This window comes from Oncorhynchus keta, chromosome 2 (assembly GCF_023373465.1).
Source record: "Oncorhynchus keta strain PuntledgeMale-10-30-2019 chromosome 2, Oket_V2, whole genome shotgun sequence".
Lineage (NCBI taxonomy): Eukaryota > Metazoa > Chordata > Actinopteri > Salmoniformes > Salmonidae > Oncorhynchus > Oncorhynchus keta.
In genome coordinates this window covers 78,703,390-78,775,478 of record NC_068422.1, presented here as the reverse complement: position 1 = coordinate 78,775,478, position 72,089 = coordinate 78,703,390, and the positions used below count along the sequence as shown (strand labels likewise).

The following is a 72,089-nucleotide window of genomic DNA, read 5'->3' as shown; positions in this document are numbered from 1 at the left end:
GGAGTTTGGAGTGTGACTGTTTGAGGTTGTGGACAGGTGTCTTTTATACTGATAACAAGTTCAAACAGGTGCCATTAATACAGGTAACGAGTGGAGGACAGAGGAGCCTCTTAAAGAAGAAGTTACAGAGAGACAGAAATCTTGCTTGTCTGTAGGTGACCAAATACTTATTTTCCACCATCATTTGCAAATAAATTAATAAAAATCCTACAATGTGATTTTCTGGATTTTTTTTCCTCATTTTGTCTGTCATAGTTAAAGTGTACCTATGATGAAAATTACAGGCCTCTCTCATCTTTTTAAGTGGGAGAACTTGCACAATTGGTGGATGACTAAATACTTTTTTGCCCCACTGTATATTGTATAGTCTTTTGGTGGATTCTTTCACTTGAAATGTAAGTATTTTTTTATACATATAAATGTTGGGAATCCATCATAAAAGTCTTCTGTTTTCATTATTCAATATCCATACATGAAACCAGCACAATAATGACTTTTTGGATGAACTTCAGAGCCAATCAATTTAGGAATTAAAACATAAAATAATTCCTATTGTGATAAGAAATAATAAGAGAATACCTATCATTGATAAAGGTTTTCTCAAAATAAATTTCACAACTATCATGGCATCAATTCTAAAGAGGCAGGCATGTACAGGCAGGCATATTACCTACAGTACTGTAGGTAATGGTTTACAGTAGATGTCAAAACATACTCTGAATTCAGAGCTAGAAACTAGCACAGGTTAGTACAGAATGTTTCAAAGGTCTTGAATGAATCCAATTATTTGTGTAATGTTGAATGTTGTTAAATGGTAATGTTGAAACTTAAAGAAGACGAACTCAGCATAGAACCGATGTCATAAGGTGAATGCACCAATTTGTAAGTCGCTCTGGATAAGAGCGTCTGCTAAATGACTTAAATGTAAATGTAAATGTAGAACCCATGTTCAAGGATACAGACATGCCACAGAAATTCATATTTCATATTTTTTTACCGTTATTTATCTAGGCAAGTCAGTTAAGAACAAATACTTATTTTCAATGACAGCCCACCAGGGAACAGTGTGTTAACTGCCCTGTTCAGGGGCAGAACAACAGATTTTAACCTTATCAGCTCAGGGATTTGATCTTGCAACATTTCAGTTACTCGTCCAACGCTCAACCACCAGGCTACCTGCTGAAAATATATTAATATTAAATGTAACTTCTTGCCATTTAGTACTCTTGAGATAAATTATTTCTATAAACATGTTATAAATGTACATTCCAGTGCTTATGGGTTTGTTTTCTGGTTATTAGATTTTTCTTAGTTGGGCACATTCTATTTCAGGGTCTGCCTACATGACTTTAAATCAGTTCAAAGCACTCAGTAGTACGTTCTCTTTTAATGTTGATGTGTTTTACTGTAAAGACCTGCTGGGTCACTTCATCTGTGTGTGTGTGTGTGTGTGTGTGTGTGTGTGTGTGTGTGTGTGTGTGTGTGTGTGTGTGTGTGTGTGTGTGTGTGTGTGTGTGTGTGTGTGTGTGTGTGTGTGTGTGTGTGTGTGTGTGTATACAGTACATGCATGGGTGTGTATGTGCCTTTGTGTGTGCATATGTACTGTATGTGTGTGTTATCACATGCATGCAAGTGTGTAAGCATTTTTCTGTGAAAACTTGTGTGTATCAGTGTCTGTGATCTGGAGCACATCGCCCCACAGTGGTGTACAGTAGTCTCAGCATGTCCCAGTCAACCAGCCCAGCCACTCATTCCAAATCCTTTCTGCCTCCTGACTGAGTCCCCAGTGCCTCCGAGGTGAACAGCACATTTACATAAAGGTGCAAACGCTTGGCCACAAGATCATCGACACTGTTTATCGTTTGATCAGCTATGATTGATGCTCTGTTCATTCAAATCTAACGTAGCGTATTTTCACTGCCAAGGGACCCATGAAGAGGTTCAATTACAGAGCAATCTCATTAATTCCAGAGGCTTGTTACACGGAGAGGACATACAGTGGGTTTTTCTGATTCTGGAATGCAGATGTGTTCAGAACATAATTAGTAGATAAGAGTTGTAATTGGAACCTGCTGTGTGGCTGCAGAGGGTGTAGTCCTCTCTATGTTTTACAAGTTCCACAGTGTGGAAGTACACTTTTTTATAACCTGCTCACACACACACACACACACACACCATCCATCACACACACACAAACAGTGGGAGGGGAGGGAGCGACCAACCACTGCTCCATGGTATTGTGTTAGTGGAATTGTGTCTGATGGGGAAATGCATAACCTGGAAATGCTATGGCTGTGCTGGGAAAATGAGGACTGTGGAAAGAACCATGCAAGGCTATATGACAGGTTTGATGACAGTTTTTTTGTTAATATAAATATTGGTGTATAATTATCAAGACTGTTCTTAATTTAGTTTAAATTATCAGAACCTCGGAAAATAGATGCACAGAGTTTTTAAAATGTAACTTGTACAGTCATACATTAAGTTATAGCTACTGTTGTATGTGTTCACTAAAGACAAGTGTAGTGAGTGAATCTAGAATGTTGTGAATACACAGGAGAGTGGGGTCTGACACACAAAGTCCTAGTGTCAACCATGATAGGCAATATACAGTGCCACCCAATACTCCACGGAGTGGACAGCGTCTCCTTTGGGTTGTTGAAGAATGTGGGGTGGAAACATCAAACACTCCTGTGTGCCTTTTCAGAGGACCTTTATGGCGTTTTATGACACAACGCAGGTCTTTTTTTTCTGGCCCTGTCTCCCAGGTCATGTAAAATGTCAGGGAGGTGGAGAGCTGGTTATAGGGGTGGTACAGGCCTACAGGGCTGCATAGAGGCATATCAAAGAGCCGTGGGGCGGGAGGCGGGGTGGAGGGCGGCCACCCCCTGGTCCAGCACACACAACACAGCCAGGTTGATTGGGCTCGTTAGACAGCCCCGTTATTTAAGCATGCCTGCCTCTCAGCCGAAGGAGAGACTATAGGGGACTTGCTGTAGCGCTACATAAACGTCAGCAGCTCCAGTAGGACCCCTCCCTCCTCCTCCACGGACCCCCTTCTCCCCCAACTCGGAGGAGCAGATATGAGGCTGACTGTACTCACCGTGGTGGTCAATACTCGTCTGGCCTGGAGCTGTGGGGCAGGGGGCCCGGCAGACCCCTCCCCCTGGCCTAGGGTGTTAGCGGAGATGTGAGGAGTGTGTGTGTGGGGGGGGGGGGGGGGGGGGGCAGCACGACAACCAGGCAGACACAGGGTAGGTCCTCAGTCCCACTGGTGTGGAGGCTGGGGGAGGCAGGGTAGAAGGGGGAGGCAGGGGGGAGTGTAACCCAGTGCTGGGTGGCGGAACTCTCCCAGCTGTGCCCATCTGAGGGGAAAAGCGAGCCAGAGGAAGCTCCATTAGTTCCAGGGAAAGGCCCTCTGTGGCCCACAGTCAGCTGCAGCCGAGCAGAAACACCCAGAGCTCCCTCTCTCTCTCTCTCTCTCTCTCTCTCTCTCTCTCTCCCTCCCTCTCTCTCTCTCTCTCTCTCTCCCTCCCTCTCTCCCGCCCTCCCTCCCTCTCCTCATCTCTTGCTCTGTTCCTCTCACTCTCTCCTACCCCCTCTCTCTCCTCCATTTCTATCTCACTCTCCTTCCCTCACTCCCTTCCTCCCTTCCAGGAACCCTCCTCACCGTAACTTAAATTAGGAGCTCAGGACCAGAGGTCTCAGGACAATGAACAAAGAACTCTGATTCACTTGGGTCAGGTCATAAACATTACAATAATTGGCACGTCTCAAGTTCTCCATTATGATCTACGTACACGTCAAGTTCAACACTGACTGCTGCTCCATTCAATGTCTTACTGTGTGAAGAAGCAATGTAAGGTGACAGCTTGGCTCGACCTCCTAAAGGTAACATTAGAAACAAAGTTCCATTTCAAATGTACTTAGTAGATTTCCAACCAATTAGACAGATATTCTGGGAATTCACAGGGACCCGTGGCAGCAGCAGAACTGTGTAATGTTTTAAGAAACCCACCACTAATGCTGTTTTGTCTGAGCAGACCAGAGAAACACTGTCCTGCAAAGCACAGTGTGCCTGAAGGAGAGGGAACATGTGTTTACATCAAAGTCAGCCATGTCCCTGTGACTGTGGTGCTCCTCCTACCCAAGCACCAGGCTTGTGGTTGATTAATTCATGCAGGGTGTTTCTTTAGTTAGGGTTAGACACTTAACTGAAATGAGAGAGCTTCAGTCGCCTCTTCCATGTGTGGTCAAGGAGGTAACCTTGTTCCGGTCTCTCTCTCTATCTCTCTCTATCTCTCTCTCTCTATATATATATATATATATATATATATATATATCTCCTAAAATAACAGAGTAGAGGAGGGTGGAGGGACAACAAAAACAGCTAGACCCTTTTGGTCTCTGTTGTCCACTGACCCATATCTCTATTAATTACATACGTGGTCTTTCATACACTCCCAGTGCCTGTGGCGAGACGGCTTCCGTTGCAGGAACACTTCAAATGAGACTAGATCCATGTCAGATGTATGGTCTTTCCTGCTTTAGAGAAACAACTCAACATGTCCTGAAGAGCTTCTTATCCTCCTTATCTCAACAGTATTGATGACTAGGGATCATGGTGGACATGCTGGACAGATGGAAAGACTTGCTAGACATATTGAATGTAATTTTGATTCAATATATTTTTCTCTGTTCTTTCTATTCATAGTTTTCTCAGGTTGGTTTTGTTTTAAGCCTTTTTGAAAAAAATGTTCAGCATCGGATTTTGCACAATAATAATACATTTTCTTCTAACTACTATTTGTTTATGTCTGTCCTCCTGCTGTCTGTATGTACTGCATGTTTGTCTACAGATGTGGGATCTTAATTTGATCACCCTGTTACAGGACATTTTAAATGGAGTGTATTGGAGTTTCTAAAGCTTCTAAAGTGTGTCATTTCAGACTAGATTTTCCCAAACAAAAAATGTATCAACCCCCACAAAAATGGCAATTTATGGTAATCCTCAAGTTAATTCACATTTATTAATGCTGTAGGATTAATTTCCAGCTGTAGGAAACTGGCTCAAATTAAGTTGATTACCTACCTGTCTGCCTGTATGTTTGTCTGCCTTCTACCAACAGTATCTATCTGTGTATCTGTATCTGCATATGTTTATTGGCCTGGCTGTTGTGTGTTGTCAGTAAGAAGCAGCCTATGTCAGGAAGGGGCTGTGTTGTTCCATCTCTCATTTCTGCCTCCATTGAAATTCTGACACGGCCACGTTCCGGGGCTTCATGTTTTTCAATTAGACGTCACTTCAGCCATCCCTGGCTCGTAATGAAAGGGCATTATTCCATTGTTTAGCTGCACTGCAAGCCAACCCTGCTATGTGTAACCCTTTTAGATTTGAAGAATAACAATATAATAATATGGAAATAGTGTCATGTTGGTGATTCAGTTGGATGAGCATCTACAAAGGTCCTCTTACTATAAATATAAATTTACAGTCCTCATGTCAGTAAGCTTACAGAGTTGTTTGATTATAGTAATTTCATTTAGAATGTTTCATCATCACATTTCAGTGATTATAATGGAATCTACAGACAGTATGAATTGAAATAATCTACAATATTCTTTGAGGACAGAATTGTTATATTGAGGTTAATGCAAAAGGTGTAACCTGTTGTGGTTCAAATCCTCTTCACTAGTTTTACCCAGCAGCGCCTACTCTCTACCTCCCTGATGTGAGTTAACCCAATGTAGGGGGTGGAGGGGAGGATGCCGACAGAGGAGTTTTGGGGAAAACATACCTTTGTACTGTATGTTTGCCTCCCAACCAGTAGCAGCTGAGCTGATGTGGCGGTTATGTCCCCCTAACCCTGACAAGTGTTCTCTTGGCCCTCTGAGAGGCCTGAGGAGACAGTGCCCAGGGGTGGTACTGTAGTCTGAGTAAATAACCCAAAAGGTCTGCGATCTCCCAATTACAACAGAGGTGTCATTTACACCCCTTGTCACCAGGAACGACCATGCGGGGCACCAGACTGAACCCCGAGGAGACACGGTATTGATCCCCTCCGCCAAGAAAGCCAGCTGCCATTAAAGCCATGACAGTGGAACTGTACCGCATCGATTGCTAGCGCCGGGACCTCTTGCTATTATTTCTAGAAGAGAGGGGAGCGCTCCATCCACTACTCTCTTATGACTGGTAATTGATGGCAAGTGGGGCCTTGCTTCCTTCCCTGACCCCAGCACACTGAAAGTCAGATGGATTACATCTAACACAATTATGATTGATATTATCAGATTACGCCACGCACGAACAACATGGCAGACTTGCTGACTGACTGACTGACTGACTGACTGACTGCCTGCCTGACTGCCTGACTGCTCTGGGCCAGTCTGGACGACCATGCTGAGGTAATCACTCTCCCTGTATGTCCGTCTGATGCCTTTCTCATCCTACCATAGTGGGGAGAAACGGGAGCGTAGTGTGTGTGGATTGTGTAAGTGTGTGTTTGTGTGTGTGTGCATGCGTGCCTGTGTGTGTGTGTGCGTATGTGCATACGTGAAGTGCTAAGATACTACCACTGTAAACCCCAACCAGCTTTTAGCTCAGGACACTAGATTACCAGTCAATTCAAGAACATCCATAACACGACCTCTCTTATCTGGAGCCCTGATATGGCAGAATTTTCTAACCAACACTTCACAGTGTTTTGCTCAACACTCTCTCTGTTCACCTCCTGTGGTGTAACATATCTAAGAGACTTCACCTCCTCTCACTCTGAAGGGTTTGGCTGCTGCACTCTCACACGCACGCACGCACGCACGCACGCACGCACGCACGCACGCACGCACGCACGCACGCACACACACACACACACACACACACACACACACACACACACACAACCATTCTGAGTACTTTAATATGTATAAAAGTTCAAGTTATCAGCACCAATCTGCATCACCAGGCTGCTACTCCAGAGGTGTAAAAATGTATTGGCAGCTGACACGGCTTGACTTAATATCCAGCTGAGTAATTGAATAGCTGCTGTTGAATCTCTGTTCCCTGTGTTTTCCTTTATTGATTTATTTCACCAAGATTTGTATAAATCCTCTGGTGTTGTGACCGGATTGAGCAATTCATATTTAGAGCCAGCTCAGTACAAACACACTGCAAATTCATATTTAGAGCCAGCTCAGTACAAACACACTGCAAATTCATATTTAGAGCCAGCTCAGTACAAACACACTGCAATTCATATTTAGAGCCAGCTCAGTACAAACACACTGCAATTCATATTTAGAGCCAGCTCAGTACAAACACACTGCAATTCATATTTAGAGCCAGCTCAATACATACACACAGCAATTCATATTTATACGCCAGCTCAGTACAAACAGACTGCAATTCATATTTAGAGCCAGCTCAGTACAAACACACTGCAATTCATATTTAGAGCCAGCTCAGTACAAACACACTGCAATTCATATTTATACGCCAGCTCAGTACAAACACACTGCAAATCATATTTAGAGCCAGCTCAGTACAAACACACTGCAATTCATATTTAGAGCCAGCTCAGTACAAACACACTGCAATTCATATTTATACGCCAGCTCAGGACAGCGGAGTCAATCACCACCTTCCGGAGACACCTGAAACCCCACCTCTTCAAGGAATACCTAGGATAGGGTAAGTAAGGGTAAGTAATCCTTCTCACCCCCCCCCTCTCCCCCAAAAAAAAAAGATTTAGATGCAAGTGGCTGTTCCACTGGATGTCATAAGGTGTATGCACCAATTTGTAAGTCGCTCTGGATAAGAGCGTCTGCTAAATGACTTAAATGTAATGTAAATGTAAGCTCAGTACAAACACACTGCAATTCATATTTAGAGCCAGCTCAATACATACACACAGCAATTCATATTTAGAGCCAGCTCAATGCATTCACACTGCAGTTCATATTTAGAGCCAGCTCAATGCATTCACACTGCAGTTCATATTTATAGCCAGCTCAATGCATTCACACTGCAGTTCATATTTAGAGCCATTTCAATGCATTCACACTGCAGTTCATATTTAGAGCCAGCTCAATGCATTCACACTGCAATTCATGTTTAGAGCCAGCTCAATGCATTCACACTGCAGTTCATATTTAGAGCCAGCTCAATACATTCACACTGCAGTTCATATTTAGAGCCAGCTCAATGCATTCACACTGCAGTTCATATTTAGAGCCAGCTCAATACATTCACACTGCAGTTCATATTTAGAGCCAGCTCAATGCATTCACACTGCAGTTCATATTTAGAGCCAGCTCAATGAATTCACACTGCAGTTCATATTTAGAGCCAGCTCAATGCATTCACACTGCAGTTCATATTTAGAGCCAGCTCAATGCATTCACACTGCAGTTCATATTTAGAGCCAGCTCAATGAATTCACACTGCAGTTCATATTTAGAGCCAGCTCAATGCATTCACACTGCAGTTCATATTTAGAGCCAGCTCAATGCATTCACACTGCAATGGTGGCACCTTAATTGGGGAGGATGGGCTCGTGTTAATGGCAGGAGCAGAATCAGTGGAATGTTATCAGATACATCAAAGACATGGTTTCTATGTGTTTGGTGCCATTCCATTTGCACCGTTCCGGCCATTATTATGAGCCGTTCCACTCAGCAGCCTCCGCTGTTGTTCACTCAAGATAATATATTGTTTAATTTCCCCATAATGAATTGAAAGAGATTGAATTTGGCCACCAGTTCCCCTTCCCCCACGTCTCTGTGTTGTTTCTTCTTCTCTTCTACATGAGAGATACATGTTCATCCTCCTCAAAGTTCACAGCCTTCTCTTTCATCTGTAATACCATTTTCAGACACCGCCATCAAAGAACCAGAATATTCTGTGGATTATGCTAACCACATTTTGTTCTACGCTTTTATCTTGACCCAGAAAATGTGAGGGTAGCTTAGTTTGAGCATGCACAGTTTATTTGTGTGCATGTCTGTGTTTGTAGAAGGTCTTTTTGTGATGCACTTCATTTGAGGGCATGCATCGTGTCCATGTGTGTGTGTCCATGTGTGTGTGTGCTTCTCTCCGTGTGTACTTCTGCGTGTTCGTGTACATTTCTGTGTGCATGAGCTTTCTTAAGCGTTAGACCACCATTGTGTGTGAGGCAGCGCGGAGAGAGTGGGACAGCCAGAGAGTTGAACCACTTTTCAACACAGCTCTTCCTGTCCCCGGTCAATGACCAGCATCCCGCTCTCAATCCATTTCTGTATGTGTTATTATGATGTGGCCTGCATTTTTTCTATAATCCAATTACTCTGGATAACCATCATGCAATTGAAGCATTGTTTATTATACCCTCACAGTACATAACTCTCCTTGTCAAACATAGGATGTTCAAATGCCATAGCCCTTAAAAGGACCTCTTTATGTTTCAGAAGTTAGAGTTTCTTTCTGCGGTCTCCAGGGATCATGTCTATGGAGAATTAAATTAACGCGGCCAGCAGAAATAGCTTCTTAGAAGCTTTCAATTGTAGACAAGCCCTTTAAAATCAATTTTCCACTCTTTGATTAGATTTAGTGTTATCATCACTGTAGCACAGATATGTCTGTTCTTCATTCATATTTCAGAGAACAAACATTAATCCCACAAATTGGTTCCTGTCTCTTCTTGTTAAAGTGATCTAGATTTATGACTGAGAAACCACAAGGCCCGAGTCTCGTCGCTTGTCTCCTCAGTTCTTCAGCTTCCTAAATAAACTATCCATGTTTTCATGTAACCGTTGTTTTCACAGATATTAAACTACAGTAAATCAAACTGTCTATCATCTATGAGAGCTTACTGTTCCATTAATTGTTAGATCACTAGCAAAAAATATGATAATTATCAGAGAATAGTGTGTTTCGTATCGAGCACAGACCACAATTTATACCCTCACAAAATGGAATGTTGTTCTTTAGCAAACCCTTTCAACAAGTTTTTGGTCCCCCTGTCCCAGAGGGCGACACAGATTCAGCAGTGAGCTGGTTGGTACAGTGTTGATGGTGGTGGGGGGGTAGACCTAGACCATCTCTCTCTCACATAGGCCCAAGGAGGAGAGGGTGGCTGGGGAGGGAGGGGAGGGTTGGCTGGCCTGGTCCTGGTCCCCTGCTGCAAAATGCGTTTTAACACCTGTAGTCCTGGCTGGGCTGTCTCTGAGTGCTGCAGCATAATGAATTGTTAAAGGGGGCTCAATAGAGGCAATTCACCTGATAAAAAAAAAGAGATATCAAGTGTCGGCGAACACAAACATGGGCCATTTAGAAGAGGCCCTGGTTAGGGTTATTGTGCAGTTAAGCTATAACCAGTAATACAATGGGCTCTCAGTCATATGTTTGTTTTGATACCTACTTTATTTGTAAATTTAAGCAATTGAGAAGAGAACCTATACCTTGTATAACATGTGGTCTAAGCATTACTCATACGTGGCATAAGATTGTTTTGTGTATCATCTTTCTCATAGAGTGCATTCCACATGTGTTTTACAATTTATCATATCACGTATTGGTGGTAAACTTGTGAGATATTTGATAGCATGCATTATAGTGTAGTATATCCTTGAAGTATTTTAGAGACAAGGCTTGGAATAAGCACTGATCTTAACTTAACTGTTTTCTGCCTCTTACAATGAGTACTCTTATTATTATTATTATTACTCTGCTATCACTGTGTTTGCTCAAAATAAGGCCTTTTGTGCATTGCTGCACTCCGCTGTTTGCTGCAGTTGTGTAAAGCTGTGACAACAGCAGTGTTGAAGAATACAGAGAGCTCTGAGCCAATGAAGTGAAAGAGAAAGGGGAAATGACAACATTCTCCTCCAGAGACATACTGCTGCAATGTCTCGTGTGGATAGGATACTACTCTACTGGTCCCATTTCCTTTCCTGTCCTCCTGGGTCTGCTTGAGCATGACTGTGGTCTCCACTCAACAATGGTCAGCCTTTAAACCCCTCCTCAGGACCAGGATGTTCAGTACGGGTAGAGTCGACGACATCCCTCACAAACATAGTGATGTCAGACAGAGGAAACTTGTGCCAAATTAGGCAACACTGGTATACAAACATAGTGATGTCACAGAGAGGGAACTTGTGCCAAATTAGGCAACACTGGTATACAATAATGGTTTAGTAAAGCATAAATTGTATAAATCCCAAATGTTTAAAAAATGAAGGTATAATGACAATTGTATGCTTCTGATAGAAGGCTGTAATTTTCTATGGTCTTTATTGTTTGAATATTCCACCAATGCCTATTTCCTTTAACGACATCGTCAGGCTGAAATAATGGAGTGTTTTGCTCTGAGGTATTTCCCTTCATAATACAGCTCTTGTATCCTTCTAGGTGTATCATCAATTGAACCATATCTTCTCCTCGTTCTCTCTTGTGCTTTACAGTCAAAATGCAGCACAATACATCTTCAAAGCTGCTATTGTGGCAAATAATTGAACATATCAGTTCACAGAAGTTAATAAGGTATACTTTTGTAATGTAGGAGGCTTACATTGACAAACGGATTGCATTTACTCCTCGCTGCCTTGCTTATTATCAGTAACTTGTAATATATGCAAATCTCCCTGCTTGAACTTTACAATCTTTCAGTTGAGGCCATTCATCTCTTTTTAAGTGTTCATTTGCATCTGGAGAGTGCCCATGCATCATGCCGTGTCATTTTGAAAGCAAATATTAATCAATTTTGTGTCGTGAATTGCCCCCAAGCTGTGCGTAATGGGCGATAGTGTGACTGTTTCTCTGTCTGGATGGATCTTCACGTACTTCTCTGTTCAAACTTATGAAGATAATTAAGGAGTGGATGAACATTCATCAGGAGCAGACGGAGGCGTAAGCCTCCTTATCACGTGAGAACACAGTTGTCCTGCTCTGATCTGGGGCTAACAGCTAGGACTTCATGCTTCTCTCTCTTATCCTATGATCAGTCATAGGAAGTAGACTCACTCAGTCCTATTGCTCATTATGGAGATATTGTAGAGTAATAATCATAAAATAAATGCATCATAGCAACTGGGATTATGACTTCAAGGATGAGTTGAAAAGCCAGCTGGCATGTTGGTAGTTTACTGGCAGTGTGTGTTTACTCAGTGACTCGATATAGAATTTCAGTCAATGCCTTTTCAGACCGGTTCGATTCATACAGTATTTAAGACTTTACAGTAATACAAACTGGCCTGAGTCATACCACCCACTGGGCACAGACGTCTGTTCAACGTTTAGTTTTGATTTACACTTGGTTGAGTTATCAACTAACGTGAATTCAACGTGAAATCTACAACAAAACATTACCAAGTGATTGGATTTAGGTTAAAAGTTGGATGAAAAAAAATACTAAAATCTCTTACGTTGATGACTTTTTGCAAAACCAGTCAGTTTTCCACGTCGATTCAACGTCATCACATTGAATATCTTTGTTGAAATGACGTAGAAACAACGTTGATTCAACCAGTTTCTGCCCAGTTGGAAGACTGTTTCAACAGATTTCGTTATTCTGTTGCAGTTTGCTAACACCAGTCACAACTTGTCCACTGGACTGCAACATCATTATTAAGTTACAGGAAATTGCCTATTCATACATTACATAGCTGAATAAAATACTACTATACTGCTATTAGTAAGGAGATTTCCTTTATCTGAATCGTGCTTATGCCTTAATGCCGTTTACTGTCCAACACGGCATTATAAGAGAATACTAATGAGCTTAAACATTGTGCCATGTTTGTGTAACAGTACTAGCAGAGTTACTGCAAACACACACACACACCATGCAGTGGTACGCAGAATGACTCAGACAGGCCATGGCCTCATTAAGGTTTGTTATAAGTGGTGAGATGGATTCCATCCGTGTGTGTCCATCTGTGTCTCAGCCTCCTGGGATATCACACTCTCTCAGGCATGGCACTCGTCCACACAGAGCCCCCTTGTATTAGTCGCACTGAATACATTGCAGCGCGTCATACCGCATCAGGCCAGGCACCCGTTTCTGAGGAGTGTGACAAAACAACAGTTTTTGCTCACAGAACAATTGGCAAACTACATGGAGGCTGAATCCTGATGAAAACACTCAATTAAAAGAGGTACATACACAGCAAATACAGAAGCCACCCCCACACTACAAAGTGTCACTAAAGTGTCATCCACAGACAAACGATGATAAAGTGATCCTCTCATGACTTTGACAGGCATGACAGACAGCGCCGAGCCGGCCCATGCAATAACACACGCTGTGGTTTTCACTGTGACAGCATGATCAAAGCAAACACCACCTCTGGTAATGCTCGCAATTACCAGCAGACACTTGTTTTTTATCAATAAGCTCATGTTTCACAAAAGAGTAGTGACACTCTTTTCTGAAATCACAAACAGAATTTCGACATACTTTAAAATGCTCTAAATCTATAACATACATTAATATTAAGACGTATCATCAATGAACATGTTCACCTTAAAAATAGAAATATATTTTGCTCTGCAACTTGTTTTGAGATGATTTAGCCTTACATTTTGAAACATTGTTACGGTTTCTCTGGGTTCATAGGTAACTTTCTAGGCATCCTCACGATGAGGTACATACTGTAGAAATCATTCATGAAAACAGGTGTATTTGGACCTATTCATCCAATCACAGCCTAGGACTGCTGGTGACTTTTAAGCAAGGAGAGTGGGAAAGCAAAATGATCAAGCATGTAATAGCAGGGGAACAATAGTCCCCTGGAGCAGAAAGGCAGACATAATAATATCAGGGGAACAATAGTCCCCTGGAGCAGAAAGGCAGACATAATAATATCAGGGGAACAAAAGTCCGCTGGAGCAGAAAGGCAGACATAATAATATCAGGGGAACAATAGTCCCCTGGAGCAGAAAGGCAGACATAATAATATCAGGGGAACAGAAGTCCGCTGGAGCAGAAAGGCAGACATAATAATATCAGGGGAACAATAGTCCCCTGGAGCAGAAAGGCAGACATAATAATATCAGGGGAACAATAGTCCCCTGGAGCAGAAAGGCAGACATAATAATATCAGGGGAACAATAGTCCCCTGGAGCAGAAAGGCAGACATAATAATATCAGGGGAACAATAGTCCCCTGGAGCAGAAAGGCAGACATAATAATATCAGGGGAACAATAGTCCCCTGGAGCAGAAAGGCAGACATAATAATATCAGGGGAACAAAAAGATCCGCTGGAGCAGAAAGGCAGACATAATAATATCAGGGGAACAATAGTCCCCTGGAGCAGAAAGGCAGACATAATAATATCAGGGGAACAATAGTCCCCTGGAGCAGAAAGGCAGACATAATAATATCAGGGGAACAATAGTCCCCTGGAGCAGAAAGGCAGACATAATAATATCAGGGGAACAATAGTCCCCTGGAGCAGAAAGGCAGACATAATAATATCAGGGGAACAATAGTCCCCTGGAGCAGAAAGGCAGACATAATAATATCAGGGGAACAAAAGTCCGCTGGAGCAGAAAGGCAGACATAATAATATCAGGGGAACAATAGTCCCCTGGAGCAGAAAGGCAGACATAATAATATCAGGGGAACAATAGTCCCCTGGAGCAGAAAGGCAGACATAATAATATCAGGCGAACAATAGTCCCCTGGAGCAGAAAGGCAGACATAATAATATCAGGGGAACAATAGTCCCCTGGAGCAGAAAGGCAGACATAATAATATCAGGGGAACAATAGTCCCCTGGAGCAGAAAGGCAGACATAATAATATCAGGCGAACAATAGTCCCCTGGAGCAGAAAGGCAGACATAATAATATCAGGTGAACAATAGTCCCCTGGAGCAGAAAGGCAGACATAATAATATCAGGCGAACAATAGTCCCCTGGAGCAGAAAGGCAGACATAATAATATCAGGCGAACAATAGTCCCCTGGAGCAGAAAGGCAGACATAATAATATCAGGGGAACAATAGTCCCCTGGAGCAGAAAGGCAGACATAATAATATCAGGTGAACAATAGCCCGCTGGAGCAGAAAGGCAGACATAATAATATCAGGGGAACAATAGTCCCCTGGAGCAGAAAGGCAGACATAATAATATCAGGTGAACAATAGCCCGCTGGAGCAGAAAGGCAGACATAATAATATCAGGGGAACAATAGTCCCCTGGAGCAGAAAGGCAGACATAATAATATCAGGGGAACAAAAGTCCGCTGGAGCAGAAAGGCAGACATAATAATATTAGGGGAACAATAGTCCCTTGGAGCAGAAAGGCAGACATAATAATATCAGGGGAACAATAGTCCCCTGGAGCAGAAATAATGTTTTTTTTTTTTTTCACCTTTATTTGATCAGGTAGACCAGCTGAGAACACGTTCTCATTTACAACTGCAACCTGGCCAAGATAAAGCAAAGCAGTGCAACACAAACAACAACTAAGAAGTTACACATGGAATAAACATACAGTCAAAAATACAATAGAAAAAAAGTCTATATACAGTTTGTGCAAATGAGGTAAGATAAGGGAGGTAAGGCAATAAATAGGCCATAGTGGCAAAGTAATTACAATATAGCAATTAAATACTGGAGTGATACATGTGCAGATGATGAATGCGCAAGTAGAGATACTGGGGTGCAAAGGAGAAAAAGAAAGAAAGAAATAACAGTAAGGGGATGAGGTAGTTGGATGGGCTATTTACAGATGGGCTATGTACAGGTGAAATTATCTGTGAGCTGCTCTGACAGCTGGTGCTTAAAGTTAGTGAGAGAAATATGAGTCTCCAGCTTCAGTGATTTTTGCAGTTTGTTCCAGTCATTGGCAGCAGAAAACTGGAAAGAAAGGCGGCCAAACGAGGAATTTGTGAAATATTCCTGCTAGAGCGCGTGCTACAGGTGGACAATCAGGGGAACGTCAGGTGAACAATAGTCCCTTGGAGCAGAAAGAATAATATCAGGGGAACATCAGGTGAACAATAGTCCCTTGGAGCAGAAAGAATAATATCAGGGTTAGCAGAAAGGCAGAAAGAATCCATTCTGTTCAACATCAGCAGCCAGTCGTCTCTTCTGTTAATTATAGTCATATCGCCCTATTGTCTTCTTTCTGTCCCTTAACATAATTCCACTTTATTTTGAGGCCTGTTTTCTCTAGTAATGAAATGTCAACTCTCTGCCGGTTCCCCCCCGTGTCGCAGAGTGTTGATCAAAGTGACCTTTGTCCCTGTTCTCCACGCTTCGCAAATCAATACACACACAGTCAACAACACCTTGACAGATGAAGGCACAACATATAATAAATGACAATTCACCATCACAATGGCCAGAGCATATCTGACACCTACTGCTCATAGCAGTCATTTTCAACACAATGCCAGCCTGTTATGTTCAGAGTGGGGTTCATTTGCCGGGCCTGTCTCATTCTCTCACAGGTGTTGATATTACAGAGGATCGACTTTGTTAAAAAAAACACTTGATCTCACAGTCACACATTTCTCCTAGTAGATACGCCTGTCCTGGCTAAGTGCTGACAGAGGGAATGGTATGACTACAGGTGTAGCTCTTTTTTTTTATTATTGTTGTTGTCTTTCAGAAGAGAGGTTATATCGAAAGCAATTTTCCTCTTAAGGGAGCAAATTGTTCTAAGGAAAATTGTAACTGCCGTCACTCTGGGATGATTGGCAGTGTGTTTGGTGTGTTTGGTTGTTGGCAGACAGGAATGAAGCGGGGAGGAAGAAAAAGGCACCGTGCATATTAAAAAATGTGTTGTGAAAAACAAGTGTGAAATTTCACACACTCCCTAGATTGGATGAAAATGGCTGCTGTTTTTCCAGGTGGGCTTAGATGGAGCGGTGGAAATCTAACGCATGTATTGTATATACACAGGTTTAGAGAGAGGAAATGCAGTGTGTTCTATTGTCTACTCTATAGGGGGAGGGAGGGAGAGAGAGCGAGAGAAGAGCCCCTCCAGATGCTCATTCATTGAGTAGGCTCCACAGTGGGTCATCAGAATGATAAAGACTAGCCTTTTTCTCTGTGTTTCACAGATTTGTAAGGATCAAGAGGATTTGTTTCCGCTGGCAACCTTCCAGTCACCTGAGACAAAGGAGAAAATGGGAGGGAAAGGGACCTTTGGATTTCATAAATGCTCTTAAACTGTCCCCTAACCAATACAAATCCCACTAAAAGACAGTTCCTTGTAGTCACTTGAAGGTGTGAAAGTGTAAAACTAACCCCAACCCTAGCTTCATGTCTACATCCTGGTTCAACTCTAACCCTAGCTTCATGTCTACATCCTGGTTCAACTCTAACCCTAGCTTCATGTCCACATCCCGGTTCAACTCTAACCCTCAGCCACAACCCTAACCCTGGCCCTCAACCACAACCCTAACCCTGGCCCTCAACCACAACCCTAACCCTAACCCTCAACCACAGCCCTAACCCTCAACTACAACCCTACCCCTAACCCTAACCCTCAGCCACAACCCTAACCCTCAACCCTAACCCTGGCCCTCAACCACAACCCGAACCCTAACCCTCAACCACAACCCGAACCCTAACCCTCAACCACAACCCTAACCCTCAGCCACAACCCTAACCCTAACCCTCAGCCACAACTCTAACCCCCAGCCACAACCCTAATCCTCAGCCACAACCCTAACCCTCAGCCACAATCCTAAGCCTCAGCCACAACCCTAACCCTAACCCTCAACCACAACCCTAAACCAAACCCTCAGCCACAACCCTAACCCTCAGCCACAACCCTAACCCTGTTGGAGTTGTCTGTTCTGTTGTCCCCACCCTGCCTATCTCTATCTCTTTCTTTCTCTGTCTCTCTGGCACACAGCTCTCGTCCCTGCCTCTGTCTTTCTTTCTGTCTGCTAGGCTTTTTATTTATTTCTATTTAACCCTTATTTTACCAGGTAAGTTCTCATTTATAGCAACAACCTGGGGAATAGTTACAGGGGGGAGGAGGGGGTTGAATGAGCAAATTGTAAACTGGGGATTATTAGGTGACAGTGATGGTATGAGGGCCAAATTAACACCCCTACTCTTACGATAAGTGCTATGAGATCTTTAGTGTACACAGAAAGTCGGGACTCCTGTTTAACATCCCATCTAAAGACATGCCTCCTACTGGACCTCCAACATCACTTCCAGCAGCATCTGGTCCCCCATCTAGGGACCAAACAGGAGCAACCCTGCTCAGCTTCAGAAGCAAGCCAGCAGTGGGATGCAGGGTGGTATGTTGCTGGCTGCTGCCCTGCCTCTCTTTGTCTCTCTGGCACACAGCTCTCCCCCTGCCCCGCCTTCCCCTGCCCTGCCTCTCTTTGTCTCTCTGGCACACAGCTCTCTCCCTGCCCCACCTTCCCCTGCCCTGCCTCTCTTTGTCTCTCTGGCACACAGCTCTCCCCCTGCCCCGCCTTCCCCTGCCCTGCCTCTCTTTGTCTCTCTGGCACACAGCTCTCCCCCTGCCCCACCTTCCTCTGCCCTGCCTCTCTTTGTCTCTCTGGCACACAGCTCTCCCCCTGCCCCGCCTTCCCCTGCCCTGCCTCTCTTTGTCTCTCTGGCACACAGCTCTCCCCCTGCCCCACCTTCCTCTGCCCTGCCTCTCTTTGTCTCTCTGGCACACAGCTCTCCCCCTGTCCCGCCTTCCCCTGCCCTGCCTCTCTTTGTCTCTCTGGCACACAGCTCTCCCCCTGTCCCGCCTTCCCCTGCCCTGCCTCTCTTTGTCTCTCTGGCACACAGCTCTCCCCCTGCCCCGCCTTCCCCTGCCCTGCCTCTCTTTGTCTCTCTGGCACACAGCTCTCCCCCTGCCCCACCTTCCTCTGCCCTGCCTCTCTTTGTCTCTCTGGCACACAGCTCTCCCCCTGTCCCGCCTTCCCCTGCCCTGCCTCTCTTTGTCTCTCTGGCACACAGCTCTCCCCCTGCCCCACCTTCCTCTGCCCTGCCTCTCTTTGTCTCTCTGGCACACAGCTCTCCCCCTGTCCCACCTTCCCCTGCCCTGCCCTGCCCTGCCTCTGTCTTTCTTTCTTTCTTTCTTTCTTTCTTTCTTTCTCTGCTCTGCCTCTCTTGGTCTCTATGGTACACAGCTATATCCCTTGCCTCTCTCTCTGCTCTGCTCTGCTCCCAGCCTTTGCCCTGCCTCTCTGTCTATCTGGCACCTAGCTCTCCCCCTGGGCCCTTGAGCCAACAGGTCCCTGCTGCAGCTAATTGCCCAGACCAGACACTGACATGTCTCTTATTATGGACATAATGAATTATGAAAGTGACTGAGCAGTCGTCGTCGTCCCCCACTCATCCTCCTTCCTCACACCCCTCAATAAACATGTTTGTTTTGGGTCTGGCTCAACCTCATCCATTACTGTTATTGTTTTCCCTAAACATTACATTGATTCAATTTAACACCAATCAATTTGAAATGGTTCTGACATTCAGATATGACCTTAAAACGAGGCGATCTAAGAACTATGATTAGGATTAAACTTTCAGCTAATGAGGTGATTTCTCTTCCTGGAAGTGCATCAGACAAGACCCAACAGGAATTGTCAGTAAAAATTTGATCAATTATTGCAAACTGAACAGGTTTAACTTGATTACCCCTTTGCACCCGCTAATTTGTGTAATTAATAACCCTGTTTCGACCAGGACAAAGCAGTTTATTAATATCAATCTATATCTGTGCTCCTTAATGAAATGGCCAGGGCAGGTCATCCATTAGGCAGGTAATGTCATAATCAATGGTGCCAAAGACGCATGTTAATTAATACCATTATTAATTGTTACAGTTATAGTTGAATGCTACACGCTGTCAGCTCCTTTGTCCTATTATGTATGGCAATCAGCGAATTGGAAATGGCAACGTAATTAACCATTCAGACAGGCAGCGCTGGGAATCCAAATGAGACGGTATCAGCTCTGACAGCTGGCAGGCGGAGCGCTGCACGTACTGGGCGTCGAACAAAACCAGCATTATCCACTGACCCGGGAACAACAGGAAAAGGGATGTATCGCAAACTAATAAATACATTCACAGTAGCCGGCCTGCCATATCACACAATGGCCTGATGAAATGCCTGCTTGATGCTTTTGTGTGGGTACAAGCAGTGCATATGCATTGGCTGTGCATTTGGGTGGTGTAGACCTTCAGCCTGGCCTCAGAGCCTTACGAAATATACGTCACGTATTTCTGAGCACCTCCAAGACGTACAATACCTACTAATGATCTAGTTACTTCAGACAGAAACAAAAGTAGGTAGGTTAGTCAGGCAGAAAGGGTTGGCGTAATTCGTGACAGTCTAGCAATCCAAAGGTGTCAAAGCTAACCCTTCCCCAACTCTTATTCCAAAGTTAAGGCTCTATAACCCTTCCCCAACTCTTATTCCAAAGTTAAGGCTCTATAACCCTTCCCCAACTCTTATTCCAAAGTTAAGGCTCTATAACCCTTCCCCAACTCTTATTCCAAAGTTAAGGCTCTATAACCCTTCCCCAACTCTTATTCCAAAGTTAAGGCTCTATAACCCTTCCCCAACTCTTATTCCAAAGTTAAGGCTCTATAACCCTTCCCCAACTCTTATTCCAAAGTTAAGGCTCTATAACCCTTCCCCAACTCTTATTCCAAAGTTAAGGCTCTATAGAGCTTGACAGCTTGTAGCCTAGAACCCTGAAATAAGTCACCTCTTGTTCGTTCAGCCATCCATATGGGACTGAATGGGGAAGAATAGGGTTTTGAAATTAACGCTAAAAACAAGGTCTGAGGATTAGGAGATTTATATATGTTTTGTTCTATGAGATAATAGCAGTCAGTTAACATGACCTTTATGAATTATGAAGCCTTTGTGTGATTTATGTTTTTTATTACTACATAAATTCTTCAAAATTCACAAAAAGCGATGTTAGCTTATAAGTTTTCCTCGTGAGCTTTGTCCAACGAACCATGGTGGAGTTAGTGCCTACAAAAAGACACCATTACTATTTCTCTCTATTCAATCCTCATTGCAGAATTAAGCGTGATTGAAATTTAAAGGCAATGTTCCCGCTTTAAAGGAGACTGCATTCAAGGTAAACGCTGGAAATTACCTTGACACTTAAATCGCAGAATCTGTAATGCTTCAGCTTTACGCCAAAAAATATATCATTATTTAAACAGCTAAATGCATGAATTTAGTGCACTTTGAGATTAACATTGAGAGAAAAGAATATTGGGAGATTAGATCTTTTTCAGGTAACTTCACTTTACCACCTGCCACAGCAGACAATCCACTACTCAATTACAGTGGCTACTGTGGGTACTCTCTACTCTGGAACACATACAGTACCAGTCAAAAGTTTAGAAACACCTACTCATTCCAGGGTTTTTCTTTATGTTTTACTATTTTCTACATTGTAGAAAAATAGTGAAGGCATCAAAACTATGAAATAAAGTGTTATAAAATACATTTTGATTTGTTTATTTGAGATTCTTCAAAGTAGCCACCCTTTGATGACAGCTTTGCACACTCGTGCCATTCTCTCAACCAGGAATACATTTCCAATAACACGTGTGCCTTGTAAAAAGTGAATTTGTGAAATGAATGTGTTTGAGCCAATCAGTTGCGTTGTAACAAGGTAGGGGTGGTATACAGAAGACAGCCCTATTTGGTAAAAGACCAAGTCCATATTATGGCAAGAACAGCTCAAATAAGCAGAGAGAAACGACAGTCCATCGTTACTTTAAGACATGAAGGTCAGTCAATTCTGAAAATTTCAAGACCTTTGAATGTTTCTTCAAGTGCTCTCGCAAAAAAACATCAACCGCTATGATGAAACGACCTCTCATGAGGACCGCCACAGGAAAGGAAAACCCAGAGTTTCCTCTGCCGCAGAGGATGAATTCATTCGAGTTACCAGCCTCAGAAATTGCAGCCCAAATAAATGTTTCACAGAGTTCAAGTAAAAGACACATCTCAACATCAACTGTTCAGAGGAGACTGCGTGAATCAGGCCTTTGTGGTAGAATTTCCGCAGAGAATTTCCGCAAAGAAACCACTACTAAATGACAAGCTGCTAGAGAGAGAGAAAGTCTACTGTCTGCATCTCTCAATCACTTTCTCTGTGTTGTCTGTTGCTGTCCCTTGTCTGCCCTTTTCAGTTGCTGTCTCTTAGTATTCGATGTTGCTGTCTCTTGTCTACCCTCACTGGTCCTGGATGTAAAAAGTTTAAAAGGAAACATTTGTTTTAATAGTAATTTCACAGGCTTTTTCACCTCAATTGAAATTCTTTGTAAACAATGTTTTACTTCGTCACTGTCTGTATTTCACTTGTTATAATTTGTGCAAATAAATACGACTAATTACAATCTATAGAGCAGCTTGAAGTGATACAGTCTGTGTGCTCAACCCACCTCTGTTCTCTCTATAGAGCAGCTTGACGTGATACAGTCTACTGTGTGCTCAACCCACCTCCGTTCTCTCTCCATCTGTCCTCTTCTATCACTTTGTCTGTGTATTGTCTGTTGCTGTCTCAGGTTCTTGTTTGTTACCATCTCCTTTGTCCATCTTCTTCTGTTATGGCCTGTTCTGTTCTTCTGGTGTCTCTCTCCATCATATCCTACTCTTCTGTTGCTGTCTCTCTGTCTTGTCTGGTGTCTCTCTCCATCATATCCTACTCTTCTGTTGCTGTCTCTGTCTTGTCTGGTGTCTCTCTCCATCATATCCTACTCTTCTGTTGCTGTCTCTGTCTTGTCTGGTGTCTCTCTCCATCATATCCTACACTTCTGTTGCATTCTCTGTATCTTGTCTGGTGTGTCGACTTTGGATAGCCTAGCTATCCAAGGGCTAGTTAGGGGCCGTCAATAAATTACACAATTAAATGAAACAATATTTTCATGTTGCACACCTTTTAGTTTAATCACTAAAAGCTTTTAATATTTGTATATTAGTCTACAATTTATAGTTCATTTTAGGTTTTTCAGTCATTGAAATTTGGAGCTATTGGAATCTTAACATATTGTCCCATGTACATTGTGTAATTTACCTATGGTCCCTAATTAGCCCCATAGGGATATCCAAAGTCAACCCAAATATATTACAGGCATTATGATCGTGTCCTGTGCAGCTGCCCTCCTAATTGATGATTACTTGTGTGCTTCCAGCTGTGGACAGGACTGAAACAAACCAAACCTTAATTTAAGTTGTGATGCAGTCACAACCACAACTCTTACAAAACTGAGTTTTGGACAAGACAGACTGCGCCCCTGCCCAGTCATGTGAAATCCGTAGATTAAGGCCCATGGCTGTGCCCCTGCCCAGTCATGTGAAACCCATAGATTAGGGCCTAATGAATTTAATTAAATTGACTGATTTCCTTGTACGAACTGTAACTCAGTAAAACTGTTGAAATTGTTGCGTTTATATTTTTTTTCAGTATAGAATTTATGCCATTTTGCAGATGCTTTTATCCAAAGAGATTTACAGTCATAGATGCATCCATTTTACATCGGGATTGAATCCACAATCCTGGCATTGCAAGCCCCATGATCTACCAACTGAGCCATGCAATGAAATGCTTACTTGCAGGTTAACCTCGCATTAATGCAACAATAGAAAAAGTAAATAGCTAAGTGAATAGAAGGAGTAATAAAAAATAAACAATAATAATTTCACCAATTCAATACATTGGTTATAAATAGTTACATAGCCTACATGGAAATAAGACATTTATTTATTTTTATTTTACCAGGCAAGTCAGATAAAAAAAAAAATCTTATTTTAAAATGACGGCAAACCCCGGCCACACCCTCCCCTACCAGGATGATGCTGGGCCAATTGTGTGCCACCATGTGGGATTCCCGATCCCGGTCGGTTGTGATACAGCACGGGATCAAACCAGGGTTTTTAGTGACGCCCCTAGCACTGAGATGCAGTGCCTTAACTATAATGTTGTAGTAAAGTTCAGCTTCAGTCAGAAGATGCAGTGCCTTCGGAAAGTATTCAGACCACTTGATTTTTCCACATTTTAAAATTATTATTTTAAAATCTATTAAATAGTTTTTACCCCTCATCAATCTACACACAATGCCCCATAATGACAAAGCTGGATGGTTGTATGGGGAGCGTCACTGCACAGCTATTTTCAGGTCTCTCCAGAGATGTTTGATCAGGTTCAAGTCCGGGCTCTGGCTGGGCCACTCAGGGACATTCAAAGACATGTCCCGAAGCCACTCCTGTGTTGTCTTGGCTGTGTGCTTGGGGTCGTTGTCCTGTTGGAAGGTGAACCGTCACCCCAGTCTGAGGTCCTGAGTGCTCTGGAGCAGGTTTTCGTCAAGGATTTTTCTATACTTTGCAGAGAGATCCCAGTCCCTACCAGTCCCTGCCGCTGAAAAACATCTCCACAGCATGATGCTGCCACTACCATGCTTCACTGTAGGGATGGTGCCAGGTTTCCTCCAGACGTGAGGCTTGGCATTCAGGCCAAAAAGTTCAATCTTGGTTTCATTAGACCAGAGAATCTTGTTTCTCATGGTCTGAGAGTCTTTAGGTGCCTTTTGGCCAATTCCAAGCGGGCTGTCATGCGCCTTTTACTGAGGACTGGCCACTCTACCATAAAGGCCTGTTGGTGGAGTGCTGCAGAGATGGTTGTCCTTCTGGAAATTTCTCCCATCTCCACAGAAGAACTCTAGAGCTCTGTCAGAGTGACCATCGGGTTCTTAGTTACCTCCCTGACCATGTCCCTATTCCCCCAATTGCTCAATTTGGCGAGGCGGACATCTTAATGAAGAGTCTTGGTGGTTCCAAACTTCTTACATTGAATAATGACGGAAGCCACTGTGTTCTTGGGGACCTGCATACATTTTTTGGTACCCTCCCCAGATCTGTGCCTCGAAACAATCCTATCTCGGAGTACTACGAATAATTTCTTTGACCTCATGGCTTGGGTTTTCCACTGACAAGCACTTTCAACTGTGGGACCTTACCTAGACAGGTGTGTGCCTTTTCAAATAAATGTCCAATCAATTGAATTTACCACAGGAGGACTCCAATCAAGTTGTAGAATCTAGCTACAGAAACAAAACCCATTGAATACACTCGCTGGAAATAAACGCTTTTCCTCACTTTTTTACTTATGTCAACTCTCCTTAGCTTGCCCATTCACTGAATATACTGTTAAATAACTGACTGACACCCAATAGATTAAGGATGCTGAACTCTAGCGCAAGCATGATGTGTGGTTTTGGAAACTCAAACTGAATGTAAAAAAATTATAAAATAACATTTTTTTTACCATGAAAAGGTTCGGGGCTAGACCATAAACATCCGGGGTTGAAGCCCAGAACCCCAGGCCTAATGTTGCCACTGCCCTTAAGCCAATTCCCCTTACTTTTGTTTTTTTTAGTTGTCCTAACATTTGTAGTTTGTTCCCCTAACCTGCAACGTAAATTCTCCCCATAATTCTCCTTTGTTGTTATCACGCAACAAACAACTTAGTTTCAGATAAAGACGTGCAATACTAAATGCCCTCCATAATTCGTATGCTACGACCGGGTAAGACGTATGATACTATACATTCTCTAATTCGTTCTACATTCTATAATAACTCTATTATATTTTGTACGCCCGCTATTCCATTCATAACGTAACATATCATATGAAAGGTCACCATAGATTTATGTACAGAATAATACGAATTGCCCTGAGACAACATTGCATACTTTGTCTGTCCCTATCCCCCTTTTTTAATTAAGGATCGGACCCATTTAAAAAAAATTGTTCACCTAAAATGGCATACCCACATCTAACTGCCTGTAGCTCAGGACCTGAAGCAAGGATATGCATAGGAAACACTTTGAAGTTTGTGGAAATGTGCAATTCATGTAGGAGAATATAACACATCAGATCTGGCAAAAGATAATACAAAGAAAAAACATGTGTTTTCTATTTTTCTGTCCCATCATCTTTGAAATGCAAGAGAAATGCCATTATATGATTTAGGAGTCTAGGCACAATTTTTATTTTGGCCAAGAGATGACAGCAGTATATGTGCAAAGTTTTAGACTGATTCAATGAACTATTGCATTACTGTTCAAAATGTTGTATCAAGTCTGCCCAAATGTGCCTAATTGGTTTATTGATACATTTTCAAGTACATAACTGTGCACTCTCCTCAAACAATAGCATGGTATTCTTTTACTGTAATATCTACTGAAAATTGGAAAGTGCAGTTAGATTAACAAGAATTTAAGCTTTCTGCTCATTTAAGACATGTCTATGTCCTGGGAAATGTTCTTGTTACTTACAACATCATGCTAATCACATTAGCGCATGTTAGCTCCACCGTCCCACGGAGGGGACACTGATCTTTTCTCTTTTCTGAAATGATCACACTCATTTCTCTTCTTTACACATCTCTGAGAGCAGGGCTGAGTTCTCCTGGGTTCTCAGAGACTATTATTCGTAAACATCCAGACAGGCAGATGCTCTCTCAGAGATCTGTTGTAAACAGAGTAGTTCTAACCTGCCCTCCTCCGCACCCCCCACATGACATGTACTTCTTAGAAGTATAATCCTGGAATGTGTATAGTCAGAGGCCACCATACAACCCAAACAACAGGTATTTTGTGTCCATATTGCTTCAGTTAAGACCAAAGGCCAATCACTCAGCATGTGCTTTGCTGATGTTGTGATGTCGGATGTCTTGGCTCTCGGTATTTGCAGAGGGTCAACTTTAAATAGCACATTTAAAAGCTCTGTTAAAACAATAAAAAATCATTTAAAAATCCAGTCATAGGTTTCAATCAGAGCTCTAATGTTATTGATACCATTGAAAATAGTTCTGGAATGAATTCCAAACAATCTGATCATTGTTTGGTTTCTAATAATTAACCTTTGCATGACCCTCAGTATATTTAAGCAATGAGGCCCAAGCAGGTGTGGTATTTGGCCAGTATACCACAGCTAAGACCTGTTGTTACGCACAACGCAATACTGAGTGCTAGGACACAGCCCTTAGGCGTGGTATATTGGCCATATATCACAAACCCCCGAGATGCCAAATTGCTATTATAAACTGGTTACCAACATGATTAGAGCAGTAAATGTTTTTTTCAAACCCATGGTATACGGTCTGATATACCACGGCTTTCAGCCAATCAGCATTCGGCGCTCGAACCACCCAGTTTATAATGATTGATCATGACCAATGTTATTTGGAATAGAAAGTGAATTTGACATGAGGAGGCACTGTTCAGGGCACCTGTGCTATATTAGAAATGGTATAGAAACTGAGTTTCTCCTATCCAACATGTATTATACCCCATACAGCAGACAGATGGTATTGGTGCAAACGTCTTCCAGGAACAGTAAGACAAGACTGAGAAAGTGGGTGGCTGAGGGCTAAAACACACACACATAATGGTGTGGCTATAAGGACTATCGGAGCTGACCTTTGTATTTCATTCTTATTTTTTGCACCGTCTCTGTGCACTCACAGGGCCCTACACGCTATGCACACTGATACTCCCAACACACAAAACACTCACTCCCATCATATGCATACTTTTACACTGACTCTATATCCTGATGCCTAGTCACCTTACCCATATACATATCTACCCCTAATTATCCAGTATCCATTCACATTGTAAATATGCTACTGGAACCGACCCTGTATATAGTATGCTTACTTAATTACTTTATCGTGTTTTTCTTATTTATTATCTTGTGTGTTTTTGTTCTACATTGTTATTTTTACTATTACATTGTTATTGATTAAAGCATTGTTGGGGTCAGAGCTTGGAAGAAAGGCCTTTCACTGTACTTGTGCATGTGACATTAAAACTTGAAACACTCACTCATATTTAATCTGGAAAGCAGCTTGCGTGCCAATCCAGTCAGCACCTGAAAACAACGCAGTGTTAAAGGTAGCAGCAGGAGGGGAATAGGCAGTACACAGGTGTGTGGGCCTACACGCACGCACGCACGCACGCACGCACGCGCACGCACGCACACGCACACACACGCACACACACACCACCAGTCCCATCCCGCTGCCATTGCTGCCATGCCTTGCCGTCACTCCCAGCCCTCTTATCATTACAGGCCCCATACAGACCCCCAGTGGGGGCCACCGGCCCAGCGCCACACAGACCCCGGTGGGGGGCCCAGCCAGCCCTCCCGTACACACACACACACACACACACACACACACACACACACACACACACACACACACACACACACACACACACACACTACAGAGCAGTGATGGGCAATAAAAACACTTCACACCTTAAGCGAAAGATACGACTTTAAATATTTTACGCACATCCTGCATATGCAATTTGCCCACACCTGGCTGTTAGGAGGAACAACATCTGGCAACGGTTGCTTTAGAGGCAATTAATTCTTCATCCGTCACTAGCATCCTCCTACTGAACATCATTTCAGAGGGGGGAGATGTTGTGTAAGCAACACAGGTATGTGAAGAGATACATACGTAAGCGAGTTCATATGTGGAGAGCAGAAGGGAGGTGTAGTACTTGACCCTCATGTTGCAACAAATAGAACAATGATTTCCGTTACAAGATGCATGCGTCATTCCTACATCAAAACGTTGAGGTATGATTACAAACTCATTTTGCAGGGAATAGTATTTGAATCAGATTAGAGTTGGAGTAGTTTCTCTGTGACAAAAACATGTCATTTAATTTAAGTATGAAAAATAACTGCTTCTGCAGCTGCCCATTTGAACAGGATTGCGAATGAATGGAAACTACCTTACAACACATATTTAAAATGTCTCAAAGTGATTGAAGAACTGTAGAGTTAATAGTTTCAGTTCTAAACATTAGTTTGATTGCACTGCTTTGACTTCATCAGACTGTGACCTTTAAAGCCACTAAATAAAACCCCTTATCACAATAGAGTTAAAACAGCACCTAAGTGGTATATTGAGTTAGGACTGATTGGCTTGAAATTGTTCTCTCTCAGCTCCCTTTTCATCTTTAGTGTCGGAAATCACTGTTTTCCTGTTGTCTGAATGGGCTTTTGCATTTACCTTCTCTCTCCAGGCTCTGATAGGATTTATTTGTTTACTGGCTGTCTTTCCCATGGGAATGAGACTGGATTTCAAGTGCAATGCTGAGTGTGAACCAATCATTCTGCATTCCTATGTATAGTAGACAGGCAGCAGAATCACTACCTGATGTGATGGGAGGCTGTTTACAATAAAAACCATACCGCCCATGTCTTTTTCAAGGTCCCGTGCATGGAGTAGATGTGAGAATACCAAGAACAACATCAGGCAGTCTTTAGAAAGTTTTTTTTTTTTAAATAACAAAATAGTCCCATATTTTAACTGACTATTATGAGTGAGAAAGAACAGGAAATACCAAAATAAAAGTGAGAAAGTGATCCTGAGAGTGTCTGTCTGGGCTTCTGTTGTGTGTGACCGTACCATAAGTAGACAGGGGTTGGAGAAGAATATAGCCTGGGATACGCAATGAATATCGCTTCGTTTCACTTCACTAAAACAGCACAGTAGTAAAAGCCATATTCTGTGTGTTTTTCAGGCTAAGTAAGTTCGAGGTCTTTCCAGAGGCCCAATCCACCAGTGTAATATTTGCTCCTGTCCAGTGGAGACTATAGGTGGTAGACCCTGCCCCTTTCCCAGCAGCCCCAACCCAGCGGTGTTGGAGGGCCATTGGCTGTTTATCATAAACAGCCCAGCAAGGTCCATCTGCTTTGATTTTATTTAGCATTCTCCCCCAGGGCCTCTGAGCTGGAGTGAGAATAACAATACTTGAGCCCATCTGCTCCTGAAGTACCAGTCCCGGCTAAATTATCACACGCTACGAGCGGCTGGCATATGCTGTGGCATTAAGATACAAGAGGGCATTGTGGCGCCAGCTGTTGTGTTGACAAATACTTATCTGGCACTTCTGAAGTCAGCTTGCTAAGCTGGTTTCAAGTTTGACTAAAAACTAAATGGGTGTAAGGTGTGTAAGAGGGTTCCTGTGGGGGAAATGCATGTATAATACAGGCGGATTTCTCTTTGTTGCGAAGTGTCTGGGGAATTGGGTCATAGGGTATATGGAACTTAATCCCAACATACAGGCCACAGGGATAATAACAATGAAAAGCCAGTCACACAAGTAGTCAAACAAACCGCCATCTTAAAACTGATCTGTCATTCTTTATGGTTAAGAATATTGCACCCAATTTGTATTTATTTCCTGGACAGCAGATGATTGACTGTGGTTTTGAAGAGGCCTAGACTGGGGCCCATATTGTAATAATCCTATGACTAAAGGCATAAACCCACTTGCTCACACATTGTCAACTGCTCAAACACCAATGAGAGACTTTTCTCAAGAGCTTGAAATGCTGCAGCCCTCACAGACAGGCACTGCAAGTCACTCACTAAGCTGGAAATGTAGCCATGCACCCGCTGGGCACACACTGGTTGAATCAACGTTGTTTCCACACCCTTTCAATAAAATACCATTTGACCACGTGGAATAAACATTGAATTGATGTCTGTGCCCAGTGAGTTATGACTAACTCAAAAAGCATACCCTTTTCCCCATTTTAACAATGATTGATCAGAGATATGTTTAAAACATGTAAAGTATTTCTGCCTTTTCCAGTAGACTGTAGTTTGAGGTGATAAAGAGAAGAAAATAGAACCTTGTGTTAATGTGCTGTCTGGGCCTCGAGCTCCCTGTCGGACCAGTGTCCAGCTGCTGTGTCTCTGCCCACGGGGAGGTTAGTCCCATCTGCACCCAGTCTCTCTGACAAACGCATCGACCAGAGCAGAATCCCCGCTGTGCTGAGCCCCTGCAGAGAGACACCATGCTAATGAGACCTGCACCTCTGTGACAGGTGAGGACACGGACACACACCAGAGTCGTCATTAAGCTACACGACAAGCGTACCCCAATGCATTCACACTAAGATGCACAAAACAAAGCAAACTGCCAGGCACATGGCAAACATCTCCAACACACAAATAAACACTTTTCATACTTTTCAAAACAGGGGTTTTAATTTAGTTAACATTTACGAGAACAGCACTGACATTCATTTCCATCCGTTATATAGGTTTTATACTTTACAGATAGATGCACAAGTCAATATTCATAGATATCCATATCAGAGACTCACAGGCTCCCGTGGAGTAAAGAAAGTCCTCCTGTCTGTCTGTGACGAGCATTAAACTTCAGCAGTGCAGAAACAAGCACACACAGTAATAATGTCCCCTTTGAGGGTCCCTGGGAAAACAATCACAATGGGGCTTTGTGGAGGTTGTAATCATCTGGAAACCAGCATTGAAACCTCCCAATCAGGCCTATATCATGACATTAAACTACACTACCCAGCATGCCACTGGTGGTAACATTCAGTAGTATTAATGGGACGGCATGAATCACAAGAACTCACTTCAATATCTGGTGAGAGATGGGAGGAGGAGTTCCAGATAGCTTATATTTAATATATATTTTTTAATTTTCTTCAAAAAATTTAAATACGAGAATGTAAATATATTCAGATTAAAATATAATAAGGAATATACTGTATTTTAAAGTTACTTGATTTTGAGCCACGGTTGGGGAGTTGACTGTCACAAATGTATGAAAAAGACACAAAAGGCATATACTGTTTGTCTCATCAGATAGATAAGTATTGAGAATGACAAATGCCAAGCAGGGGTTTGCTATGTCTTGAGTGCAGTTAAAAGTTTAGACATGAAATAATTTTGTTTTCTGACACACAACGCCTTGAGACTTACAAAACATACATTTTTTCCACAAACGGTTAATTCAAAAACACCTGCCAGGCTTTAGAGTACCTGACCTGTCCTCTGACTGCATGGAGAACTGTCATACAGCCGCCTTTACCATATATCCATTTGGAACACACACACTTTCATGAAATCTATACCACCAATAGTATTCTGGTTGAGCCTAATGCTATATTCAGTTGACACAAATATACTGTTGGTGGTGGTACACATCTGACATAATGGATCATGGTACTAAGGAGGTCTTAAGACAAGCTGTTTAAACCGTATACATAGTTGGTTGAGGGTTTTGAACATGGCATTATTTACACTATGAGTTGAATTATGGAGCGCTCCCATCTCTTACACTGATTAAGAAAAGCAGGACTCCCCCTGCTTTAGGTAAATGAGGTGGCCTCTGTCCTTCCATTAACATGGCTTGTTTTTGTTTCGCATGTTTGGTCAGCCGAGGCGAGCATGCTGTCCCCCTCTCTCTCTCTCTCTCCTCTTCCTCTCCACAGGAAGAGAATAATATTCAGCGGACTTCTCGTGTCTCCATCGACCGCCGTCCCCCACCACTCAGCTACGAGGCACAGGGAAGCTACTGACGTCAAGATCAGCTTGTTTTGTTGTTCACCACAGAGGGAAAACAAGAACAACAACACTTCAACAAATGCACAGTGCAAATAAGCTTTTCTCTTTTATAGTCTTCACTTTGGGCAGAGTAGACTGAGGAGACAGGGGCAGGCATTGAGGAGGAGGTGGGGACAGAGGGAGGGAGCCCTGGACTGCAGCTCTTCCGTCTGTCTGTTAGAGTCTCCTGCCCCAGGGGCTCTACTTGTACAGGCTCATGGTGGGGCTCTGGTACATGCACATGTAGGCGTCACACAGCAGACGGCGGGCCTGGCCCTGGATGCTCTTGGGGTCCAGGGCGTGCAGCTCCTCAGGGGTCATCTTCAGATAGGCCCCCACCTCCGGACATGGAGACACCTGGGGGATGTTGAAGCCATTCTGCCCTCCTTGTGGAAAAACAAACACAGACAGAGCACTCAGATCTGTGGTATTAAAGCAATGGCAAGTGTTCTAGTTATATTGCTATGTAATATAATTTCTGTGTGTGAATTAATCCAAAATATTTACTATGGAGCTGAATATCTATTCATAATTATGAACAATGAGACAAACAGCCAATTTCAGAAAAAATAGTTGTTTGACAGTTCATAATAACTTTGTAAATGATTCAAAATATTGCTTCCACCACAACAACAAAAAAGTATCCAATAACTTTTTCTCTCCATACCGTCGCGGTCGGCCATACTGTCGAAGAAGAGCCATGCGGAGTCTTGGTGGCCGTACTTGACGAACGCTACGTAGTGACTGGTCTCGATGCAGAGCACAGCGAACAGCTCCATCCTCTGGCGAGGGAAGCTACCCTGCCGCCACACACCCTCCTGCAGTTCCTTGGGGACGGACAACTTGCCGTGGCGATGGGCCTTCCTCCTCGGGTGGAGGTGAACCTGAGGGAACACATACACGTATGACATATAACGGTTGGAGATAAGTATTTACCTATTTCTTGGGGATTTTTTCAGTATTTCTAAGCACTAGTTATAAAATCGGTCTAATAACAGTTCTCACAGATCGATGGCAACTACAGAGTAAAGAATAAACTGGAGAATGACAAGTTTCACAATTCATTAGTTTAAAAAAATCAATTACACGTATATTCACTGAGAGTTTGGCAAAAATATTCACAAATGTGCCTCAAAGTTCAAGGTAAATATTTTGTCTTAATCGATAAGTTATTTAAGCAATAAGGCACGAGAGGGTGTTGTATATGGCCTATATACCACGGCTAATGGCTGTTCTTATGCACAATGCAACGCGGAGTGGCTAGATACAGTCCATGGTATTTTGGTCATATATCACAAACCATGAGGTGCCTTATTGCTATTATAAACTGATTACCAACGTAATTAGAGCATCAAAAATAAATGTTTTGTCATACTCGTGGTATACGGTCTGATATACCACGGCTGTCAGCCAATCAGCATTCAGGGCTCAAACCACCCAGTATATAATACAACTTATTAACTCAGTCATTCCTTACATGAAACTCAGTCATTCCTTAGGACTTGTCTCCCCCAAGTGGATTTTACTGGAACTACACTGCTTTACAACTGCTGTAAGTCCCTGATGCGATCCCCTTCGTTTCTATGTTGGTGAAATGGCTCCCTCTGTCGGTTACCTGTGTATTGCACTTTTCACAGAACTGTTTTATCTTCCCGGCAGTGATGTCACCGTCCTCGTAGCACTCCCTGCATTCATACAGAGCCAGACCCCCGCAGATTCGACACTCCCTGGGAGCTGAGAGGGAAGCACAGGGTTGAGGGTTGACTATACACACCCACACACAACCATATGTCGATGGAGAACAGTAGATGTATGATATGGAAAACAGTTATCACATTCAATAATGATAATCCAACTACAACCATATTCAAATAAAATAACTTTTTACGCACTGTCTTCAAGTAAGTCTGTGATGTCTAACTCCAGTGAGGGGAAGATCTTGTTGAACATCTTGAAGTCCTTCCCAAAGCGAGGCATTTGGATGATAAGGCAGGAAGGAGCCTGAACAGAGATAAGACGCATGAAGTCACCAAATCAAATTTTATTGGTCACATATATGTAGCAGATGTTATTGCGGGTGTAGCAAAATGCTTGTGCGCTCCAACAGTGCGGTAGTATCTAACAAACAAAAGTAAAATCATGGAATTAAGAAATATCAGATCGAGCAATGTCGGAGTGGCATTGACTAAAATACAGTAGAATAGAATACAGTATTTACATATGAGATGAGTAAAGCAGTATGTAAACATTATTAAATTGACTAGTGTTCCATTATTGAAGTGGCCAGTGATTCAAAGTCTATGTACAGTATATAGGGCAGCAGCCTCTTTCAATTGTATTTATTTAACTCGGCAAGTCAGTTAAGAAATTCTTATTTACAATGACGGCCCACCCCGGTCAAACCCTAACGCGCTGGGCCAATTGTGCGCCGCCCTATGGGACTCCCAATCACGGACGGTTGTGATACAGCCTGGAATCGAACCAGGATCAAAGGGAAACTTCTAGCACTGAGATGCCTTAGACCACTGTGCCACTTAGGAGCCTCTAAGGTGCAGGGTTGAGTAACCAGGTGTAAGACTGATGGCCTTGAGATAGAAGTTGTTTTTCAGTCTCTCGGTCCCAGCATTGATGCACCTGTACGGACCTCGCCTTCCGGATGATAGCCGTGTGAACAGGTGGTTGATGTCCTTGATGATATTTTTGGTCTTCCTGTAATATCGGGTGTTGTAGGTGTCCTAGAGGGCAGGTAGTTTGCCCCCCTGTGAGAAGTTGGGCAGACCGCACCACCCTTTGGAGAGCCCTGTGGTTGAGGGCGGTGCAGTTGCAGTACCAGGCGATGATTTTGTGAGGATTTTAGGGTCCAAGCCAAATTTCTTCAGCCTCCTGAGGTTGAAGAGGAGCTGTTGCGCCTTCTTAACATGGTCTGTGGGAGGACCATTTCAGATCGTCGGTGATGTGTACGCCGAGGAACTTGAAGCTTTCCACCTTCTTCTCCCGACGATGTGGATAGGAGTGTGCGCCCTCTGCTGTTTCCTGAAGTCCACGATCAGCTCTTTTTTTTTTGTTGAGGTGAGGCTATTTTCCTGGCACCACTCTCTCAGGGCCCTCACCTCCTCCCTGTAAGCCGTCTCGTCATTGTTGGTAATCAGGCCTACTGTTGTGTGGTCTGAAAACTTGATGATTGAGTAGGAAGAGTAGGTGAACAGGGAGTAAAGGAAGGGGCTTAGCATGCACCCTTTGGGGCCTCTGTGTTGAGGATCAGCGAAGTGAAGGTGTTGTTTCCTACCTTCACCACCTGGGGCAGTACGTCAGGAAGTCCAGGACCCATTTGCACAGGGTGGGGTTCAGACCCAGGGCCCCGGGCGAAATGATGAGCTTGGATGGTACTATGGTTTTGAATGCTGAGCTATAGTCAATGAACAGCATTCTTACGTAGGTATTCTTCTTGTCCAGATGGGATAGGGCAGTGTGCAGTGTGATGGCGATTGCATTTTCTGTGGATCTATTGGGGCGGTAAGCAAATTGAAGTGGGTCCAGGGTGACAGGTAGGGTAGAGGTGATATGATCCTTAACTAACCTCTCGAAGCACTTCATGATGACAGGCATTTAGTTCAGTTACCTTTGCTTTCTTGTGTACATGAACAATGGTGGACATCTTCAAGCATGTGGGGACAGCAGACTGGGATAGGAAGAGATTGAATGTCCGTAAACACTCCAGCAAACTGGTCTGCGCATGCTCTGAGGACGCGGCTTGGGATGCCGTCTGGGCAGCCTTGCGAGGGTGAACACGCTTAAATGTCTTATTCATGTCGGCCACGAAGAACGAGAGCCCACAGTCCTTGGTAGCGGGCCACGTCGGTGGCACTGTGTTATCCTCAAAGCAGGCAAAGAAGGTGTTTAGTTTGTCCGGAAGCAAGACAGTGTAGTCTGTTATTATCTGTAGACCCTGCCACATACATCTCGTGTCTGAGCCGTTGAATTGCGACTCCACTGTCTCTGTACTGACATTTTGCCTGTTTGATTGCCTTATGGAGGGAATAACTACACTGTATGTATTCGGCCATATTCCAAGTCACTTTACCCTGGTGAAATGCGGTGGTTCGCGCTTTCATTTTTGCCCTGAGCTCATCTACTTGATTATCCAGAGACTGAACATTAGCGAGTAATATAAGCAGTGGATGGTGTGCACGCCTCCTGAGTCGGACTAGAATTCCACTCTGAATACCTCTTCTCCGCCGGCGGTGATTTGGAACAGGCTCTGGAATAAGTTAAATTGCCCTGGGGGGTACGAACAAAATATCCAATTCGGGAAAGTCGTATTCCTGACCATAATGCTGGCGAGTTACCACCGTTCTGGGATAATAACGTAATAAATAACAGACAAAAAAAAACAAAATACTGCAAAGTTGATTTGGAGCTAGGAGCAGAGCTGTCATATCTGTCAGCACCATCTTACCTTACTGAGGAACAGCTGTTATATAACAAACAAATCCTGAATATAAAGCACTTGATTGGTGACAGCAGAGAAAACATCCAACTTAAATTCCACAAAAGAGAACTGTGTGTTTTCTACAAGCTACTAATCCTGCCAATTTCCCATAGTAGCTCAGCCTTTCATTGATTAACTCAGCTAATCATTAGAATTGATAGTCAAGTTGACTCTCCCTTCATGCGCCTAGAATGAATTGCTTCTTGATTGCAATCAGCAAATGATTCACCCCTGAGCAACACAACCACTGACAGACAGTCAGCCGGCCAGAAAGACATACAGACAGACAGGTCACCTCAGCAAACTTGAGGTCACTGTTGATGAAGGACCACTCTAAGAGCTGCTGGCTGGTTGGCACGCCCACTTTGTCCTTCTTATCCATGAAGATCTGGTAGAAGTAGCAGTCCTGAACCTTCTGACCTGCCGACCTAGACACAAACAGGATATCATGTGTAATACATTAGAAATCATACTCATTTGAGCTCAGATTAGATGTATGTCTAAATATTCTTAAATGTGTATACTATTAGCAGAAATAGTTTAGATAAGCAATATCAAGAGGATATGTTTAGGAGTAGGTTTAATAGACTGACCTCAGCTTGAGTAAGGGGTCCACCCTCAATATGTGATGGAACAGAATATTGAGGAACTCCTCAGGATCTGTTAGGTGAACATTGAGTTTAACACTTCGAACAAGTTAATGATATGTATAACAAAACCCCAGCACTTTAATATTTTGATAAAGGCATTAGACACCTTTTTCTTCAGACGTGAACCCTGAGGCAGCTTCTACCTTCTCCAGTATCCTTCTGAGCTTCATCACTTTAGTGGCACACACATAGCCATGTCTACAAGACAAATAAAATAGACAAGACAAATCTCAGTTATGATAATTGGCTGGGTCTAGAAAACAAATTAAAGTGCTTATAGATGACATGTTAAGCATTGGTTTGCCACATGACATTACACTGAATGAATGTGTCTGAACAAAACACGATGAGTAGTTTCCTACTTACATGCGCAGGGGGTTGACTATCTCTGTGCGTAGCAGCTCCTGTGTCTCTCTGTAATACTCTACGTCAGTCTTGGACCTCGGCCTCAGCAGAACTGTGTCCAGGACTGAGCTGAAGGAAAACAGGCTAAAGAGGGGAAAGGAGGGAAAGAGGAAAAAAAACATGATGCCAAAAATATACATTTATTTTCCCTGTTGAGACTAAAAAGCTCTCATGTTTCACATTTTTGACTACACTGGGCCTTTAAGTACAGTGACATAGGAAAGAGGAGGTTAAGAACTCTATAATAATACACGCGAGGAAGAAGTGAAAACTCAGATCTCTTTTCTATGTCCTCACCAGAAGAGTGTGGAGTCCAGGTAGCAGGAGTTGTAGTGTCCCTGGATACCTTTCTTCTTGCCCACCATGATGTCTAGACCGTCATTCTCAGTGCGTGGAGGAGTGTTCTCATGCACCACCTCACTCAGATAACCCCCGAAAGCTGGACAGACACAAACAGAGAAGTTTAAGTTGACAATCCTGGGCCGGACTGCTTAGCTGGGTGGAAATGTCCCTGTATAGCCTTTACCCGTCTAATCTTAGGGAGTACCTAGGGGTCCATTTGTAATTCAGCGCAGGACTGACAGGTGACACCAGTGACTCACCGATAGAGTTGCATCTCTCGATGGGGTTGGAGGAGTGGTGTAGGGAGGGGAAACGGGAGTCCGGACGGCAGCATTTCAGCTTCACAAACAGGGCCTTCTTGGGCGCGCAGCTGAAGTAGCGGGTACCTTGAAAGGTGCCGTCTGTACAGCCAACACACTCTTCCTCCTGAGAGAGCAGAAGCAGACAAGGCCATCATGATGTTATGAGTGCAGTTACCTGTATGCTATTACACCAAACATATAGCTAGTAATGATACTGGATTTGGATGATTCTACCATTCAATAACCAAATGTTGGTTTCTCTGAAGTTTTCCTTAAATTCTTAGTTCACTTGTTGTGACAATGTTATTGGGAAAAACAAGACAAAACAGCCAGGTCTCAGAGGCGACAAAGAGACAATCCTTCCAGTCAGTGTAATGATCTCTCACCAGCTCCAGGCCAGCCAGTGGCTCTGGTAGTCCCGGGGGCAGGCCCACCCAGCGGATGACCCCACACAGGGGCGGGTTCTCCTTCACCTCCACCAGGGACCCCACCTCCAGACCAGGCACTCCCCCACCCCCGCGAGAGCTGGGAGGTGAGGGGGGCTGCGGAGAGGGAGGGGTAGGGGATGGGGGCTCTGGCATCTGCATCTGCTCTCCCATCACTGACTGCACGGAAAGGGAGAGGGGTCCATGGCTCATGCTGCCATTGGGCCCCGTCTTACGGCTCAGGCTGAAGGGCAGGGAATGGAACTTGTTGTCATTGGACAAGGAAGCAGAGGGCGGGGCCCTGGTAGGAGGTGTGGCTTCATTGAAGTCAGGGGGCGTGTCTGTGAGGGACTTGGCAGGGTCTTCCCCTACTGCAGAGGAAAACAACAATCAATTTTCACTGCAGCAGACATTACACTGACAGAGAGCATCAAGCATTGTGGACTCATCAGATATTAATTTGACTTTTTTGCCAACGTTGTGAATAGGGAGTGTGCAGGTGGGGTCACAGCTTCATATCAGCATTAGCAAACCAAATGTAACGTTGGCTTATAAACACTTTCACTATAAAGTGGATACACATTTTTACATTCACTGTAAACACAACCACAAAATGTACCTTGTGTGACAAGGACTTTATTTACCTCCCATGGGAGTTGAAAAATGTAAATATTTGTGTCACTGTGAGAATGTGTCGAGAAAATCTAAATGCCTCCACATGGAGACAGCCACAGAATAATCCAGAAGAGATGAGTCATAAGATCATCACGTCACCAATGGAAAATCATCACGTCACCAATGGAAAGTGCAATACACCATCAAATATGAATATGATGGACCTGAACATATGGGTAAGAAGGCAGTGATGAAAAACAAAACAGAGGTGATGAAACAGCTGGACAGGACTTCTCTCATTCCTGCGACATAGAGGAGTCATCTCCACTGGGTCTTCCTCACCCTAGAGTCCACTGATAGCTCCATAACTTTACACACAGGCTTTACATCACTCAATCATTTTCAATCCCTTGGTTTCACTTGTGTAATTATCCATTCATCACCACCACGGTGTAAGGAACATGATCTTTGACCCCATGTAAACTACCTACCTAAACTACCCCACACTATCGCCAATGAAACATATCCACATGACCTCACTTAAACCAAGTACTGAAGGCTTACAGGAAACTATCAAGAATAGAGTACAGTACTTTACCTAATTTAATTATTCTGAGGGAGAAAAAAAATGCAAGACATTATTAAAAGCCTTTTTGTGATTTGATAAAGACCATGCCACAACAATTACACCATGCAGTTGGACCGCACAGTTAATGGGAATGAGTAGATAGAGGACTCTCAGTGAAAGGTGTTGATCAGGGCCGGGACAATACCAGTATCACAATACTAGTTAGTATCGTGGCAAGGAAACAAAACACAAAGCGGATTTAACTTCTTAAGAAAAACAATAGTCATTATGTTGTCATCCAGTCACTTGTATTTATTTTCCATACAGCAGGTATTTTAAAAAGGACCAAAAGAGTTTGATCTGCTTCATGTTTTTATTTTTGCCATGGAAAAAAGATCTAGATACTGGTATCGTCACAGCCCTAGTCTTGATAGCAAGCTTTTTTAATCAAGTTAAAGATCAAACGCATTCTTTATTTGTTCACTGATTGGTAAATGAATACTGTAGAACAACCATGCATTAACAAGACCCTGCTATCAAGACAGATGGGAGTCTCACTACTGTATCTTGCTGGGGCTTTACCTTCATCAATGTACCATGTGCTTTTGGATTTGGCCTGGACTGGGTGGTCAACAGAGCTGCCATTTAAAGTATAATACAACTCTGACTTGCTTCTACTCCCACACTGAAGACCTAAGCCTGGAGATAACACAAGTCAACAGAGAAACAGAAAGCAGGTGTGTGTTTGCTGCAGTGGAGGCTGCTGGGGGGAGAACGCCTCATAATAGCGGCTGGAATGGAGTAAATGGAATAGTATCAAACCCATGAAAACCATGTTTTTCAATACCATTCCATTTGCTCCATTGCAGCCATTATTATGAGGCGTTCTTTAATGACAGCAGGATAGGTGGGGAGAAGAGGGAGAGAGAAAGGCATAGAGAGAGGGAACGGAGGCAGATCGTCAGCACACTGTGCAGGTCAGTAGCCATGCAAGGAACACAATGGTTCAGTAACTCTCACCACTCCAAACCATTCACATCAGCTCTGGAACCAAAAATGTTGATCATATTACTCCAGTGCTAGCCTCTCTACACTGGCTTCCTGTCAAAGCAAGGGCTGATTTCAAGGTTTTACTGCTAACCTACAAAGCATTACATGGGCTTGCTCCTACCTATCTCTCTGATTTGGTCCTGCCGTACATACCTACACGTACGCTACGGTCACAAGACGCAGGCCTCCTAATTGTCCCTAGAATTTCTAAGTAAACAGCTGGAGGCAGGGCTTTCTCCTATAGAGCTCCATTTTTATGGAACGGTCTGCCTACCCATGTCAGAGACGCAAACTCGGTCTCAACCTTTAAGTCTTTACTGAAGACTCATCTCTTCAGTGGGTCATATGATTGAGTGTAGTCTGGCCCAGGAGTGGGAAGGTGAACGGAAAGGCTCTGGAGCAACGAACCGCCCTTGCTGTCTCTGCCTGGCCGGTTCCCCTCTTTCCACTGGGATTCTCTGCCTCTAACCCTATCACAGGGGCTGAGTCACTGGCTTACTGGGGCTCTCTCATGCCGTCCCTGGAGGGGGTGCGTCACCTGAGTGGGTTGATTCACTGTTGTGGTCATCCTGTCTGGGTTGGAGCCCCCCCCCCTTGGGTTGTGCCGTGGCAGAGATCTTTGTGGGCTATACTCAGCCTTGTCTCAGGATGGTAGGTTGGTGGTTGAGGATATCCCTCTCGTGGTGTGGGGGCTGTGCTTTGGCAAAGTGGGTGGGGTTATATCCTTCCTGTTTGGCCCTGTCCGGGGGTGTCCTCGGATGGGGCCACAGTGTCTCCTGACCCCTCCTGTCTCAGCCTCCAGTATTTATGCTGCAGTAGTTTGTGTCAGGGGGCTAGGGTCAGTTTGTTATATCTGGAGTACTTCTCCTGTCCTATTCGGTGTCCTGTGTGAATCTAAGTGTGCGTTCTCAAATTCTCTCCTTCTTTCTTTCTTTCTCTCTCTCGGAGGACCTGAGCCCTAGGACCATGCCCCAGGACTACCTGACATGATGACTCCTTGCTGTCCCCAGTCCACCTGGCCATGCTGCTGCTGCTCCAGTTTCAACTGTTCTGCCTTACTATTATTTGACCATGCTGGTCATTTATGAACATTTCAACATCTTGGCCATGTTCTGTTATAATCTCCACCCGGCACAGCCAGGAGAGGACCGGCCACCCCACATATGCTCTCTCTAATTCTCTCTTTCTTTCTCTCTCTCGGAGGACCTGAGCCCTAGGACCGTGCCCCAGGATGACCTGACATGACTCCTTGCTGTCCCCAGTCCACCTGACTGTGCTGCTGCTCCAGTTTCAACTGTTCTGCCTTATTATTATTCGACCATGCTGGTCATTTATGAACATTTGAACATCTTGGCCATGTTCTGTTATAATCTCCACCAGGCACAGCCAGAAGAGGACTGGCCACCCCACATAGCCTGGTTCCTCTCTAGGTTTCTTCCTAGGTTTTGGCCTTTCTAGGGAGTTCTTCCTAGCCACTGTGCTTCTACACCTGCATTGCTTGCTGTTTAGTGTTTTAGGCAGGGTTTCTGTACAGCACTTTGAGATATCAGCTGATGTATGAAGGGCTATATAAATACATTTGATTTGATTTGGAATCCAAATGGACCATTCAAATGGAATCTGGCAAAACTTCAATTTTCCAAAATTGAGTCATCATGCCTCATTGATATGATTTCCCTCAACATTCCAGATATGATTTCCCTCACAACATTCCATTGACAGAAACCTCAACCAATATCACATTAGCACACTAACACCATGTTAAAGTGTTATAGTGTTAGCTAGTACATGCACTTGAAGCCAGCAGCAGTACCTTTGCTCTTTGGTTTGCTTTGGCCAGAGGAGGACTTGTCACTGCTGCTGCCTCTGGGGGTAAAACTGTGCTTCTGCAGCCTCTGGTCCTGCATGGAGTACTCTGCAAACAAAACAGTTCAGTATAACAACAGTGTGGAACAACACTGATATACCCATCCCCCTGTGCTAAAACCCTACAGTGCACAGCTCTGTGTCTTGTTGCTGGTGCTGGCAGAGATATAGATATATATATATAGAGAGAGATATACAGTGCCTTCGCGAAAGTATTCGGCCCCCTTGAACTTTGCGACCTTTTGCCACATTTCAGGCTTCAAACATAAAGATATAAAACTGTATTTTTTTGTGAAGAATAAACAACAAGTGGGACACAATCATGAAGTGGAACGACATTTATTGGATATTTCAAACTTTTTTAACAAATAAAAAACTGAAAAATTGGGCTTGCAAAATTGACTGAAACTGAGACTGAAATGTTTTCCCATTCCTCCTTGCAAAACAGCTTGAGCTCAGCGAGGTTGGATGGAGAGCATTTGTGAACAGCAGTTTTCAGTTCTTTCCACAGATGCTCGATTAGATTCAGGTCTGGACTTTGACTTGGCCATTCGAACACCTGGATATGTATATTTTTGAACCATTCCATTGTAGATTTCGCTTTATGTTTTGGATCATTGTCTTGTTGGAAGACAAATCTCCGTCCCAGTCTCAGGTCTTTCGCACACTCCATCAGGTTTTCTTCCAGAATGGTCCTGTATTTGGCTCCATCCATCTTCCCATCAATTTTAACCATCTTCCCTGTCCCTGCTGAAGAAAAGCAGGCCCAAACCATGATGCTGCCACCACCATGTTTGACAGTGGGGATGGCGTGTTCAGTGTGATGACCTGTGTTGCTTTTACGCCAAACATAACGTTTTGCATTGTTGCCAAAAAGTTCAATTTTGGTTTCATCTGACCAGAGCACCTTCTTCCACATGTTTGGTGTCTCCCAGGTGGCTTGTGGCAAACTTTAAACAACACTTTTTATATCTTTAAGAAATGGCTTTCTTCTTGCCACTCTTCCATAAAGGCCAGATTTGTGCAATATACGACTGATTGTTGTCCTATGGACAGAGTCTCCCACCTCAGATGTAGATCTCTGCAGTTCATCCAGAGTGATCATGGGCCTCTTGGCTGCATCTCTGATCAGTCTTCTCCTTGTATGAGCTGAAAGTTTAGAGGGACGGCCAGGTCTTGATAGATTTGCAGTGGTCTGATACTCCTTCCATTTCAATATTATCGCTTGCACAGTGCTCCTTGGGATGTTTAAAGCTTGGGAAATCTTTTTGTATCCAAATCCGGCTTTAAACTTCTTCACAACAGTATCTCGGACCTGCCTGGTGTGTTCCTTGTTCTTCATGATGCTCTCTGCGCTTTTAACAGACCTCTGAGACTATCACAGTGCAGGTGCATTTATACGGAGACTTGATTACACACAGGTGGATTGTATTTATCATCATTAGTCATTTAGGTCAACATTGGATCATTTAGAGATCCTCACTGAACTTCTGGAGAGAGTTTGCTGCACTGAAAGTAAAGGGGCTGAATAATTTTGCATGCCCAATTTTTCAGTTTTTGATTTGTTAAAAAAGTTTGAAATATCCAATAAATGTCGTTCCACTTCATGATTGTGTCCCACTTGTTGTTGATTCTTCACAAAAAAATATATTTTTATATCTTTATGTTTGAAGCCTGAAATGTGGCAAAAGGTCGCAAAGTTCAAGGGGGCCGAATACTTTCGCAAGGCACTGTATATATATATATATATATATATATATATATATATATATATATATATACACACACACACACACAGTGAGGGGGAAAAAGTATTTGATCCCCTGCTGATTTTGTACGTTTGCCCACTGACAAAGAAATTATCAGTCTATAACAACAAACAAAAATCCAGAAAAAACATGAAATATGTTATAAATTGATTTGCATTTTAATGAGGGAAATAAGTATTTGACCCCCTCTCAATCAGAAAGATTTCTGGCTCCCAGGTGTCTTGTAATGAGCTGAGATTAGGAGCACACTCTTAAAGGGAGTGCTCATAATCTCAGCTTGTTACCTGTATAAAAGACACCTGTCCACAGAAGCAATCAATCAGATTCAAAACTCTCCACTATGGCCAAGAGCAAATAGCTCTCCAAGGATGTCAGGGACAAGATTGTAGACCGACACAAGGCTGGAATGGGCTACAAGACCATCGCCAAGCAGCTTGGTGAGAAGGTGACAACAGTTGGTGCGATTATTCGCAAATGGAAGAAACACAAAAGAACTGTCAATCTCCCTCGGCCTGGGGCGCCATGCAAGGTCTCACCTCGTGGAGTTGCAATGATCATGAGGAATCAGCCCAGAACTACACGGGAGGATCTTGTCAATGATCTCAAGGCAGCTGGGATCATAGTCACCTAGAAAACAATTGGTAACACTACGCCGTGAAGGACTGAAATCCTGCAGCGCCTGCAAGGTCCCCTGCTTAAGAAAGCACATATACATGTATGATGTTTGCCAATGAACATCTGAATGATTCAGAGGGCAACTGGGTGAAAGTGTTGTGGTCAGATGAGACCAAAATGAAGCTCTTTGGCATCAGCTCAACTCGCCGTGTTTGAAGGAGGAGGAATGCTGCAAAGGACCCCAAGAACACTGTCCCCACCGTCAAATATGGAGGTGGAAACATTATGCTTTGGGGGTGTTTTTCTGCTAAGGGGACAGGACAACTTCACCGCATCAAATGGACGATGGACGGGGCCATGTACCGTCAAATCTTGGGTGAGAACCTCCTTCCCTCAGCCAGGGCATTGGAAATGGGTCGTGGATGGGTATTCCAGCATGACAATGACCCAAAACACACGGCCAAGGCAACAAAGGAGTGGCTCAAGAAGAAGCACATTAAGGTCCTGGAGTGTCCTAGCCAGTCTCCAGACCTTAATCCCATAGAAAATCTGTGGAGGGAGCTGAAGGTGCGAGTTGCCAAACGTCAGCCTTGAAACATTAATGATTTAGAGAAGATCTGCAAAGAGGAGTGGGACAAAATCCCTCCTGAGATGTGTGCAAACCTGGTGGCCAACTACAAGAAATGTCTGACCTCTGTGATTGCCAATAAGGGTTGTGCCACCAAGTACTAAGTCATGTTTTGCAGAGGGGTAAAATACTTATTTCCCTCATTAAAATGCAAATCAATTTATAACATTTTTGACATGCGTTTTTCTAGATGTTTTTGTTGCTATTCTGTCTCTCACTGTTCAAATAAACCTACCATTAAAATTATAGATTGATCATATCTTTGTCAGTGGGCAAACGTACAAAATCAGCAGGGGATCAAATACTTTTTTCCACTGTGTATATATATATATATATATATATATATATATATATATATATATATATATATATGTGGGGCAAAAAAGTATTTAGTCAGCCACCAATTGTGCAAGTTCTCGCTCTTAAAAAGATGAGAGTCCTGTCATTTTCATCATAGGTACACTTCAACTATGACAGACAAAATGAAAAGGAAAATAAAATCCAGAAAATCACATTGTAGGATTTTTTATGAATTTATTTGCAAATTATGGTGGAAAATATGTATTTGGTCAATAACAAAAGTTTCTCAAAACTTTTATATACCCTTTGTTGGCAATGACAGAGGTCAAATGTTTTCTGTAAGTCTTCACAAGGTTTTCACACACTGTTGCTGGTATTTTGTCCCATTCCTCCATGCAGATCTCCTCTAGAGCAGTGATGTTTTGGGGCTGTTGCTGGGCAACACAGACTTTCAACTCCCTCCAAAGATGTTCTATGGGGTTGAGATCTGGAGACTGGCTAGGCCACTCCAGGACCTTGAAATGCTTCTTACGAAGCCACTCCTTCGTTGCCCGGGCGGTGTGTTTGGGATCATTGTCATGCTGAAAGACCCAGCCACATTTCATCTGCAATGCCCTTGCTGGTGGAAGGAGGTTTTCACTCAAAATCTCACGATACATGGCCCCATTCATTCTTTCCTTTACACGGATCAGTCGTCCTGGTCCCTTTGCAGAAAAACAGCCTCAAAGAAAGATGTTTCCACCCCCATGCTTCACAGTAGGTATGGTGTTCTTTGGATGCAACTCAGCATTCTTTGTCCTCCAAACACGACGAGTTGAGTTTTAACAAAAAGTTATCATTCTCCCAATCTTCTTCTGGATCATCCAAATGCTCTCTAGCAAACTTCAGACGGGCCTGGACATGTACTGGCTTAAGCAGGGGGACACGTCTGGCACTGCAAGATTTGAGTCCCTGGCGGCGTAGTGTTACTGGTGGTAGGCTTTGTTACTTTGGTCCCAGCTCTCTGCAGGTCATTCACTAGGTCCCCCCGTGTGGTTCTGGGATTTTTGCTCACCGTTCTTGTCATCATTTTGACCCCACGGGGTGAGATCTTGCGTGGAACCCCAGATCGAGGGAGATTATCAGTGGTCTTGTATGTCTTCCATTTCCTAATAATTGCTCCCACCGTTGGTTTCTTCAAACCAAGCTGCTTACCTATTGCAGATTCAGTCTTCCCAGCCTGGTGCAGGTCTACAATTTTGTTTCTGGTGTCCTTTGACAGCTCTTTGGCCTTGGCCATAGTGGAGTTTGGAGTGTGACTATTTGAGGTTGTGGACAGGTGTCTTTTATACTGATAACAAGTTCAAACAGGTGCCATTAATACAGGTAACAAGTGGAGGACAGAGGAGCCTCTTAAAGAAGAAGTTACAGGTCTGTGAGAGCCAGAAATCTTGCTTGTTTGTAGGTGACCAAATACTTATTTTCCACCAAAATTTGCAAATAAATTCATAAGAAATCCTACAATGTGATTTTCTGGATTTTTTTTCTCATTTTGTCCGTCATAGTTGAAGTGTACCCATGATGAAAATTACAGGCCTCTCATCTTTTTAAGTGGGAGAACTTGCACAATTGGTGGCTGGCTAAATACTTTTTTGCCCCACTGTGTGTGTGTGTGTGTGTGTGTGTGTGTGTGTGTGTGTGTGTGTGTGTGTGTGTGTGTGTGTGTGTGTGTGTGTGTGTGTGTGTGTATATATATATATCCCCCATCATATCACCATTCCAAAGTATAGGCCTAATAATGATTGGTGGCTGTGGAGCCTGGTAAAGCAGTGGGAAGGGCTTTATAATTGTGCAAAATACCGATATTTACTCAGTTAATCACAAAGACTGATGCAAAGTGAAAAGCATACTTTCACTCAATACCATAGACTTTAAGTGCAAGTGAACATAATCAGTCTTAGGTTTCAGAGAGCAAAAAGCTTTTCAAAGAGAAAATGCATTAACGAAATATACGCCCCCTTCAACACACACACACGCTTAAAGTATGTCCAAGAAGACCAAGAACGTCAAAGCATCTGAAACATTGTTGGGGTTCAGAGTCAGACAACACATACAAACAAATCAATAAAACCAATGGCTAGAACAAGAGGCTGAGAGGAGCAGCATCTCACTTGACTTTCAAAAACAAGCAGAGCCATCAAACAAAAGAGCCTCTGTTGCTGCTGCTGTTACTGCTGCCAGTAAAACACTAACACACAACACTCCAGTGTTCACTCACACCCGCCACAAATACTACACTCATAACTGCCTGACTGACTATATGGCTAATAGGCAATACCTGAAGCTTCTTCGGTTATCATTTAGAGGATCCAAATAAGGGAGAGAATATAAAAAAATATATATATAGATTTGCACTTGATGAAATTGTAATAAATTGAAATAACTATATACATTTGATGTGAGGGAAAAAAGGAGAGAATAGACTACCGGACCACTGGACTCACCTGGCATTACGTCACAGATGGGGACTAGACGGGTGTGTTCCAGACTGGCGAAATTACACAGCAGCTTCCCATCGATAACACCATCCCAGTCCCCAATAGGATTGTCCTGGAAGAGCCGGAGACAGCAACCGATTACTGCTGCGGGCGTTCCTCATCTCCTAAAACCTGTACTTACAGTCCCAGTCTCAGCAGCAGTCCTGTCATCACTATGACAGCGCTTCTCTCTCCAGTCAACTACCCCCTCTACCCAGTAATGGTCCTGTCTGCTCTTCTCTCTCCAGTCAACTACCTCCTCTACCCAGTAATGGTCCTCTGTCTGCTCTTCTCTCTCCAGTCAACTACCTCCTCTACCCAGTAATGGTCCTCTGTCTGCTCTTCTCTCTCCAGTCAACTACCTCCTCTACCCAGTAATGGTCCTCTGTCTGCTCTTCTCTCTCCAGTCAACTACCTCCTCTACCGAGTAATGGTCTTCTGTCTGCACTTGAACTCCCCTCTTAATCTTCCCTCTCTACATTTCTCAAATGTACCTCCCCGCGTCTCAAAACAGAGAGGTGCTTATTCCAATCCCCAGGAAGCAGGGTCAAAGTTCTCCAGTACTGGTTGCTCCACTCCACCACACTAATCTATGTACTATTGGAAGGTTGGCCCCATTGTTGGCAAAAATTGATCCAAATAAACAAAAACGTTACACAAATATCACCTAACACTAAGCTGTTTTGTATATGGCGTGTCAGAGGGTTGTTGATGTTCTCTGTATGCTGGGCGAGGCTGAAGTAGAGTGGACTGAGCAGTGGACTCTCCTCTCCTTTCCTCGACTGCCTGGCCAACCCGCTGGCCCTGTGCCATGCTACTGGTCATACAGCCCAGTGCTGTAGCTGCGTCCCCAATGGCACCCTATTGCCTATTTAGTGCACTACATTTGGGCCCATTGGGCTCTAGTCAAAAGTAGTTCACTACATAGGGAATAGGGTGCCATTGGGGACGCATGCTGCAACTTTACCTCACTCCCCAGCTCCCCGCATGACTACTGCCCTTTGTGTGTGTCCCAGGCCAGAGTAGACTGAGTGGGCTCACTGCTGCTGCTACTACTAACAACCGGCAGTCAAATGCCTCTGTCATTATGCATGTTCCCTTTCCTTAACTGCTATGCCATCTGATTACATTGGCAACATCGACACCAGCAGCTGGCTAAATAAACATTATGAATCATCTTTGCTTTTCTGGATAGACAATCAAATCATACAAACAACATTACAGGGGTTACTTGAACTAGCCTTTTACCTAACTTGAGATGTCATTTACAAATTGTTAGCCATGTTCTATAAATACAGCATTATTATATATGTAGGGAGGACATTTTCCCTAGTGTTAACAGCAGAGGAGAAGGTAACCTCCACTCTGACAGTATTTACATTGCCAGTCTGCCATTCTACAGCAGACAGGAGCAGGTTGAAGAGGTCCCACTCAGAAAGGCCCCAGTATGGGACCAGCGTCTCAAGCCTTACCATGTCTACTCCCACATAGTACCCCAGGCTCTCGTTCCCAGGCAGCAGGTCACAGAAGATTATGGTTCCTCTCTCCGGCCCCTCTCTGGTCTGGACAAGGACCCTGGAGTTGATCTCCAGCTGATGGAAATCCATCTCCTCCTCCACCAGGGTGACGTGATCCACCTCTAGCTCTCCCAGCTCCTCTTCCTCGTCATCCCACAGCTCCAGCTTGTCCAGGGCCACGAACACTCCGCACTCATCCTCACAGCGGAACAGCTGTCGGCCCTGGTAGGAGCCCTCTGTGAAGCCCTGGCCTCTGCCCTCCTCCTAGGTAGAGGCATAGGTTACATACAGTATGTTAAACGTGGGATAACCTGTGAGTGCCAGTCGCATGTGGCTTACTCAGACACGCTAACCCTTCCCCTAATCCTTCACACAGTAATGCCAAATCCTTTCCCTGACCCATGACCTCTTCCCTAACCCTTACCATAACTGGAAAAACCTAGCACAGGGCTGAGCTGATACAAGAGGCATGAGCTGTCATTACAGTGAGGTGAGCTCAGCTACAGTAACCTGCCTATTCAGCATTCTGCAGGGGAGGGAACAGGGAAGTGAACATCATACATCTGGGATGATGAGGGTTTCAGATCGATACTGCGGAGGGCATAACAGCATACTCAAAATGTTTCATTGCAGAAAGTAGCCGGCAGGCGCCGAACTGAATAATCTTTGCTCTTACACAGGGATAATGGACAGTTAGAGGGTGTAGTTACATGATCCTATACACTGCACTTCTTCTTGAGTGCCATGTAGGGCTTTTCAGCATTGGCATCGTTCAATTTATGTTTGTATGATTAAGATAAGAAGTAAACATTGTTGTCTGTAAATGTGTGGTAAGTATTCTCAATCGTTATACAAGTCTGGCATTCAATCAAGACGCTGATCTGAAACCCAATAATGTGCTAAACCCTTTATAGTGAGCAAAGGGGCAGCCTCTCGTCCGGCTCCTTCACCCACTCACACAACATTGTGCTCCAATGAACAAGCCTTTGTAGCCCACTATTTTACTGCATCTTTACAGAACGTAGGCTACGGCATGAGAGAGAGTCCATTTACTAGCTTAACTGTTATGAAATCCTCAGGGAACATTTCACAAAGACCAAATTACAGACGATATCACACATAACTGAAGTTCCCTCTGGGACAAATACAGTTATTCTATATACGTTACGGAGGGGCAATTGCTTACAAAGCGCATTTTTAAAAAACAGTAAAGATAAGATTTCTCACCAGCAGCTCCACTCCAAACCAGACCCCGGAGAGAGCCCTGTCTGGGAGGAGAGATCCTTTAAATCGGACTACCCCGGGCAAAGGTTCATCCCCCGAACGCAGCTGCACGCGCACCTTGGAGCCACAGTCGATGTCTCTGGCCCGCTCCAGCCTGGGCTTGTTGCACAGCAGGGCATAGCGCTCCTCACAGTTGGTGATGGGGAACAGCAGCTCAGCTAGCTTCTCATCCAGCTCCAGGACATCCCTGATTTGGTTGCAAATCAAACACACAACAAAAAGATTTGAATCTAAGGAGAAAATCACCAGAAAATATGAAAGTTTCAAAAACATGTCAATATCATACACTATAGGTACAAGAGTATGTGGACACCCCTTCAAATTAGTGGGTGCAGCTATTACAGCTAAACCGGTTGCTGACAGGTGTATAAAATCAAGCACAGAGCCATATACTTCTCATAGACAAACATTGGCAGTAGAATGACCTTACTGAAGAGCTCAGTGACTTTCGATGTGGCACCGTCAAAGGATGCCACCTTTCCAACATATCAATTAGTCAAATTTCTGACCTGCCCCAATCAACTGTAAGTGCTGTTATTGTGAAGTGGAAATGTCTAGGAGCAACAACAGCTCAGCAGCGAAGTGGTAGGCCACAAGCTCACAGAATGGGACCACGAGTACTGAAGGGCGTAAAAATTGTCGGTTCTCGGTTGCAACACTCACTAACAAGTTCCAAACTGCCTCTGGAAGCAACGTCAGCACAGGAACTGTTCGTCGGGAGTGTCATGAAATTGGTTTCCATGGCTGAGCAGCCTCACACAAGCCTAAGATTACCATGCGCAATGCCAAGGGTCGGCTTGAGTGGTATAAAGCTCACTGCCATTGAATTCTGGAGCAGTGTTCTCTGGAGTGATGAATCACGCTTCACCATCTGGCAGTCCGACAGACAAATCTGGGTTTGGCAGATTCCAGGAGAACGCTACCTGCCCCAATGCATAGTGCCAACTGTAAAGTTTGGTGGAGGAGGAATAACGGTCTGGGGCTGTTTTTCATGGTTCTGGCTAGGCCTCTTTGTCCCAGTGAAGGGAAATCTTAACGTGACAGCATACAATTACATTTTAGATGATTCTGTGCTTCCAACTTTGTGGCAACAGTTTGGGGAAGGCCCTTTCCTGTTTCAACATGACAATGTCCCAGTGCACAAAGCGAGGTCCTTACAGAAATGGATTGTCAAGCTCTGAGTGGAAGATCTTGACTGGCCTGTACAGAGTCCTGACCTCAACGCCATCAAACACCTTTGGGATGATTTGGAACGCCGACTGCAAGCCAGGCCTAATTGGCCAACATCAGTGCCCGACCTCACTAATGCTTTTGTGCCTGAATGGAAGCAAGTCCCCCCAGCAATGTTCCAACATCAAGTGGAAATTCTTCCCAAAAGAGTGGAGGCTTTTATAGAAGCAAAAGGGGGGTACAACTCCATATTAATGCCCATGATTTTAGAATGAGATGTTTGATGAGCAGGTGTCCACATACTTTTAGTCATGTAGTGGTACAGTCGTGGCCAAAAGTTTTGAGAATGACAAAAATATTAATTTCCACAAACTTTGCTTCTTCAGTGTCTTTAGATATTTTTGTCATATGTTACTATGGGATACTGAAGTATAATTACAAGCATTTCATGAGTGTCAAAGGCTTTTATTGACAATTACATGAAGTTGATGCAAAGAGTCAATATTTGCAGTGCATTTGACCCTTCTTTTTCAAGACCTCTGCAATCCACCCTGGCATGCTGTAAATTAACTTCTGGGCCACATCCTAACTGATGGCAGCCCATTCTTGCATAATCAATGCTTGGAGTTTGTCAGAATTTGTGGGGTTTTGTTTGTCCACCCGCCTCTTGAGGATTGACCACAAGTTCTCAATGGGATTAAGGTCTGGGGAGTTTCCTGGCCATGGACCCAAAATATCGATGTTTGGTTCCCTGAGCCACTCAGTTACCACTTTTGCCTTATGGCAAGGTGCTCCATCATGCTGGAAAAGGCATTGTTCGTCACCAAACTGTTCCTGGATGGTTGGGAGAAGTTGCTCTTGGAGGATGTGTTGGTACCATTCTTTAGTCATGGCTGTGTTCTTAGGCAAAATTGTGAGTGAGCCCACTCCCAGGACTCAGGATGCTTTACTGTTGGCATGACACAGGACTAATGGTAGCACTCACCTTGTCTTCGTCGGACAAGTTTTTTCAGGATGCCCTAAACAATCGGAAAGGGGATTCATCAGAGAAAATGACTTTACCCCAGTCCTCAGCAGTCCAAATCCAGAATATCAGTCTGTCCCTGATGTTTTTCCTGGAGAGAAGAGGCTTCTTTGCTGCCCTTCTTGACTTCAGGCCATCCTCCAAAAGTCTTCGCCTCACTGTGCATGCAGATGCACTCACACCTGCCTGCTGCCATTCCTGAGCAAGCTCTGTACTGGTGGTGCCCCAATCCCGCAGCTGAATCAACGTTGGGAGACAGTCCTGGCGCATGCTGGACTTTCTTGGGTGCCCTGAAGCCTTCTTCACAACAATTGAACCGCTCTCCTTGAAGTTCTTGATGATCCGATAAATGGTTGATTTAGGCGCAATCTTACTGGCAGCAATATCCTTGTCTGTGAAGCCCTTTTTGTCCAAAGCAATGATGACTGCATGTGTTTCCTTGTAGGTAACCATGGAAGAACAATGATTCTAAGCACCACCCTCCTTTTGAAGCTACCAGTCTGTTATTCGAATTCACTCAGGATGACAGAGTGATCTCCAGCCTTGTCCTCGTCAATACTCACACCTGTGTTAACGAGAGAATCACTGACATGATGTCAGCTGGTCCTTTTGTGGCAGGGCTGAAATGCAGTGGAAATGTTTTTGGGGGATTCAGTTCATTTGCATGGCAAAGAGGGACTTCGCAATTAATTGCAATTAATCTGATCACTCTTCATAACATTCTGGAGTATATGCAAATTGTGATCATACAAACTGAGGCAGCAGTCTTTGTAAAAAAAATAATATTTGTGTCATTCTCAAAACTTTTGGTCACGACTATGTCAAATGTGAATATTGTTGTTTTTAGAACTTTGTCTTTTTAGAATTTGCAATATAGTGTCACTATCCATTAATTAGACCAACCGCTCATCCAGGCTCAGCACCACGTTGGTCTGGTCCAGGATGCGTATGCTCCTCTTGCCCTTGCTGGGGGGCAGCGTGCGCCCCAGGCTGTTCCTCTCCTGGCAGGCCTGTCCCAGGCTGCCCCGGGGGATCCTCAGGGTCTTCTGGGGGGGCTTCTCCACTGTACACTCCTTAGTAGAATTGTGTTGACTTATTAAGGGACTCAGGCTGTGTTAGAAATGGCACCCTATTCCCTATTTAGCACACTGGTTTTGACCAGGTCCCATTGGGCTGATGTAGTGCATTATATTGGGAATAAAGAGCCAATTCAAACATAATCAAAAGATACCCATTAGTACATCAGGACTTATCTTCCTGAGTTGATTCTCAAACACACAATAGCTGAAACAACAAAATATGAAACACAAAAAATAAACCCTTTCGATACACAGGCCTTGATAAATAAACAAACAAACATTAACAAAATCTTGAATAATCCCTAGCAAAAGTCAGGAATTTCTTAAAGAGCAACTGCTTTAAAAAAAGCAACGAATCCCTTTTAAAAATGGCATCATATGAGCCAGAAAAAGTTATTCTAGTGTCAGACTACAAAGTGTAAATAGGATACGTTTTTTCTCATAAAGTCAGTTTAAAACAGAGTTTGGAACATCTGTGCGTCAATGGGTAAATGAAGATAGGGTTTTGATTTGATGATGTCCATTAGTCCACTAACATGGGGTGAAGAGCTGCGGTGATTATTCTCTATCCCATAGCATAGACAGTGAGACTGTTTGAATAAGCTACCTGCTAATAGCCATAATGGCGCTGTACAACGTGACCGTGTGTTTGAAAGAGTATTTTCCAATAAGCAACAGTTTGTTTAACTTTATTAGACAACTTTGTTCCAATATTTCTGTAATTCAGTGATATTTATTCCCATAGTAATTCGTTATGGATCCATAACTAAATAAACAAACATCGACATTTTGAAAGAGTATTTTTATCATTATTTTATAAATGAAAGCATAAAGATGCCATTATTAGTTACATTGTTTTAGTTTGAACGTGCAGACTGGCACTAAGAACAGCGAGAATGTTTCCCTAGTCAGCGACATTATTAGTGCAATGCCCCTTAAAGTGTTGTTCTGTGCTACCCAGTGTGGCGGGGTGGGGGAACACCACCCTTCCTCCTCCTCCCTCCCCCATGGGCTAGGTCTTTCTTCTGTGCGAGGCTCTGCAGCCCAAACCCATGCCTCCTGCCCTCGTGCCTTGAACCACACTCGCTTTCAGTGGATACAGATGGAGAACTGCAAGGCAATCCCATTGTGCACCACTCTGGGGCCATGACCAGTATATACAGTTGAAGTCGGAAGTTTACATACACCTTAGCCAAGTACATTTAGACTCAGTTTTCACAATTCCCGACATTTAATCATCGTAAAAATCCCCTGTCTTAGGTCAGTTAGGATCACCACTCTTATTTTAAGAATGTGAAATGTCAGAACAGTAATAGAGCGAATGATTACTCTCATTCCCAGTGGGTCAGAAGTTTACATACACTTAATTCGTATTTGGTAGCTTTGCCTTTAAATTGTTTAACATGGGTCAAACATTTTGGGTAGCCTTCCACAAGCTTCCCACAATAAGTTGGGTGAATTTTGGCCCCTTTCTCCTCACAGAGCTGGTGTAACTGAGTCAGGTTTGTAGGCCTCCTTGCTCGCAGACGCTTTTTCAGTTCTGCCCACAAATGTTCCACAAATGTGAGGTCAGGGCTTTGTGATGGCAACTCAAATACCTTGACTTTGTTGCCCTTAAGACATTTTGCCACAACTTTGGAAGTACTCTTGGGGTCATTCTCCATTTTGAAGACCCATTTGCAACCAAGCTTTGACTTCCTGATTGATGTCTTGAGATGTTGCTTCAATATATCCACACAATTTTCCTTCCTCATGATGTCATATATTTTGTGAAGTGCAACAGTCCCTCCTGCAGCAAAGCACCCCCACAACATGATGCTGCCAACCCTGTGCTTCATGGTTGAGATGATATTCTTCAACATGCAAGCCTCCCCCTTTTTCCTCAAAACAGAACAATGGTCATTATGGCCAAACAGTTCTATTTTTGTTTCATCAGACCAGAGGACATTTCTCCAAAAAGTACGATATTTGTCCCCATGTGCAGTTGCAACCCTAGTCTGGCTTTTTTATGGTGGTTTTGGAGCAGTGGCTTCTTCCTTGCTGAGCGGCTTTTCAGGTTATGTCGATATAGGACTCGTTTTACTATGGATATATATACTTTCGTACCCATTTCCTCCATCATCTTCACAAGGTCCTTTGCTGTTGTTCTGGGAATGATTTGCACTTTTCGCACAAGTACATTAATCTCTAGGAGACAGAATGAGTCTCCTTCCTGAGCGGTATGACGGCTGCGTGGTTCCATGGTGTTTATACTTGCATACTATTGTTTGTACAGATGAATGTGGTACATTCAAGGCGTTTGCAATTTTCTCCCAAGGATGAACCAGACTTGTGGAGGTCTACAACTTTTTTTCTGAGGTCTTGCCTGATTTCTTTTGATGTTCCCATGATGTCAAGCAAAGAGGCACTGAGTTCGTAGGTAGGCCTTAAAATATATCCACAGGTACACCTCCAATTGACTCAAATGATGTCAATTAGCCTATCAGAAGCTTCTAACGCCAAGACATAATTTTCTGGAATTTTCCAAGCTTTTTACAGGCAGTCAACTTAGTGTATGTAAACTTCTGACCCACTGGAATTGTGATACAGTAAGATATAAGTGAAAAAAATCTGTCTGTAAACAATTGTTGCAAAGATTACTTGTGTCATGCACAAAGTATATGTCCTAACGGACTTGCCAAAACTATATTGAGTTAACAAGAAATTTGTGGAGTGGTTTAAAAACAAGTTTTAATGACTCCAACCTAAGTGTGTGTAAACTTCCGACTTTAACTGTATTGTCCTGCTAATAACAAGGTTAATAATATACAGTGAGGAGAAAAAGTATTTGATCACCTGCTGATTTTGTATGTTTGCCCACTGACAAAGAAATTATCAGTCTATAATTTTAATGGTAGGTTTATTTGAACAGTGAGAGACAGAATAACAAAACAAATCCAGAAAAACACATGTCAAATACATTATAAATTGATTTGCATTTTAATGAGGGAAATAAGTATTTGACCCCTCTGCAAAACATTACTTAGTACTTGGTGGCACAACCCTTGTTGACAATCAGAGGTCAGACGTTTCTTATAGTTGGCAATCAGGTTTGCACACATCTTCAGAGGAATTTTGTCCCACTCCTCTTTGCTGATCTTCTCCAAGTCATTAAGGTTTCGAGGCTGACGTTTGGCAACTCGAACCTTCAGCTCCCTCCACAGATTTCTTATGGGATTAAGCTTTGGAGACTGCCTAGGCCACTCCAGGACCTTAATGTGCTTCTTCTTGAGCCACTCCTTTGTTGCCTTGGCCGTGTGTTTTGGGTCATTGTCATGCTGGAATACCCATCCACGACCCATTTTCAATACCCTGGCTGAGGGAAGGAGGTTCTCACCCAAGATTTGACGGTACATGGCCCCGTCCATTGTGCCTTTGATGCGGTGAAGTTGTCCTGTCCCCTTAGCAGAAAAACACCCCAAAGCATAATGTTTCCACCTCCATGTTTGACGTTGGGGACGTTGTTCTTGGGGGTCATAGGCAGCATTCCTCCTCCTCCAAACATGGCGATTTGAGTTGATGACAAAGAGCTCCATTTTTGGTCTCATCTGACCACAACACTTTCACCCAGTTGTCCTCTGAATCATCATTCAGATGTTCATTGGCAAGCTTCATACGGGCATGTATACAGTGGGGCAAAAAAGTATTTAGTCAGCCACCAATTGTGCAAGTTCTCCCACTTAAAAAGATGAGAGGCCTGTCATTTTCATCATATGTACACTTCAACTATGACAGACAAAATGAGAAGAAAGAAAATCCAGAAAATCACATTGTAGGATTTTTTATTTATTTATTTGCAAATTATGGTGGAAAATAAGTATTTGGTAACCTACAAACAAGCAAGATTTCTGGCTCTCACAGACCTGTAACTTCTTCTTTAAGAGGCTCCTCTGTCCTCCACTCGTTACCTGTATTAATGGCACCTGTTTGAACTTGTTATCAGTATAAAAGACACCTGTCCACAACCTCAAATAGTCACACTCCAAACTCCACTATGGCCAAGACAAAAGAGCTGTCAAAGGACACCAGAAACAAAATTGTAGACCTGCACCAGGCTGGGAAGACTGAATCTGCAATAGGTAAGCAGCTTGGTTTGAAGAAAGTCAACTGTGGTAGCAATTATTAGGAAATGGAACACATACAAGACCACTGATGATCTCCCTCGATCTGGGGTTCCACGCAAGATCTCACTCCGTGGGGTCAAAATGATCACAAGAGCGGTGAGCAAAAATCCCAGAACCACACGGGGGAACCTAGCGAATGACCTGCAGAGAGCTGGGACCAAAGTAAAAAAGCCTACCATCAGTAACACACTACGCCACCAGGGACTCAAATCCTGCAGTGCCAGACTTGTCCCCCTGCTTAAGCCAGTACATGTCCAGGCCCGTCTGAAGTTTGCTAGAGAGCATTTGGATGATCCAGAAGAAGATTGGGGGAATGTCATATGGCCAGATGAAACCAAAATAGATATTTTTGGTAAAAACTCAACTGTTGAAGGAGTGGCTTCGTAAGAAGCATTTCAAGGTCCTGGAGTGGCCTAGCCAGTCTCCAAATCTCAACCACATGGAAAATCTTTGGAGGGAGTTGAAAGTCTGTGTTGCCCAGCAACAGCCGCAAAATATCACTGCTTGAGAGATCTGCATGGAGGAATGGGCCAAAATACCAGCAACAGTGTGTGAAAACCTTGTGAAGACTTACAGAAAACATTTGACCTCTGTCATTGCCAACAAAGGGTATATAACAAAGTATTGAGAAACTTTTGTTATTGACCAAATACTTATTTTCCACCATAATTTGCAAATAAATTCATTTTAAAAAATCCTACAATGTGATTTTCTGGATTTTTTTTCTCATTTTGTCCGTCATGGTTGAAGTGTACCTATGATGAACATTACAGGCCTCTCTATTTTTTTTAAGTGGGAGAACTTGCACAATTGGTGGCTGACTAAATACTTTTTTGCCCCACTGTATGTGCTTTCTTGAGCAGGGGGACCTTGCGGGTGCTGCAGGATTTCAGTCCTTCACGGCGTAGTGTGTTACCAATTGTTTTCTTGGTAACTATGATCCCAGCTGCCTTGAGATCATTGACAAGATCCTCCCGTGTAGTTCTGGGCTGATTCCTCATGATCATTGCAACACCACGAGGTGAGATCTTGCATGGAGCCCCAGACCGAGGGAGATTGACTGTTATTTTGTGTTTCTTTCATTTGCGAATAATCGCACCAACTGTTGTCACCTTCTCACCAAGCTGCTTGGAGATGGTCTTGTAGCCCATTCCAGCCGTGTGTCGGTCTACAATCTTGTCCCTGACATCCTTGGAGAGCTATTTGGTCTTGGCCATAGTGGAGAGTTTTGAATCTGATTGATTGCTTCTGTGGACAGGTGTCTTTTATACAGGTAACAAGCTGAGATTATGAGCACTCCCTTTAAGAGTGTGCTCCTAATCTCAGCTCGTTACCTGTATAAAAGACACATGGGAGTCAGAACTCTTTCTGATTGAGAGGGGGTCAAATACTTAGTTCCCTCTGTCTCTCACTGTTCAAATAAACCTACCATTAAAATTATAGACTGATCATTTCTTTGTCAGTGGGCAAACATACAAAATCAGCAGGGGATCAAATACTTTTTTCCCTCACTGTATTGGTGAGAATATACAAGTTTTTTTTTTATCATTCTAAATCAATAATAAAATCGCTTTGTTTAAAAAAATATATTTTGGAGATGATTTTGTTTTCAAATTTGTATTTATTTTACCTTTATTTTACTAGGCAAGTCAGTTAAGAACAAATTCTTATTTTCAATGACGGCCTAGGAACAGTGGGTTAACTGCCTGTTCAGGGGCAGAACGACAGATTTGTACCTTGTCAGCTCGGGGATTCGAACTTGCAACCTTTCGGTTACTAGTCCAACGCTCTAACCACTTGGCTACCCTGCCGCCCCAAATAACATAAAATGAGCGTGAAAAAGGCCATTGTTGAACATGGGATGAGACATTGTTAAAGACAGTTTGTTATTTAGAATTATTTATTTCTGTTATTAGAGTGAGAGAAACCAAAAACCTACAGACATCACATGGGTCTCCCAGTCGAGGCCGGCACAGGTATTGAACCAGCACCTGTAGCAACACAGCTTGCACTGCCTTAGACCGTTGCGCCACTCAGACGCTGTGCAATGTGCCCGGTCAAGAGTGGGCTATACTACAACAGTAAGAGAAAAATAATCCTAATAAAATAAAATTATGAAAACCTTGTGTAATAACAGTTTTAGTAAGTAATACTGAAGTTGTGCACAATTATCAATTTATATTTAGGTTTATGTCACCCATTCATTGTCAGTTAGAGACACAGTAGAACCCAAAACATAATCAGTGCTCTAACTCCCCCTTGCGCTGGTCTGGAGTAATGAAGTAGTGATGCAGGGTACAGTACTAAACCATAAATTATAAGTCCCACAGCATAATCACAAAACTTTTAGTGGCGCAACCACATTACAAGACTGAAATCTGTTTTTTTTCTAATGAGCAACAGAAAAACACACGTGACAGTCGAAATGTTCAGTGGCTCTTTAAACATATGTATATTTACCTTGACCACCATGTAGAAGCGCCAGTCCTCCCTGAAGCCGCCACTGGGCTTCTCCTGGCTCCACAGGGCAGAGCTCATGGCTTTAGGAGCTGGGGCATAGCAGGGGAAAATACAGGGTCCGCCTGTCTAACTAACCCAATATGAAGCCCCTCTCTCTTCCCTTTATGGACGTTCCTCTATCCCCAAAGCAGTGACAGGGGCATAGCAAGGGTGAGAGAGAAACTAGGCCTACCACCTGAGGGGAAGGTTGTCTGGTTAGAGAGTAGACAGAGGGTGTTATGGCCGTTCACAGGCTCCTGCTGGCCTGGGGTGCCCTCATAACGGTCTCAACTGTCAGCCTGCATGCCCCAATGTACGTCGTAGGACCTGTGTATGAATAGAAAGGCATGGTGTTATTATGACAATGTTGTTAAAAGGTCATGGAATGCCTCCAGGTTAAATCTATTAAATCACTGACTTATCAAAAATCCCAGAGCAATTTCTCCCCCCCAAAAAAATTGGCCTATGGCTAGGCTATATTAACCCAAATAAGCATGGAGTTGTTTTTTAAAGATTTGCTAGAAATTGGCCTTTTCAGGAAAACAACAAAACATTTAGGCAATACAAATCTGGGATAAACTCTGAATAAATGGCATTCAAAGATTAAAATTGGTATCTAAACAAACAGGATGTAGTCTCATTAGACTGTAGGCCTAATATCTGAGTGAAGTCTGATTGCACCATTAGCTACAGGCTGCTACTGTACCTCATAAAACTGACGGTGAAAACCAGTTGAGCACAAACATGATTAGGCCTAACCTTGTGTACTACCGGTATCTTGCTACCAAATAGGCAAAAAAATAAAACATACTACCTGTATTCTGATTCCTGACAAACCTATTTGACATAAGGGTCAAATCAATTTGAATTCAATCACTTTTTGACAGCTCCCTTTTGATTTGAACAAAACCTTCCATACATATTTGCCCATTGTAGAAGTGCTCAGGAAGTGACTTTGTAGCTGAATTCCAAAACATTCAGGAGATAAAAGGTTCTCAAAGTTGACTTATTTTGCAACCCCACCATACCATGAAACATTAATGTCTTCATCACTGGAAAAGAAAGAGTTTGGGATTGTTATAATTTAAAAGCTTACAAACAGGGTTGTCAAACTATTTAATAGTTTTTGGAAAAAGAAAATGGCAATTATATTACGCTTCTTTTCAAGAAATAATAAAATAGTTTGACAAGCTTTTAAATGATATCAAGCTGAACCATTTATCTTTTCCAGTGATGAAGACACGGATGTCTCATGGTGTTGTGGGGTATGCGAAATGGGTCAACTTTGAGCACTTTAATCTCCTGAATGTTTTGGCATTCAGGTACAAAAAGTAACTTTCTTAACACTTCTTCCATGGGCAAACATGCATAGAAAGTTGACAGGGATGCTGTCCAAAAACTGATTGAATTCAAATGGCTTTACCGTGAAGGCAATTTTGAAGCATGCAGACAATATGCTCAAAACCTGTTGATACTCTCCTCTTAAAATGAGAAATGGGTGATGCCGCACAGGCCTTGGTCCTACTGTCAATATTAACACAAATGGATTCTAAGCCAAGCGTTAGTCACACACTGTTATAAACATATTACTCAAAACCCATTTTGGATTTCCCCTAGCTGTGTTTTAAGGGAGCTGTGAGGGGGAATTCACAGACTAAAGCAGTCAAACGCCTCTTCCTGACAAACAATAGAGTCACCGTCACTGTAATACAGGGTCGACCTGTTTGACCAACCCAATATGAAGGGGGGGTGCAAGCACCTCTGACATGACTCCTCTTTATGGTTCTCTGGCCACTCTCACATCTAGGCTAGTCACACCTCATGTCTGTGCATCAATCAAGCAACTTGAGGCTCTCGCGCGGAGCAGCGGTCTAAGGCACCGCATCTCAGTGCTAGAGGCTTGACTACAGACCCTGGTTCGATTGCAGGCTGTATCACAACCAGCCATGATTGGGAGTCTCATAGGGCTGCGCACAATTGGCCCAGTGTCTTCCAGGTTAAAGTTTGGCTGGGGTAGTCATTGTAAATAAGAATTAGTTCTTAACTGACTTGCCTAGTTAAATAAAAGGTTAAATAAAACATAATTAAAAATTTAAAAAATCAATGACAGGGTGCCACGTGGTTAGCCTTGGTTTGCATTGCAACTCCTCTTAGGCTGTGCATCTGTGCTTAACATCAATTATCACAGTTCAAATTTCACATAGAGGACTTGTTGTTTATCATGCAATGTTGACCATGCCCCTATTTGAGCTTAAGGAAGGAGCATGGGGTGAGCAAAAGAACGTGACAGACATTTACTATGTTGTGATGTTATTCTAGCAGTCTACCATAAGGAAGGAGTGAGGGCAAAAGGCCTATTGCCCTTTCAAAATAGACATAATTGAATGACCCTTGGTCAACAACATGCACTACTGCATGGGGTGGGTATAATTTCTGAAACGTTCCAACTGGAATCTGTTCCAAAAACTTCGTAAATATCAAGGTTGCCAACAAACAACGCATATAAAGTTGTATAGCGGCAGAATAAGATACCGGGTAGGGAGTGGGCTATTTCATAAGGTTTTTCACTCACCACGTTTATTCCGAAAAAGTATTTCCTCGCTCTGGTAGCTTATGGACAAACATTAAGAATAAGCTACGTCGTGAGTTGATGTCTATTCGGCAGCTAGTTAGCTAGCTACGTGATCATGCTACTTTGTATGCGTTGTTTGTTGACAACCTTGTACTTAACAACGTTATTGGAAGAGATTCCTGTTGGAACGTTCCACAAATTATACCAACCCTACTGCATGTCAGATAATGCCCAAGTAAGAAGCACTGCTTACTTGGGCATTATCTGACATGACAACTACTTCTGAAAGTAGCCCACTGGTCCCGTTAGCTTTGCCTTTTAAATTAACAGTGTGAATGTGTGATGTACAAATGTAGCCACGTACTGATTGTGCAGACATCCTGAATATAAAATGACTGGGATGCAACACTGATTATCTAAACACACCATCCATCATGCTTCCATTTTCAATCACAACATTCAAAAGCCCCAACCGATTAAATAAAATATTAACAGCAGAGTAATTGTATCATTATTGCAGTTGTCTTGCCAGTTCCATCAGTGACATCACTGAATAAAGCCAGTCAGCAGCAGCGAGTGATGATGACGCGTGAGAGAAGAAGGAAGAATGTGTCACTGCCAGGCCTTGCTAAATCATGGCTGAGGAAGGACACTCATTGAGAAAACACCCATGGAACATGTCAATTTGTGTAAAACTGCACATATACTAGGACATGTTTGCTGTAGGACTAGCTAGCCAGTATAGCAAACCATGCGATATTTGATCAGGTGCATCCATATCATAATCTGACGTATGACGAGGGTAGCAAAGACGAAATATTGCTATCATTATGACATAACGTCGTTAGCTAGCTCGTTTTCTTACCTTATTCAAACGTCAGTTCGGTGCTGGACTGTCATGTCACCTGCTCATTCCAATGCTGTCCTTTCGTAGCTGAGGTTGTGATACGTTTGTACAATTAACTGGCTAGTTTGTTGATAGCAAACCAGCTGAAAACTGATATGACAGCCTCGAAATTAGCTAGCCAAAATAGCTAGATTGGCTAGCTAGCTGTCCCCATGCAACACAGAGCCTGTTATCTACGGCATTTAATGTAGATAACTATTTTTCTGAACGACTCTTTGACTATACTATTAAATACTGACCGACAAACGAAATCAGGCCTTATAGCGAGAGGAATAAATATTATTTACAGAACCAATAGACACCGAAAGTTTGTCGCCTGAGATATGTCAATTTAAAAAACCTATTGGTCAATCTGCATCCATCACAAGTGCCAATTGGCTGGGCTTCAGGTTAGTCATTAAGTCCCACCCCCCGGGGTTTTCCCACGAGTTTGGTTGACGGGTATTGAAGAATCTGCGAATGAGGGGTTCTCTACTAGCACTTTCAAAACCGTGCTACTCGTCTCTGGCAGACGCTCTTCCCTAGTTACCACAGCCACAAAGTCTTAAAGCCCACATATTTCTACAATGTATCTTCCTAAAAAGTGAATATTAACCTAGCCATAACCTTAATCATACTACTAACCGTATGCCTAACCGAAAAGTAAAACCAAAAGGCACATTTTTGTTTTCGTGAATTATTACGAAATTGGCCATTTCGACGTTGTGGCTGTGGGAACTAGTGATAGCCCTGGCAGACCCTGTACACTAGATTACTGATAGGGGGCGCTGTGTTGAAGCCACTGTGCCTCCATCTTGGCCTGATCTTAAAGTGATACCCTCAGAGATCCTCACTGAACTTCTGGAGAGAGTTTGCTGCACTGAAAGTAAAGGGGCTGAATAATTTTGCACGCCCAATTTTTCAGTTTTTGATTTGTTAAAAAAGTTTGAAATATCCAATAAATGTTGTTCCACTTCATGATTGTGTCCCAATTGTTGTTGATTCTTCACAAAAAAATACAGTTTTATATCTTTATGTTTGAAGCCTGAAATGTGGCAAAAGGTCGCAAAGTTCAAGGGGCCGAATACTTTCGCAAGGCACTGTATGTTGAGAGTTGAAAAATATCCTCACTTTAGAGAGAGAAAATTCTGCTTTATCTTCAGGAGCGAAGCACTCTGTGCAGGCATCAGTGAGCTTGTTGTTGAATAGCCTTTCAGAGATATTAATCAAGATCAATAAAGGTTATTCATCAGGTTTTACATCTGCATATTTGACTTAGAACATTTACAGCCACCATAGCCTAGCTATAGGTCTCCTGACAGTGGAAAATACATTTGGCCATACTCATGCAATCTTCTGAAAGCGCTCACACTGGATGCCTTTTTCAATCAATTTGCAGATTCCATCATCTGATATGTTATTGTGTCTCAGGCTGAGGGAGTGAAATAAAAAATAATCATATTATTAGGCCTTAGTTTAGTGTCCTGTGTATTATGTTACTGGCACAAGGTAATGCTAAAATAATCCCATAGTGATTGCCATGATAAATACACTTACTATACAGAGTGGCAGACATGCAGGCAAGGCAGCAGCTGCTCCACCCCAACGTGTCCTACATAGTTGTAGTCTAGCTGAAGCCCCACAGGGTTCCTAAGGTGCTGGAGCACATAGGCCAGTGCAGTGCACTCCACAGGGCCTATGTTACAATAGGTCAGCTTCAGGTGTTCCACCTCTAGCTTAGCCATAGTGTCTCTGGCGATCCTGCTATCTAGCATCTCATGGATGCATTTGATGAGCCACACGAAGCTCGGCATGGCATGCATGCTCTTCTTCTCCCCCTCCACGGGCCGAGGGATGGATTTAAAGTGCTTCTGCATGACTTTGGACAGTCACCACCTGCTTGGACTTCCTGTCCAGAGTGGGCCCAGGGCAGGAGAGGAGCAGCAGGCTATGGTGGTGCTGAGACAAGAGCCCAGACACAAAAGTAGCTGTTATTTGGAGGTTTGGGGTCTCTGCTGCCATATTGGCCTCCTTCAAAGCCCATTCTTGTTGGGTCAAGCAGTGCCCCAGACACGCTCTGTGAAAGCCAGGCTGTTGCTGCCTGTCCTGGGGCTGAAAGAGCTTAGGGATGGTGGACCGGTCCGAGTTATTGTTCAGGACAATGTAGAGAGCAGCAAAGAAGCACTGCATGGTAATGTGCAGGAACTCGTAGTGTTTGCAGTTAGTGGAGGAGGAGAGGTCTTTACTATGGATGAGGAACCCCATGCAGATATCTTCCTCGGTCACCCCACACTTCTTTTTTGTTGTTGTTATACTTTGTTTTTATTGTAGGAACACAAAGAAAGTACAAATAAAGTCAAATAAAAGAACAACAAAAAAGGATCTGGCAGTTACAGTGCACTTCATACCTTCATCATCATATCATCATATTAGTTACATTGACATCTTTGAATTAGACCTTTTCCACGTACGAAACACATTTTTCCTAGTATTCTTGACCTCTCTCCTGTTCTTAAAGCAAAGGTCATACGCTCCATGTGGTGTATTTCTTCTACAATGTCTATCCATTGTGTCACTGCGGGGGGGTCTTTTTGAAGCCATTTCCTCGTGATAGCCTTTTTACTGGCTGCCAGTAGGACCTTCAAGAGGTACTTTTCTCTATTGTTATCAGGTATTTCACCCATGTAGAAAGAAATTAATGTTTGTTCTATGCCAAATCCCATCCTTTTTCCAAAGTTAGATCTTATTTCTCCCCAGTAAGTTTCGATTGCGGGGCACGTCCAAAAGATATGAGAGTGGTCCGCCCTCAATAGGCCATATTCTCTCCAACAAGGGTGTAGTGAGCCAGTCTGTTTTGATTTCAGTTTAGGTGTTATGATGAAACGTATAACATTCTTCCAACAGAATTCTCTCCATGACCTTGAGTTGGTGGAGCTTTGTTGAGTCTCTAATAGAGGTCGACCGATTATGATATTTCATTAACCTTTGACTATTGGATGTTCTTATAGGCACTTTAGTATTGCCAGTGTAACAGTATAGCTTCCGTCCCTCTCCTCGCTCCTCCCTGGGCTCGAACCAGCAACACAACGACAACAGCCACCATCGAAGCAGCGTTACCCATGCAGAGCAAGGGAAACAACGGCTAGAAGGCTCAGAGCGAGTGACGTTTGAAACGCTATTAGCGCGTGCTAACTAGCTAGCCATTTCACTTCGGTTACACCAGCCTCACCTCGGGAGTTGATAGGCTTGAAGTCATAAACAGCGCAATGCTTAACGGGCAAAACGCATGAAAGTGCTGTTTGAATTAATGTTCATTCTGCCTACCACCGCTCAGTCAGATACTTAGAAACTTGTATGTTTGTATGCTCAGTCAGATTATATGCAATGCAGGACACGCTAGATAATATCTAGTAATATTATCAACCATGTGTAGTTAACTAGTGATTATGATTGATTGTTTTTTATAAGATAAGTTGAATGCTAGCTAGAAATTTACCTTGGCTTACTGTATTCGCGTAACAGGCAGTCTCCTTGTGGAATGCAATGAGAGAGAGGCAGGTCATTATTGCGTTGGACTAGTTAACTGTAAGGTTGCAAGATTGGATCCCCCGAGCTGACAAGGTGAAAATCTGTAAATCTGAACGAGGCAGTTAACCCACCGTTCCTAGGCCATCATTGAAAATAATGTGTTCTTAACTGACTTGACTAGTTAAATAAAGGTATATATTAAAAAAAAGAAATCGGCAAATCGGCGCCCAAAAATACCAATTTCCGATCGTTATGAAAACCTGAAATCGTCCCTAATTAATCGGCCAATCCGATTAATCGGTCAACCTCTATTCTCTAATATGTTCAACCATGTTTCATCAGTCCTCCTCCCATTTCTTTTTAATATAGTTTGTAGAATGTTTCTTTGAGGATTGAATACCCAAGTAGAGATTTGAAATAGTTTTTTTGTTACTCCCCAAATTGTATGCGTTAGTGAATACAGGTGCTCGAGGGTCAGTCACTTTTATCTCCCTTAAGAAATAGTGTCGAACTTGTAGGTATCTGTAAAAATCTTGTTTATCCAAGCCATGTTTTTTACTTAGGTCCTGGAAGTTATCTAGGTTCCCATTCCTTATAATTGTATTGAATGATGTGATGCCTCTCTGCGTCCATTGTTTAAACCTGCTGTCCTGAGTTGCAGGGATGAAGCTGGGGCCGTATGCGGGCCAACTCAGCAGTTTGATCTCTCTGTCTAAATTATTTTGCTTAACTACCCTAAACCATGTCTTCAGAGAGAAATTAATCCACTGATTTTGTCTATTGTATATTTCTTTTACCATGTCCTTATTTCCCAAACCTGACTGTATGGGTATCTCTGTCAAAGTAGTCTCCATGTCTTTCCATTTGGATTCGTATTCTGAATTGCACCAACACACCCTGAGGTCTCAATTGGGCTGACACATAATCAATCATCTTTTAGGTTTGGTAAGGCCATACCCCCACAGTTTTTTGGTAACTGTAATGTTGTATATCTAGTTCTTGGTCTCTTACTGTTCCAGATAAACCTCATTTAGGCGGGATTTCTATGGGCAGTGATTGGAACAAATACAGTAACCTTGGCAGGATGTTAATTTTGATTGTTTCAATTCTACTACTAAGATCTAAGGGAAGTGAATTCCACTTGTCTAGATCATCATATATTTTCTTGTTAATGTGATCGTAATTCATGCAATAAAGTTTGGGTGTATCTTTTGGTAAATTTACTCCCAGATATTTAATGAATGAAGAGGTCCAGGTGAAGTTATACCTACTCTTCAGCTCTTCCTGTGGGGTATAATTATATATTAGGGCTTGGGTCTTGTGTACGTTAAGCACATACTCTGAATATGTTCCAAATGTTTGTAAAACATCCATCAATCTAGGTACACTTGAGCCTGGGTCTTTAAGGAATAACAGAACGTCATCAGCATACATGCATATCTTATGTTCACTGCCTCTTATTGTTATTCTCTCTAAGGTTGGGTCCTGTCTTATTGCCTGTGCTAATGGTTCTAGGTACAAGGAGAAGAGCATGGGTGAAAGATTACAGCCTTGTCTTGCCCCTCGCTCTAATTTTTATAGTTCGTGTCAAATGTCCATTTATCTTTATTCTAGCGGTCAGACATGAATACAGTGTTTTTATGCACTGTATCACTTCTTTGTTGAAACCAAATCTTTCCATAACTTGGAATAGGTAATCCCATCCCACTGAATCAAATGCTTTTTCTGCATCTAGGCTGATTAATATTGCAATTATCTTATTCTGAGTAATGTGGTCCATGACATGTAGTGTTCTCCTTATATTGTCCGGTGTCTGCATATTTTGTATGAAACCAGTTTGATCTCCGTCAATATATTCTGGGATTATGTTCTCCATTCTTTTGGCTATTATTGATGCATATAGTTTATAATCTGTGTTAAGAATTTGCATGTGATCTTTTTTGTTTTTGGGTCTTTTATTTTGAAAATGGTATTCTGTGCTTGTTGTTTCCTGAGTCTCCATGCTAGTAATTTGGTTGCCTTTGAGCCTGCTTCATAATATCGTTGTTTCAGGAACCTAAGCTTTTTCTCTACTTCTTCTCTAAAAATCTGGTCAATTTCCTGTTTTACCTCTCATAATATTAGAGGGTCTTTGTATTGACTATGAGATCGTTCTAAGTTTCTTAGGGTTTCCTGTAATTTCAGCAGTTTTTGTGCTTTAATCTTTTTCTTGAGAGATGATGTGGCTATGATCTTCCCTCTAATAACCGCCTTAGCTGCATCCCACAATATAGCAGGAGATACTTCCCCATTATCATTATTCTCCAGATAGATGTTCAATTCTGTCTTTATTGATTCCTTGAATGCTGGATCATTCAGTCTGCTTATGTATTTCTTGGTTTGCTATCAAGGTGTAGAGTTAGGTAAACTCCATTATAATCTGATAAGTCTCTCTGCCCAATCCTACAATCCTTAAGCCTGTGTCTATCTGCACTGTACATAAAAAAAGTAGTCTAACCTGGAGTATTCAGTGTGGCGGGCTGAGTAAAAAGTATATTCCTTATCTTTCTTGTGGGTCCTGCAGTATCCTATTGATCTTTTTGGCAACTAGGCTCATTTTCCTATTTTGGTTTGTGCTGTCCAATTTTGAGTTTAGAATTGTGTTAAAGTCCCCTCCACAGATAAGAGTGCCAGTGGTTTCTGTGGCAATTAAATCAAACACCTTCCCGTAGAAGACCATGTCACTCCCTGGGGGTGCGTATACATTAAATAATGTAACTTCCTGTAGAAGACCATGCCACTCCCTGGGGGTGCGTATACATGAAATAATGTAACTTCCCGTAGAAGACCATGCCACTCCCTGGGGGTGCGTATGCATTAAATAATGTAACTTCCTTGTTATCCAGTTTACATTTAACAAGTATAAATCTACCCTCCTTGTCTTTTATTTCTGACATAAACTCAAAATGAACTGAATTTCAGATCAAGATTGCAACTCCCCTTCTACCCATTTTGTAAGAAGAAAAAAAAGTGTTCCTATATCCCATTTTCTTGAGTTTCTCGTGTTCAGGTGGATAAGTGAGTTTCCTGTCAGAATAGCATGTCACCTCTCTCCCGTTTCATCTTTGCTATTACTTTACTTCTGTTGATGTCACTCCCCAGTCCGTTTACATTGAGATTTATGACCTTACTTCTCTTGATGTCACTCCCCAGTCCGTTTACATTGAGATTTATGACCTTACTTCTCTTGATGTCACTCCCCAGTCCGTTTACATTGAGATTTATGACCTTACTTCTCTTGATGTCACTCCCCAGTCCATTTACATTGAGACTCATGACCTTACTTCTCTTGATGTCACTCCCCAGTCCGTTTACATTGAGACTTATGACCTTACTTCTCTTGATGTCACTCCCCAGTCCGTTTACATTGAGACTTATGACCTTACTTCTCTTGATG

The 72,089-nt window shown here is 43.1% G+C and overlaps 1 protein-coding gene and 1 pseudogene across 2 annotated transcripts; both read right to left on the bottom strand.

Annotated features, from left to right (window-relative positions):
- Positions 1 to 30,992: 30,992 nt before the first annotated feature.
- LOC118375573 (ubiquitin carboxyl-terminal hydrolase CYLD) lies at positions 30,993 to 65,493 on the bottom strand. 2 transcript variants are annotated; one of them, XM_052484723.1, is made up of 19 exons: positions 65,105 to 65,493; positions 61,629 to 61,994; positions 54,830 to 54,999; positions 51,676 to 51,919; positions 50,404 to 50,712; positions 48,899 to 49,004; positions 43,051 to 43,152; positions 40,770 to 40,886; positions 38,966 to 39,375; positions 38,538 to 38,703; positions 38,233 to 38,374; positions 37,897 to 38,019; positions 37,637 to 37,728; positions 37,474 to 37,540; positions 37,176 to 37,308; positions 34,284 to 34,392; positions 34,007 to 34,125; positions 33,059 to 33,275; positions 30,993 to 32,777 (listed from the first exon to the last, which is right to left on the bottom strand). In XM_052484723.1, the coding sequence occupies exons 2-19, from the start codon at positions 61,704 to 61,706 to the stop codon at positions 32,593 to 32,595; spliced, it is 2,889 nt and encodes a 962-aa protein (XP_052340683.1). In that variant the 5' UTR covers positions 61,707 to 61,994; positions 65,105 to 65,493; the 3' UTR covers positions 30,993 to 32,592. The 2 variants fall into 2 exon arrangements, with proteins under 2 accessions (XP_052340683.1, XP_052340691.1); XM_052484731.1 differs by lacking the exon at positions 40,770 to 40,886 and having other exon boundaries at positions 65,105 to 65,492.
- Positions 65,494 to 65,640: 147 nt separating this feature from the next.
- On the bottom strand, positions 65,641 to 67,570 carry LOC118375574 (nucleotide-binding oligomerization domain-containing protein 2-like; annotated as a pseudogene).
- Positions 67,571 to 72,089: the final 4,519 nt, after the last annotated feature.

What these genes read in the sequence shown, in the direction of transcription:
- LOC118375573 (XM_052484723.1), bottom strand. Translation starts at nt 61,706, where the DNA reads ATGAGCTCTGCCCTGTGGAGCCAGGAGAAGCCCAGTGGCGGCTTCAGG. An exon ending in GCTTCTACATGGTGGTCAAG is followed by an intron (nt 55,000 to 61,628) that starts GTAAATATACAT and finishes AATTCTACTAAG; the next exon opens with GAGTGTACAGTGGAGAAGCC. An exon ending in GGTTTGGAGTGGAGCTGCTG is followed by an intron (nt 50,713 to 51,675) that starts GTGAGAAATCTT and finishes GCCTCTACCTAG; the next exon opens with GAGGAGGGCAGAGGCCAGGG.